The 72,089-nt window shown below is 39.5% G+C and overlaps 1 long non-coding RNA gene across 1 annotated transcript; it reads left to right on the plus strand.

The window, feature by feature from the left end:
• The first annotated feature begins 33,449 nt into the window (after positions 1-33,449).
• Positions 33,450-43,128, plus strand: LOC117095401. Its single transcript, XR_004441958.1, has 3 exons — positions 33,450-33,551; positions 36,185-36,291; positions 43,041-43,128. It is a non-coding gene; the product is annotated as an uncharacterized LOC117095401 (long non-coding RNA).
• Positions 43,129-72,089: the final 28,961 nt, after the last annotated feature.

Here is a 72,089-nt window from a genome sequence, read left to right on the forward strand (position 1 = left end):
GTTAGAGTGTCAATTTTAGATCTCTCCTGCTTTCTCTTGTGGGCATTTAGTGCTATAAATTTCCCTCTACACACTGCTTTAAATGTGTCCCAGAGATTCTGGTATGTTGTATCTTTGTTCTCATTGGTTTCAAAGAACATCTTTATTTCTGCTTTCATTTCGTTATGTACCCAGTAGTCATTCAGGAGCAGGTTGTTCAGTTTCCATGTAGTTGAGTGGTTTGATGAGTTTCTTAGTCCTGAGTTCTAGTTTGATTGCACTGTGGTCTGAGAGACAGTTTGTTATAATTTCTGTTCTTGTACATTTGCTGAGAGTGCTTTACTTCCAATTATGTGGTCAATTTTGGAATAAGTGCGATGTGGTGCTGAGAAGAATGTATATTCTGTTGATTTGGGGTGGAGAGTTCTATAGATGTCTATTAGGTCCGCTTGGTGCAGAGATGAGTTCAATTCCTGGATATCCTTGTTAACTTTCTGTCTCGTTGATCTGTCTAATGTTGACAGTGGAGCGTTGAAGTCTCCCATTATTATTGTGTGGAGTCTAAGTCTCTTTGTAGGTCTCTAAGGACTTGCTTTATGAATCTGGGTGCTCCTGTATTGGGTGCATAGATTTTAGGAGAGTTAGCTCTTCCTGTTGAATTGATCCCTTTACCATGATGTAAGGCCTTCTTTGTCTCTTTTGATCTTTGATGGTTTAAAGTCTGTTTTATCAGAGACTAGGATTGCAACCCCTGCTTTTTTTTGTTCTCCATTTGCTTGGTAGATCTTCCTCCATCCCTTTATTTTGAGCCTATGTATGTCTCTGCATGTGAGATGGGTCTCCTGAATACAGCAGACTGATGGGTCTTGACTCTTGATCCAGTTTGCCAGTCTGTGTCGTTTAATTGGAGCATTTAGTCCATTGACATTTAAGGTTAATATTGTTATGTGTGAACTTGATCCTGTCATTATGATATTAACTGGTTTTTTGCTCGTTAGTTGATGCAGTTTCTTCCTAGCCTCGATGGTCTTTACATTTTGGCATGTTTTTGCAATGGCTGTATACGGCTTTTTCCTTCCATGTTTAGGGCTTCCTTCAGGGTCTCTTGTAAGGCAGGCCTGGTGGTGACAAAATCTCTAAGCATTTGCTTATCTGTAAAGGATTTTATTTCTCCTTCACTGATGAAGCTTAGTTTGGCTGGATATGAAATTCGGGTTGAAAATTCTTTTCTTTAAGAACGTTGAATATTGGCCCCCACTCTCTTCTGGCTTGTAGAGTTTCTGCCGGAGGTCTGCTGTTATTCTGATGGCTTCCCTTTGTGGGTAACCCGACCTTTCTCTCTGGCTGCCCTTAAGATTTTTCCTTCATTTCAACTTGGTGAATCTGGCAATTATGTGTCTTGGAGTTGCTCTTCTGGAGGAGTATCTTTGTGGCGTTCTCTGTATTTCCTGAATTTGAATGTTGGCCTGCCCTACTAGGTTGGGGAAGTTCTCCTGGATGATATCCTGAAGAGTGTTTTCCAACTTGGTTCCATTTTCCCCTCACTTTCAGGCACCCCAATCAGACGTAGATTGGTCTTTTTACATAATCCCATACTTCTTGCAGGCTTTGTTCATTTCTTTTCTTTTTTTCTTTTGGTTTCTCTTCTCGCTTCATTTCATTCATTTGATCCTCAATCGCTGATACTCTTTTTCCAGTTGATCGAGTCGGTTACTGAAGCTTGTGCATTTGTCACGTATTTCTCGTGTCATGGTTTTCATCTCTGTCATTTCGTTTATGATCTTCTCTGCATTAATAATCTAGCTGTCAATTCTTCCACTTTTTTTTCAAGATTTTTAGTTTCTTTGCGCTGGGTACGTAATTCCTCCTTTAGCTCTGAGAGGTTTGATGGGATGAAGCCTTCTTCTCTCATCTCGTCAAAGTCATTCTCTGACCAGCTTTGATCCGTTGCTGGCGATGGGCTGCGCTCCTTTGCAGGGGGAGATGCGCTCTTGTTTTTGAATTTCCAGCTTTTCTGCCCTGCTTCTTCCCATCTTTGTGGTTTTATCTGTCTGGTCTTTGATGATGGTGACGTACGGATGGGGTTTTGGTATAGGTGTCCTTCCTGTTGATAGTTTTCCGTCTGACAGTCAGAAGGACTGTCTGTGGTCTGTTGGAGATTGCTTGAGGTCCACTCCAGACCCTGTTTGCCTGGGTATCAGCAGCAGAGGTTGCCGAAGATAGAATATTGCTGAACAGCGAGTGTACCTGTCTGATTCTTCTTTGGAAATTTCCTCTCAGGGTGTGACGGCACCCTGTGAGGTGTGGGGTGTCAGACTGCCCCTAGTGGGGGATGTCTCCCAGCTAGGCTACTCAGGGGTCAGGGACCCACCTGAGCAGCAGGCAGTCTGTCTGTTCTCGGATCTCAACCTCCGCGTTAGGAGATCCACGGCTCTCCCCAAAGCTGTCAGACAGAGTCGTTCGCGTCTGCACCGCCCCCGCTCTTTCCCCTAATGGGCTGCAGTTGTGCGCTGTCCGCAGAGGTAGAGTCTACAGAGACAGGCAGGCTTCCTTGAGCTGCTGTGAGCTCCACCCAGTTCGAGCTTCCCAGCGGCTTTGTTTACCTACTTAAGCCTCAGCAATGGCGGGCGCCCCTCCCCCAGCCTCGCTGCTGCCTTGCGGATAGATCGCCGCAGACGGCTGTGTTAGCAGTGAGGGAGGCTCCGTGGGCGTGGGACCCTCCCGGCCAGGGTGGGATATATTCTCCTGGTGTGCCTGTTTCCTTAAAGCGCAGTATTGGGGTGGGAGTTACCCGATTTTCCAGGTGTTGTGTCTCAGTTCCCCGGCTAGGAAAAAGGGATTCTTTCCCCTTGCGCTTCCAGGTGAGGCGATGCCTCGCCCTGCTTCAGCTCACGCTGGTCAGGCTGCAGCAGCTGACCAGCACCGATTGTCCGGCACTCCCTAGCGAGATGACCCCAGTACCTCAGTTGAAAACGCAGAAATCACCGGTCTTCTGTGTTGCTCGCGCTGGGAGTTGGAGACTGGAGCTGCTCCTATTCGGCCATCTTGCTCCGCCCCCCCCCGGATTATCATTTCTTAGTAGTTAATCTGTAGAGCATATATGGCAATAAATAACTAGGGGTTTGGATACTACGCTTGTTGTTAAATATATTTCTGTCCACCTGCTCTGACCAATGAAGTTTAAAGGCCAAAGTTATAGAATGACTGTCAGAATGACTTTTCCTACAGGACTTCATAGCATGTCTTCTTTGATGTCTTGACATAAAGCAGGATGACATTTCTGTGGTTCTTTAATGAAAACAGGGTTTTCCCATTCTTCATTCCAATGAGAAAAATCTTGAACCAGAATAACCATTTAGAAGCTATTGATCTGAACCTGCAATGAAACTCTGCTTTTCCAAAGTCTTTTGGGATATATCCAGGCCAAATCATAGGTATCTCCATAAATAATTAGATACACAATATTTCCACAGCTGTGCAATACCAGATGGTTTTGCTTTTTTAGGCTTAAAGGAACTTCCTTTCTTTGCAGTTAAAAAGTCAACTATGTCAGAGCCTATACGACCATCCTTCTTAAATGGGACAAAGAAAGTCTGAGAGATTTGGATTTGAACTACATGATAGTCTGACTTTTAGTGGAAGAGAACTCAATTACATTTGTCACATGTTGGCATCAAAAGATTTTGCTGCCAGTGTAGTGAATGTTTTATCTTTCAACTGAATTATTTAATTTGCAATAATGACACGCTAAAAGACAGGTGGAGGTAGTGAAGCTGCATGCCCCACTGACCACTGATTTCAGCTCTTAGCCAAGGTTGTCCCTGCAGATTTGCTGAACGGTGCATACTTAGGTCTCTGTTCAGCCCCCAGGCTCATGTTTGTCTTGGCTCCCTTCTTTGCACTGCTTTTCTGATTTCTTTATTGTAGGTTCATCTGAGGCCAAATACCTGATGTCAACTTTGGTTTTGCCACAACTTAGTCAGAGATAACATAATAGGGGCAATCTTTTCAATAATATTAAGAGGCAAAAGTGACCTATTAAATAAAGTTACTTTGGACTTCGGGGAAAGAATTTCTTCCTTTATGAGGAAGAAGGCAAGACCCTTTTCATCTTTGATCATTGGTTAGCTAAAGGTTTTAGAAGGATTAGGACTAAATATAAAAGCAAAAATTATCTTTGTTTTTTGACAACATATAAAAACATGTCTTTTAAATTGGTATGTTTGTTTTTACTTTTGCTTTTTTTGTTTTGAAAAGTATGAGCATTGGAAACAATATATTTTATTGGTGGTGGTATTATTATTGTGTCTAGCTTATAAATCTAAAGCTTTGTTCTTATTAAAATTCTTGCCTTATTCAAATATTTCTCAATGCATTTTCTATATATAGATATTTTACATAATATCCTGTAAATAAGATTCTATTATACTATAGTCTGGTGTTTTTATTCACCAAGAACTTATGATACCATTCCAGGTAAATAATTATAGATCATTATCATCAAGATACGCATGATGAAACATGGATGTCTGTCATGATTTAATAATGAATTATTTGGCAAGTGTAGAAGTTGCTATGATATGTGTCGTGGGTGGAATTGTGTGCCCCAAAATGATGTCTTGAAGTCTTAACTTCCGGTACTGTGAATGTGACTTTATTTGGAAATAGGATCTTTGCAGATGCAATCAAGTTAGGTTGAGATCATACTAGATTAGGGTGAGCCCGAAATCCACTGACTGATTTTCCTCTAATGAGAGAGATTTGGAGATACAGATTCCCAGGGAGGAGTGCCATGTGACTACAGGGGCAGAGACTGGAGCAATACAGCTGCAAGCTGAGGAATGTCAAGAATTGCCAGCAACCACCGGAAGCCAGGAAGAAAAAGGAAGACTCCTCTCTGGGGCCCTCAGAAGGAACATGATGGCCAATACCTTAATTCTGGACAGCTGGCTTCCAGGACCGTGGGAGAATACATTTGTGTTGTTTTAGCCACCCAGTCTGTGGTAATTTGTTACAGGAACTGTCTAAGAAACTAATATAATATGTTATGCTGAATTATTTTATTTTATATTATATATTTCTCTACAGCTAGCAATTAGTTATTATTAGTGTCATGTGTCCCGTATATTATGGGTTGACATTTCAATTCTAATTAAAGAAGCAACTATTATGACGTGTAAGTGGAATGTGGAATTTAGAAACTACGGCATTATACATCTCTGATAAGTTTTCGAGCAAACTTTTTCCAATTTTAGTCTCCTCAATTAAAAAGGGACATGAAAAATGTAGAGATTCATTAATTGAGACCAACAAAAAAGGTTAACAGGCTGAAAAATAAGAGTGTTAGTCACAGACTTAGAAAGCTGAATGGGACATTAGTGACCATCCACCTTGGGGCTGGCATACTGCCAGCACATACCCTGCCCCTCCATTGCAGACACCATCCAAACAGGGTGCTGCTCAGCCCTGGCCCAGACCCAGCCTCATAGTCCTCCTCTGCACAGTGCACCAGGCAGTTGGAACCATCTGATCAGAGATGGACCAAAAGAAAGCCTATTAACTATTATGGTCCAGTTAAGTCTTTTCATTTACAGATGAAAACACTGAAGCCCAAGAAGAGAAAGGGAGCTAATTCTAGGACCCAGAATAAGTTAAGAACTGGATGTTAATCCCCAAATTCCCGTCTTGTGCCTATTTCACCACCATAACCCCTTCTAAGCAGTAATCAAAGGATAAAAATCTCTTTTGGGGGGAGGGGCTGGGGTACATAATTTGGGGCTATCAAGATTTCCTACAAAATCTTAAACGGGTTCCATGAGACTCCCTAATGGTATGACTGGGGTCCAATAGAAATATTAAATGTCTTAGGATACAGAATTGAACTTGAGTAGTTAGTGTAATTCTAACGGGTAAGGATTGTGGTAGTGGTTGGGGAAGAGAAGGAAAAGAGCAGATGCTGTTGCTAGAGGGCAAGGACCATACCACTTTGATTTCCCTACGTTGTTATTTGATAAGATTTATTTAATCAACCTTGTGCTTCATGATAGGAACATCCAGAGGGGTAAAAGAAAGACTTCTCCCTCAAGGAGGTCAATACATGTAAGTAATTAATGTGTTACAGGGTAAACCCCCAAACTGGCGTTCAGCCTGGGAGACCACGTGTGTTCCTGGCTTCCTGCACGAAGGAATTAGAGAACAAGCCAACAGAGTAAAGTAAAAGCAAGTCTATTAAGGAATTAAAGGAATAAAAGCATGACCACTCCATAGGCAGAGGAGCCTTGAAGGCTGCTGGTTTGGCTATTTTTATGGTTATTTATTGATCATATGCTAAACAAGGGGTGAATTATTTGTGAGTTTTCCAGGAAAGGGGCAGGGAGTTCCTGGAACTGAGGGTTCCTCCCCCTTTCAGATCATGTAGGGTAACTTCCAGACGTTGCCATGGCATGGTGCTGGTGAGAGTTTCCTTGGGTATGTTAATGTATTATAATGAGCATATAATAAGCAGCCAGGACAACTAGAGGTTGTTTTTGTTGCCATCTTGGTTTTGGCCAGCTTCTTCACTGCATCCGGTTTTATCAGTGGTGTCTTTATGGCCTGTATCTTGTGAAACCAGTCCTGCCAAACTCCTGTCTCAAATGGAAACATGGTGAGGTGAGTTTGGCAATGCGTTCTTGATCCAGGGACACAGTCACAGGTAGTACTTTATTATTTATAGAATTAGAATAATGAGAGTTGGAAGCTAATTAGAGCTCATGGATTCTACCTCATAGTCAGCCCAAGGACTATACCTTGCAAAAGATCAATTAGTTCACTTTTTCTTCACCTAATTGACTTAGAGGTTAAATAGATATACAAAAATGTGTGTGTGTGTTTGTGTGTGTGTGTACATGTGCATGCATGCACATGTATGTAGTTTTGCTTCCATCTAATTCTGAAATGATTCATAACCTAAAAAAGATTAAAAATACTCCTTTGGTCTTTGCTCAAATGTTTCCAGAGATGAGGTATCCATGATCTCATAATGCAAAGTAAACCAAAAATAAATTTCTAAGCCCTCCAACTGACTGAACAGAGCCCCTCCTGGCCAAAGGAATTCTAAAGAAACCTAAAAAGCTAGAGGAGGGATAGCATTAGGAGAAATACCTAATGTAGATGATGGGTTGATGGGTGCAGCAAACCACCATGGTACGTGTGTACCTATGTATCAAACCTACACGTTCTGCACATGTACCTCAGAACTTAAAGTATAATAATAATAATAATAAAATAGCTATATAATTAGGATACTTTTGGACTTAGGAGATTGAACTTTAGAAAATGTTTTCTAATGACCTTGTTTAAGTTTATAATCTTATGTAACACTATAATTTATATTAATTCATTATTTGAATTATAAGTGCTTATTAAAATATTTTTTCTTTAAAAAAAACAAAAAACAAAAAAACTAGTTCAGGCCATGAAAGGAAGAGAGGTCAGATATGCCTCATTATACCCCATTCTCTTTGAAGTTTAGGCACAACTGACCAGCATTAACATGAAGATAAAAGTCGTAAGACTGACAAAACAGACATTTTGTAGTAATAAGATGACAAATTGCAACCTGACTCTGGTATAGCATCACATGACAGATAAAAGGCCCTGAAGGAAATTGAAGTATTTTACCCCAAAATAGATTTCTTTGACATTATCTTGGAATGGTCCTGCCAAGCCATCTCTTGTGGGGGAAATTTATGTTCTGTAGAGAATCTCCTTCCCTTTCTAGGTCTTATCCTCATCCAGAAGAGATTTAACTAAGAATCTGACACCTTTTAAGGCCCAAAAAGAGACATTTACCATCTAGTCTCTCTGAAGTATGCTACTTAGAGGCTTTATCTACATCACAAGAACCCTGGCTTTCACAACCCCTCCTTATTTTAACTCAGGCATTTCTTTCTGCTGACTTCAACTCTTCAGGCAAAGCTTAACTCTTTTAAGCAATTGCCAATTAGAAAATATTTAAATCTACTCATGACCTGTATGTGCCCCCTTTGAGATGTCCCACCTTTCCAGGTTGAACCAATGTATATACCTTACATGTGTTGATTTATATCTTTGCCTGTAACTTCGGTCTCCCTGAGATGTATACAAGCAAGCTGTAATCCAGTCACCTCAGGCACATGTTCTCAGGACTTCTTGAGGCTACGTCCCTGGCTGTAGTGACTCATATTATCTGAGTCACTCATAATGACTCAGAATAAACCTCTTCAAATATTTTACAGTTTGGTCTTTTTCTCATCAACAGCAGTTAACTACATTTAATATTAAAAAATATCTATTATGTAGATATCTCTATTGTATAGATATGTATCTCTATCTATCTATCTATTGTACTTCCAAATGCTGAGGTTTTATCTACTTTTGTCCAAATATGAGGAATCATCCTAGACCCTACCAATAATCAGTTCATCCTACTCATATCTTTTCCTAAATATTTATTGAATTCTACCCTTTCTTTCCATCTCTAATGCTCTTTTTAGTTTAGGTATTTTTTAGCTTTTCCTTGGAATGCTGCTAGTCTTCCAACTGGTTTCTGCACCTCTTAGGTTCATCTGTCATACAGCAGCCAATGTGATCTACTTGAAAAAGATATGACCATAAAATTTCCCATCCACAATCTTTTTACTGACATCCTGTTATCTAAAATTTGGTTTCTTAACCATTACGCTGGAGACTAGAAGCCAATGGAGTCAAGCCTTCAATATTCTGAGACAATGTATTTCAAACCTAGAATTCCATACTTATTTATATGAAAACTAAAGTGTTAGGGTGGAGTAAATATATTCAGAAAGTTGAATGATGTGTTTCACCAACATGAGTGAGTAAAGAAGGAAGATATAAGGAATCCTGGGTATGGGGCACCTGCCACAAGATGCAGCAATGGGAATTCCCAGGATGACAGTGAAAAGAAAATTTCCACACTATAGCTGTGCAGAAGTCCTCAAAGAGGAGCAGGGAGGCAGAGGGATCTGAGAGCAATGTCTTCAAAACAATCAAGAAAATGGATCAAACCCCATCTACTGCCAGATTTTAAAAACTATAATGAGAGGAATTGTATATGTCTGGGCCAGTTGGGTGTGAATTAATGATAGGTACATGGAAATGAAGCAATTGAAAGGATAAGGCAATTATGAACTCAAAAGAAAACAAAAAGTTGTACATTACATAATACAAACCCAGAAATAAACTCTCAGATATATGGTCAGATGATTTTTGACAAGGCTGCCAAGACTACTTAATGAGGAGAGGACATCCTTTTCAATAAATTGTGCAGGGAAAACTGGATATTCATTTGAAAAAGAACGAAGTTGATCTCTTACCTTATGCCATATCCAAAAATTAACTGAAAATAGGTCAAAAACCTTAATGTAAGAGCTAAAACTATCAAACTCTTACAAGAAAACATAAGGAAAAAGCTTCATGACACTGGATTTGGCAATGACTCATTAGATGTTGACGCCAAAAGCACAAGCAACAAAGGCAAAAGTAGACAAATGGGACCACCTCAAAATTAAACACTTTTGTGCATCAAAAGACACTATCAGAGTGAAGAGGCAACCCACAGAATGGGAGAAAATATTTGCAAATAATGTATCTGATAAGGGATTATATCCAGGATACAAAAAGAACTACAATCCAACAAGAAAAAAACTAACCTAATTAAGATGGGCAAAAACTTAGACATTTCTCCAAAGATGATTTATAAATGGCCGATAAGCACATGAAAGGATGTTCAAAATCACAGTTCATTACAGAAATACAAATTAAAACTATAACGAGATACCACTTCATCCATTAGGATGGCCATTATGTAAAAAAAAAAAAAAAGGAAAATTACATATAGAATTATCCTAGGATCTAGCAATTCTACTTCTTTGTGTATACCCCAAAGACTTGAAAGCAGAGACTTGAAGAGATATTTGTACTCCCAAGTCCGTAGCAATATTATTTGTAATAGCAAAAAGGTGGAAACAACCAAAATATCTACTGAAAGAGTGGATAAACAACATGTGTATATACATACAATGGAATATTATTAAGTCTTAACAAGGGAGGAAATTCTGACACATGCTACAACATGGATGAATCTTGAAGACATTATGTTAAGTGAAATAAATTAGTCACAAAAGGATAAATATTGTGTATGATTTCATTTATATGAGGTATCTAAAACAGTCAGATTCATACAAAGTAGAATGGTGATTGCTAGAAGAGTGAAGTAATGGGGAGTTATAGTTTGGTGGGTACAGAGTTTCAGTTTGGGAAGATGAGAAAGTTCTGAAGATAGATGATGGTAATAGTCACATAACAATGTGAATGTACTTAATGCCACCGAACTGTCTGCTTGAAAATGATTAAGATGATAAATTTTTTGTTAAGTATATTTTATTTAAAAAAGCTTTTTAGTTAATTAATTTTAGAGACAGGGTCTTGCTCGGTCACCAAGCCGAGTGGTGATCATAACTCACTGTAGCCTCGAACTCCTGGGCTCAAGTGATCCTCCCACTTCAGCCCCTTGAATATCTAGGACAACAGTTTCAGGCTCATGTTACTGTGCCCGATTAATTTATTTTTTATGTTTTTAAAGATGGAATCTTTCTATGTGGCCCCAGCTAATCTCAAAACTCCAGGCCTCAAGCAATCTTCCCGCCTCAGCCTCCTGAGTAGGTAGGATTACAAGTGGGAGCAACCACTCTTGGCTTTTTTTACACAATTAAAAAAAAGTCACCAGACTACCTTGCTAAGCATTGAATAAATCAACATGATTTATTGCTAATTAATCCTTGAAGAAACTGTTTAATTTCTCTGTATCTCATAATACTAAAAAAAATCTTATAGCTTTTAGTCTCCTTTGCAGATAAAATGAATATCATCATTAAAAAGAAATTACCTAATACCTTATACAGCTTAGCTAAGACCTAGCTTTACACCAATATTATTATGCACAGACTGAATATTGATTTTCTTTAATTTATAATATATATATTTTTGGGAATTGAGGAAGAGGTGAATATGGTATTAGAGTTAAAACTTCTAATATTAGGAAGCCAATAAATTATTTCTAAAATTATAAATTAAAAAAAAGTTCATGCAGGTTATTTGTATAGGTTGAGTTAAAATGCTAAAAGAATTAAAAGTGATCATTTTTGAGAAGTACAGGAATAGGGTGTATGCCTGACTTTTTTTTTTCTGTAAATCTGATGGCACTATTCACTATCTGAGTTTTTTTTTTTTTTTTGAGGCGGAGTCTCGCTCCGTCGCCCAGACTGGAGTGCAGTGGCCAGATCTCAGCTCACTGCAAGCTCCGCCTCCCGGGTTTAGGCCATTCTCCTGCCTCAGCCTCCCGAGTAGCTGGGACTACAGGCACCCGCCACCTCGCCCAGCTAGTTTTTGTATTTTTAGTAGAGACGGGGTTTCACTGTGTTAGCCAGGATGGTCTCGATCTCCTGACCTCGTGATCCGCCTGTCTCGGCCTCCCAAAGTGCTGGGATTACAGGCTTGAGCCACCGCGCCCGGCCACTATCTGAGTTTTAAAACCATGTACATGTATACTTTTGATAAAAAAAAAGTCAGTTAAAAAGCACATATATATATGGACATACACATAGATTTCTTGACCAACCCTGTTACCAAGTGTACATTCTTGATCACATGATGGAATTAGGATGAAACACTTGTAATAATTGTAAAGAGTGTTATGATTTAAAAAGTCCTTTTATGCTTATTCCTCTGAAGGAAGCCAGCTTCCATGTTGTAAGGAAGCTCAAACGGGCCTGAGGACAGTCCATGTAGTGAGTGGTCCTATAATCAGTACTAATTTACAAGCCATACAAGTAAGCATCTTGGAACAGGATTCTCCAGGGCCACTCACGTCTTAAAATGAACACTGCTGTGGTCAGCATCTCAATAGCTTGCTAGAGACCCTGAGTTAGGACCATACAGGTAGGTTGCTTCTGATCTCTCCCACAGAAACTATGTGAGATAATAAATTTTTATTGTTGTTTTAAGCTGCGAAGTTTTGGGGGTAAATTGTTATTCAGTAGCAGATAACTTACATAGATTTTGGAGGAAACTGAGGTTTAGAGGATGTAAAGACCTGCCCATAGTGTCATATCTAGTAAATACATGGTGGAGGCAAAGATTGAAGTGCATTTTCTGACCCCAGATTCAGTGCTTTTGTTTTTTTTTTTTGTTTACAACACCAAAGAAGCCTCCTATCCCCAAGAACAGTGTGATGATCTCTTGGTGTTTTCATTTCACTGGGTCAACTTTGATATATAAGTTAATTCTGAGAGGTTTTAAGTGCCAACACATAGGCTTAGAAATCATGACATCCAAATCATTTTCCAATTTCCAAGCTGTGTGGCATACAGCTCTCCATTCATTTCGGGGCTAGTACCTAAGAGTTCTATTCCTGAATAAGGAATCACTGTAATAATAAAACCTGGAAGAAATTAAGTACATAATGGACCAACTTCTGATCTAGCCTACACACTGAGTCATTTTCCTATATATTACCTTTCTTACCTCTTGGGTTCTGCCTTTGAATGAAAAGTACATTAAGAATAGCACTCACATTGTAACATTGTAAAACAATTATGACAGCTCTGTTTTTCCATCAGTGCACTAAACATAGAAATAACTATTAACTTCTTGCTGCTTTCATACTATATCTGAATATGTATTTCAATTTGCTCTTCTCTTCATCTCACAGATTTTTAATTTTCTGTTTCATTTAAGGTCATTAAGGAATATTACTTAAAATGGGCAAAAAGGCTAGTGTTTAATCATTTTTAATTTACTGTGACACACACTTTTGCTACTCACTGAATGAACTAAGGTTATCATAATGCATCATCTGTGCTCCTTGATGCTTTTGGATTGCATTTCCATATGGATGCATTTTCTATTAGAAGTCCTCCTGGGCACATATTGCCCCTATTAACTGAGTCATAGATTGCAAACCCTCAGAAGGACTAACTAGTCTGATGTGGAGGTGTGGTGAGAGTTGAGATGAAAGACAAAGCCATTGCCAAAATTTAGGACTTTTTAGGCCAAAGGTCACTGTTCTTGTCTTTCTGCTAGCTTCCCATACCACTGTCCAAGAATGCCTGACTCCTAGCTAGTCAATTGCCTCCACATCCTAGAATTCACACGAGGCCATGCTGGGAAAACCTGTCTTCATGTAGTTCTACAGGTTGTGGCAGGCTGTGACGACCGCAGGACAGGTGCTTCAGTTTGGGCATGAGCTTGAAACAGGAGGATGACTCACTAGAATGCCTGGAAGGGACACTGGAAGGAGAAGGAGCAGATTCTTTTCATCCCACTTCATAAAGCTGTCTATGGAACCCTGACCATAGATCTCAAAACAGTTTTACATGTCATCTTCCCCCTTCCTTACTCATGACACAAGTCAGTGTAACTGGTCTATAGCTAAAACCAGAGAAAGACAGCTACTGTAAGATTGCTCTCTAAAGACTGATTCTCAGTCTTTTTTCCTCTTGCTTTTTCTACTATAAAGACTGGGAAAGCTAAATATGCACAGTCCTAGCTTCCTTTGGTACTTGGGATGCTAAGTGGAGAAGCTTTGGCCAATGGGATCTAAGAGAGGATCTTCTGAGGGGTGTATGGACAAGCTTTGGTTTTCTTGATGAAATGAATTTGATGTGGTTGGCTCAGATCTTTGCCTCTTTGCTTTGTCTTGCTTAGAATCTGTTTGTATGGCTGGAGGAGCAGCAACTTTCTCGTGCTCATGAATTTAATGAGCTCACATACTAAGAATGGCAAGACAGATAGTAGGAAGAGCTTTACTCCTGATGACATCTCTCAGCCTCTATACCATTCTTGGACTGCCTAGTGTTGAACTTTGTATTAGCCAAGAAAAACCAACCAAACAAAATTAACTATTTTTTTAAGCTATTGAGACTACTTGGGCATTCTATTTCCTTGAAAATAAATCACTCCTAATGATACATCAATAAGTTGGATCATTTTGGTGGTTAGTGTAGACCTAACTTTAGCAATATTGCCATTTTAGGCTGGATAATTCTTTGTTGTGGGGGACTGTTCTGTTCATTGTAGGATATTTGGCAGCATTTCCCTAGCCAGGTGTTAGTAGCATGCCTCCATTTGTGACAACCAAAAATGTCTACAGACATTGGTAAATATCCCCGGAGGATAAATCAAACTCTGAAGTAGAAGCAGAGGCACAATGAGATGGGGCTTCATAGTTGCAGGAGGCAGCTTTAGAAATACAGATTATCCACTTGTATCAGTCAGTTAGATTAGGTGTTGCTGCCGTAACAAAGGACCCCAACATTTCAGTGACCAACAACAACAAAGATTTGTCTCTTACTCAGTATGCTCCATATCTATAGTGGCTTGGCTGAGGTTCTGCCTCATGTCATTTTCAGCCTAGGACCCAGGAAGATGGAGTAGCTTCCAATTGAATATTTCCAGTTGCTCAGACAAAGAAAAAATAGCCCATAGCAAAGTAGGTGCTGGCTCTTAAAACTTCTGTCTGGAAGAGACACATGTCGCTTCTGCTCACATTTTATTGACCAAAACAAATCACAGGGCCCTGTGTGAGTGCAGTAGGGTGGGGAAATGCCATCCTTCTACATAGAGGGGAACAAAATATGGGTTTGGAAAAAGGAATACAGACTACCATACCATCTGGGAAAAGTAGATTCTTGAAAGGATGATACTAGTTAATGACAAGTACTCTGCCCAGACCTACCCTTAAGTCTTTCTGGGCTGAGAGCCTTTCACAGAAGAAGGGACCAACAAACTTCTTGAGCAGAAAATGATAGGGTCAAAGCAATAAGTAGAGTTTTGGAAAGTTTAAGCTTCTGGGAAAAAATGTGGAGCATAAAAGTACAACAGAATTGAGTTATTAACTCAAGGAAAGTCAGAAAATGGCTGGATTGGGATAGTGGTTGGTACATAGACTTTCGAGTCAAACCACCTGTTTTCAAAGTAGAATTCACTGCTTTCCATTTCTCTGATAGTGGGCAAGTTAATTAATCGAGTCTCTCCTCGTTCATCTGTAAAACAAGGAAAGTGACTGCATTTACCTCACAGCATTGTTGTTCAGATATAATGCAAGTGAAGTGGTCAAGACAGCTGGCACTTGGAAAATAATAAATATCATCTAGTCTAACATAAGAGTTGGTTTTACATAGCTTTTGGGATCACCATCCTTGTAGGGTATTTGGAAAAGAAAAAAGTTATTTTTCTTATATTTAATTTTATTAATTTAATTTTTTATTTTTCTTCATTTTATTTTTATTTTACTTTAAGTCTGGGATGCATGTGCAGAATGTGCAGGTTTGTTACGTAGGTATAAAAGTACCGTGGTGGTTTGCTGCGCCTATCAACCCCTCATCTAGGTTTTAAGCCCCGCATGCATTAGCTATTTTTCCTAATGCTCTCCCTCCCCTTGCCCCCCACTCTCCCACAGGCCCCAGTGTGTGGTGTTCTCCTCCCTGTGTCCATGTGTTCTCATTGTTCAACTCCCACTTATGAGTGAGAACATGCAGTATTTGGTTTTCTGTTCCTGTGTTAGTTTGCTGACAATGATGGTTTCCAGCTTCATCGATGTCCCTACGAAGAACATGAACTCACTCTGGAAAAGAAAGTTGTATGAAATCAGACCCTGATTATTTCATCTCTGTTTCTTATCTGAGTTGCAATCTGTTTTAGCTTGGGCTGCTGTAACAAAGTACCAGAGACTAGATGGGCTTAATTATTTAATAGACATTTAATAGATATTTATTTCTCATGATTCTGGAGGTTGGGAAGTCTGTCCAAGACCAAGGTGCTGGCAGATTCATTTTTGGTGAGGGCTGCCTTCCCGGCTTACAGACTTCACTTCTCTTCCGTTATCAGCTGGGGCCCTGGAACTCGGGACTGCGGGCCTCCTTGATGAGGCACGGATGTAGGGTAAGAAAGAGGGAAGAAGTGGCTAGGGGCAAAAGACAGCTGCCTTCTAGCTGTGTGTTCATATGGTCTTTTCTATGTGTTCATATGGCCTTTTCTTTTTTTTTTTTTTTTTTTTTTTAGCATATGCTTTTACTCTGGTATTTTTTATTTTTTTATTTTTTATTTTTTTTATTATTATTATTTTTATTATACTTTAAGTTCTAGGGTACATGTGCATGACTTTATATCATGTATAACTCCCCAATGCATCCCTCCCTCCTCCCCCCTCCCCATGATAGGCCCCAGTGTGTGATGTTCCCCTTCCCGAGTCCAAGTGATCTCATTGTTCAGTTCCCACCTATGAGTGAGAACATGCGGTGTTTTTTTCTCTTCTTGTGATAGTTTGCTAAGAATGATGGTTTCCAGCTGCATCCATGTCCCTACAAAGGACGCAAACTCATCCTTTTGATGGCTGCATAGTATTCCATGGTGTATATGTGCCACATTTTCTTAATCCAGTCTGTCACAGATGGACATTTGGGTTGATTCCAAGTCTTTGCTATTGTGAATAGTGCCGCAATAAACAAACGTGTGCATGTGTCTTTGTAGTAGAGTAATTTTAATCCTTTGGGTATATACCCAGTAGTGGGATGGCTGGGTCATATGGTACATCTAGTTCTAGATCCTTGAGGAATCGCCATACTGTTTTCCATAATGGTTGAACTAGTTTACAATCCCACCAACAGTGTAAAAGTGTTCCTATTTCTCCACATCCTCTCCAACACCTGTTGTTTCCTGACTTCTTAATGATTGCCATTCTAACTGGTGTGAGATGGTATCTCATTGTGGTTTTGATTTGCATTTCTCTGATGGCCAGTGATGATGAGCATTTTTTCATGTGTCTGTTGGCTGTATGGATGTCTTCTTTTGAGAAATGTCTGTCATATCCTTTCCCACTTTTGATGGGTTTTTTGCTTTTTTTCTTGTATATTTGTTTGAGTTCTTGGTAGATTCTGGATATTAGCCCTTTGTCAGATGAGTAGGTTGCAAAAATTTTTTCCCATTCTGTAGGTTGCCTGTTCACTCTGATGGTAGTTTTCTTGGCTGTGCAAAAGCTCTTTAGTTTAATTAGATCCCATGTGTCAATTTTTGCTTTTGCTGCCGTTGCTTTGGTGGTTTTTAGACATGAAGTCCTTGCCCATGCCTATGTCCTGAATGGTACTACCTAGATTTTCTTCTAGGGTTTTTATGGTATTAGGTCTAACATTTAAGTCTCTAATCCATCTTGAATTAATTTTCGTATAAGGGGTAAGGAAAGGATCCAGTTTCAGCTTTCTACTTATGGCTAGCCAATTTTCCCAGCACCATTTATTAAATAGGGAATCCTTTCCCCATTTCTTGTTTCTCTCAGGTTTGTCAAAGATCAATGGCTGTAGATGTGTGGTATTATTTCTGAGGACTCTGTTCTGTTCCATTGGTCTATATCTCTGTTGTGGTACCAGTACCATGCTGTTTTGGTTACTGTAGCCTTGTAGTATAGTTTGAAGTCAGGTAGCGTGACGCCTCCAGCTTTGTCCTTTGACTTAGGATTGTCTTGGCAATGCGGGCTCTTTTTTGTTCCATATGAACTTTAAAGCCGTTTTTTCCAATTCTGTGAAGAAAGTCATTGAGCTTGATGGGGATGGCATTGAATCTATAAATCACCTTGGGCAGTATGGCCATTTTCACGATATTGATTCTTCCTATCCATGAGCATGGTATGTTCTTCCATTTGTTTGTGTCCTCTTTGATTTCACTGAGCAGTGGTTTGTAGTTCTCCTTGAAGAGGTCCTTTACATCCTTGTAAGCTGGATTCCTAGGTATTTGATTCTCTTTGAAGCAATTGTGAATGGAAGTTGATTCCTGATTTGGCTCTCTGCTTGTCTGTTACTGGTGTATAAGAATGCCTGTGATTTTTGCACATTAATTTTGTATCCTGAGACTTTGCTGAAGTTGCTTATCAGCTTAAGCAGATTTTGGGCTGAGACAATGGGGTTTTCTAATATACAATCATGTCATCTGCAAACAGGGACAATTTGACTTCTTCTTTTCCTAACTGGATACCCTTGATTTCTTTCTCTTGCCTGATTGCCCTAGCCAGAACTTCCAACACTATGTTGAATAGGAGTGGTGAGAGAGGGCATCCCTGTCTTGTGCCAGTTTTCAAAGGGAATTTTTCCAGTTTTTGCCCATTCAGTATGATATTAGCTGTGGGTTTGTCATAAATAGCTCTTATTATTTTGAGGTACGTTCCATCAATACCAATTTATTGAGCGTTTTTAGCATAAAGGGCTGTTGAATTTTGTCAAAAGCCTTTTCTGCATCTATTGAGATAATCATGTGGTTCTTGTCTTGGTTCTGTTTATATGCTGGATTACGTTTATGATTTGCGAATGTTGAACCAGCCTTGCATCCCAGGGATGAAGCCCACTTGATCATGGTGGATAAGCTTTTTGATGTGCTGCTGAATCCGGTTGCCAGTATTTTATTGAGGATTTTTGCATCGATGTTCATCAGGGATATTGGTCTAAAATTCCCTCTTTTTGTTGTGTCTCTGCCAGGCTTTGGTATCAGGATGATGTTGGCCTCATAAAAAGAGTTAGGAGGATTCCCTCTTTTTCTATTGATTGAAATAGTTTCAGAAGGAATGGTACCAGCTCCACCTTGTACCTCTGGTAGAATTCAGCTGTGAATCCATCTGGTCCTGGACTTTTTTTGGTGGGTAGGCTATTAATTGTTGCCTCAATTTCAGAGCCTGCTATTGGTCTATTCAGGGATTCAACTTCTTCCTGGTTTAGTCTTGGGAGAGTGTAAGTGTCCAGGAAATTATCCATTTCTTCTAGATTTTCTAGTTGATTTGCGTAGAGGTGTTTATAGTATTCTCTGATGGTAGTTTGTATTTCTGTGGGGTCGGTGGTGATATCCCCTTTATCATTTTTTATGCGTCTATTTGATTCCTCTCTCTTTTCTTCTTTATTAGTCTAGCTAGCGGTCTGTCAATTTTGTTGATCTTTTCAAAAAACCAACTCCTGGATTCATTGATTTTTTGGAGGGTTTTTGTGTCTCTATCTCCTTCAGTTCTGCTCTGATCTTCGTTATTTCTTGCCTTCTGCTAGCTTTTGAATGTGTTTGCTCTTGCCTCTCTAGTTCTTTTAATTGTGATGTTAGAGTGTCAATTTTAGATCTCTCCTGCTTTCTCTTGTGGGCATTTAGTGCTAAATTTCCCTCTACACACACTGCTTTAAATGGTCCCAGATTCTGGTATGTTGTATCTTTGTTCTCATTGGTTTCAAAGAACATCTTTATTTCTGCTTTCATTTCGTTATGTACCCAGTAGTCATTCAGGAGCAGTTGTTCAGTTTCCATGTAGTTGAGCGTTTTGATTGAGTTTCTTAGTCCTGAGTTCTAGTTTGATTGCACTGTGGTCTGAGAGACAGTTTGTTATAATTTCTGTTCTTGTACATTTGCTGAGGAGTGCTTTACTTCCAATTATGTGGTCAATTTTGGAATAAGTGCGATGTGGTGCTGAGAAGAATGTATATTCTGTTGATTTGGGGTGGAGAGTTCTATAGATGTCTATTAGGTCCGCTTGGTGCAGAGATGAGTTCAATTCCTGGATATCCTTGTTAACTTTCTGTCTCGTTGATCTGTCTAATGTTGACAGTGGAGTGTTGAAGTCTCCCATTATTATTGTATGGGAGTCTAAGTCTCTTTGTAGGTCTCTAAGGACTTGCTTTATGAATCTGGGTGCTCCTGTATTGGGTGCATAGATATTTAGGAGAGTTAGCTCTTCCTGTTGAATTGATCCCTTTACCATGACGTAATGGCCTTCTTTGTCTCTTTTGATCTTTGATGGTTTAAAGTCTGTTTTATCAGAGACTAGGATTGCAACCCTGCTTTTTTTTGTTCTCCATTTGCTTGGTAGATCTTCCTCCATCCCTTTATTTTGAGCCTATGTATGCCTGCATGTGAGATGGGGCTCCTGAATACAGCAGACTGATGGCTCTTGACTCTTGATCCAGTTTGCCAGTCTGTGTCTTTTATTGGAGCATTTAGTCCATTGACATTTAAGGTTAATATTGTTATGTGTGAACTTGATCCTGTCATTATGATATTAACTGGTTATTTTGCTCGTTAGTTGATGCAGTTTCTTCCTAGCCTCGATGGTCTTTACATTTGGCATGTTTTTGCAATGGCTGGTACCGGTTGCTCCTTTCCATGTTTAGGGCTTCCTTCAGGGTCTCTTGTAAGGCAGGCCTGGTGGTGACAAATCTCTAAGCATTTGCTTATCTGTAAAGGATTTTATTTCTCCTTCACTGATGAAGCTTAGTTTGGCTGGATGTGAAATTCTGGGTTGAAAATTCTTTTCTTTAAGAACGTTGATATGGCCCCCACTCTCTTCTGGCTTGTAGAGTTTCTGCCGAGAGGTCTGCTGTTATTCTGATGGGCTTCCCTTTGTGGGTACCCGACCTTTCTCTCTGGCTGCCCTTAAGATTTTTTCCTTCATTTCAACTTTGGTGAATCTGGCAATTATGTGTCTTGGAGTTGCTCTTCTGGAGGAGTATCTTTGTGGTGTTCTCTGTATTCCTGAATTTGAGTGTTGGCCTGCCCTACTCGGTTGGGGAAGTTCTCCTGGATGATATCCTGAAGAGTGTTTTCCAACTTGGTTCCATTTTCCCCCTCACTTTCAGGCACCCCAATCAGACGTAGGTTTGGTCTTTTTACATAATCCCATACTTCTTGCAGGCTTTGTTCATTTCTTTTCTTCTTTTTTCTTGGTTTCTCTTCTCGCTTCATTTCATTCATTGATCCTCAATCGCTGATACTCTTTCTTCCAGTTGATCGAGTCGGTTACTGAAGCTTGTGCATTTGTCACGTATTTCTCGTGTCATGGTTTTCATCTCTGTCATTTCGTTTATCTTCTTCTGCATTAATTAATCTAGCTGTCAATTCTTCCACTTTTTTTCAAGATTTTTAGTTTCTTTGCGCTGGTACTAATTCCTCCTTTAGCTCTGAGAGGTTTGATGGAGTGAAGCCTTCTTCTCTCATCTCGTCAAAGTCATTCTCTGACCAGCTTTGATCCGTTGCTGGCGATGGGCTGCGCTCCTTTGCAGGGGGAGATGCGCTCTTATTTTTTGAATTTCCAGCTTTTCTGCCCTGCTTCTTCCCCATCTTTGTGGTTTTATCTGTCTCTGGACTTTGATGATGGTGACGTACGATGGGGTTTGGTATAGGTGTCCTTCCTGTTTGATGTTTTCCGTCTGACAGTCAGAAGGACTGTCTGTTGGTCTGTTGGAGATTGCTTGAGGTCCACTCCAGACCCTGTTTGCCTGAGTATCAGCAGCAGAGGTTGCCGAAGATAGAATATTGCTGAACAGCGAGTGTACCTGTCTGATTCTTTCTTTGGAAGTTTCCTCTCAGGGGTGACGCCACCCTGTGAGGTGTGGGGTGTCAGACTGCCCCTAGTGGGGGATGTCTCCCAGCTAGGCTACTCAGGGGTCAGGGACCCACCTGAGCAGGCAGTCTGTGCGTTCTCGGATCTCAACCTCCGCGTTAGGAGATCCACGGCTCTCCCCAAAGCTGTCAGACAGAGTGGTTCGCGTCTGCACCGCCCTCGCTCTTTCCCCTAATGGGCTGCAGCTGTGCGCTGTCCGCAGCAGTAGAGTCTACAGAGACAGGCAGGTTTCCTTGAGCTGCTGTGAGCTCCACCCAGTTCGAGCTTCCCAGCGGCTTTGTTTACCTACTTAAGCCTCAGCAATGGCGGGCGCCCCTCCCCCAGCCTCGCTGCTGCCTTGCCGATAGATCGCCGCAGACGGCTGTGTTAGCAGTGAGGGAGGCTCCGTGGGCGTGTGACCCTCCCGGCCAGTGTGGGATATATTCTCCTGGTGTGCCTGTTTCCTTAAAGCGCAGTATTGGGGTGGGAGTTACCCGATTTTCCAGGTGTTGTGTGTCTCAGTTCCCCTGGCTAGGAAAAAGGGATTCCTTTCCCCCTTGCGCTTCCAGGTGAGGCTTGCCTCGCCCTGCTTCAGCTCACGCTGGTCAGGCTGCAGCAGCTGACCAGCACTGATTGTCCGGCACTCCCTAGCGAGATGACCCCAGTACCTCAGTTGAAAACGCAGAAATCACCGGTCTTCTGTGTTGCTCGCGCTGGGAGTTGGAGACTGGAGCTGCTCCTATTCGGCCATCTTGCTCCGCCCCTCATATGGCCTTTTCTATGTGCATGCTTTCCTGGGTGGCTCTCCTAGGAAGAGAGAGAGAGAGAGAGAGAGATAATATCTCTTTCTCTTCTTATAAGGACATCCTCATAAGATCATAAGATTCTGATTTTTTGTTTGTTTGTTTGTTTTTTGTTTTTTTTCTTGAGACAGAGTTTCACTCTGTCACCCAGGCTGGAGTGCAGTGGTGCCATCTCAGCTCACTGCAACCTCTGCCTCCCAGGCTGAAGCAATCCTCCCATCTCAGCCTCCCAAGTATCTGGGACTACAGGTGTGTGCCACCACAGCTGGCTAAATTTTGTAGTTTTATTGGAGATAGAGTTCCACCACGTTGCCCAGGCTGGTCTGGAACTCCTGGACTCCAGTGATCCACTTGCCTCAGCATCCCACAGTGTTGAGGTTACAAGTGTGAGCCACTGTGCCCAGATGAAGAGATTCTTTGTAAGGAAACTCTTTCGCTTCTGTAATCTCATCATGAAAGTCCCAGTCTCCTGACCTAATCACCTTCCAAAGGTCGACCACCTAATACTGTCACATTGAGGGTTAGGGTTTCAACACGAGTTTTGAGGAGGACACAAACATTCACTCCATAACACAGTCTCTAATCACTTCTCTTCCGTTATCAGCTGGGGCCCTGGAACTCGGGACTGCGGGCCTCCTTGATGAGGCACGGATGTAGGGTAAGAAAGAGGGAAGAAGTGGCTAGGGGCAAATGTGAGGTACATTTCACCCCTGTCCTTCCTTTCTTCTGCACCACTGGAATATCCAGTTGAATGGGTAGACCAGAGGTCACTGAAAGTTTGGGGCTCTATTAAAGGGAACTTACATGGAAAGATACTTAGGACTGTCTAAAGGAAAAAAATTCAAAAGGAAAGCTTTCAAGAAGTTAAAGCTTTCACAGGTGGTCCTCTCTAGGACACATCCAGATTCCTGCCCTTGCCCACACGATCTCAGGTCTACCCTCCTCTGTGAGAGTCTCTCTTCAGATCTCCTTGGGCAAACCTGGACTGACGCCACAGGAAGCCACCTGACCCACGGGGTGGGTCATCTGGATCCATCTGTATCCTCAAAGCAAAGCCTTGCAACAAGTCCTGGGATTTGGGGTAGAATTAGGCTCTGTAGCTACAGCAGAATAGTTTTTAATGACCTTTGATTTCCCAAGTCTTGCAGAAAACTTTTGAGAGAGGGATGGTGGGGAGGAATTTAGGCATTGCAAGTCTAGTCCTTTTCAAGGTCTATCTCCAGTGTAAGTTACAGATATGAATTTTTGTTTCTGATTTTCCTGTGAGTAACAGTGTCCATGGATATACCCTCATCCACGAAGGAGACACACAGATACACATCTGCCATGGACAAATTCTGATTCTCAGGCAGGGGACAGTAAAGCCACAGGAGAATGAGAAATGTTTAGCCACACCAACTGCCAACCCTGTGTAGTTATCAGCAAGATTCCTCTCTTCCAGTGGATTTAGTATGCTAAATTATTATGCAAAGCAGAGTGAATTCCTTTTATCCATCTCTCTACTTTCAAGTAAGTGTCTTTTGGAAATGATAGGAAGGTGAAAAAATAAAAAGTGAACATGTGCATTTCTGATCCACATACATCTTAATGGCCGTTTCCTTAGCCAGGCAAAACTTATGCATTGGGTCTGTAAATGTCTTAGAAAAAGCTATTTACTTCCTTCTCTCTGGCCCAAATAGACATAGGGTGTGGATGGAGGTCATTCTTCAAGTATTGTTATTATCTCCTAAGATGCTACATTAATATGTTATCTAGTCTTAAGTTGTTTATGTATTCTTTCTTTCTTAGTTTACATTTAAAAATAGCCACTCAATAAAGCTCTCAGAGATGGTGCAGATGTCAAATAATATTGCCTGACTTTGCATGACAATATCTCATTTTATTCCCTAATTTAGTTTAATTCAAAACAGGGCTAATGTCTGTGAAATAGCCAATACAGAGACCAGCTGGAAACCTAACTGGCATCACAAGCTCCGCTCAGATTAACATTTCAAAAATGACACCATATGGTGAAGAGCTTTGGATTTTGTGACAAAGAAACAGAATAAATGCTGGACATTGCAAACCAGCCTAGACTACATCGAGTCACGCGCCGCCGTGAAATGTTCGTTAACTGGAATCATAGAACCCTCACCTACTTCCTTAGCTAGCTCCAGGAACAAGTTGTTTTTTATACAGTGTTTTAGCAGACATCTTTTATTATTTTATGGGAGAGCTAAGCAATCTCTGATTTGAATGTGTTATTTTCAAATTATTATGAACATTGAAACCATCCTATAAAACTATAAATATGCACCATAGAAAGGTTTTAGTTGAAAAACCTAGACACATTTTGATGTTTATACATACACAAAATCATTGAGAAAATGTTCTGAGATTTGCCAAAGAAATTTCCCTCAACTTTTATATTCATATGAACTTGAAAGGTAGTAGGTAAATGTGATCTATATATTTCTACTCACCTACTGTTAAATCTTTCAAATGATGTTTATTAAAAGCACAGAATCCATACAGGAGTCATTTTCAACTCCTTTTCCTTTTGTCTTTATTTTTGAGATGGAGTCTCACTCTGCTGCCCAGGCTGGAGTGCAGTGGCGTGGTCTCGGCTCACTGCAACCTCCGCCTTCCGGGTTCAAGCGTTTCTCCTGCCTCAGCCTCCCAAGTAGCTGGGATTACAGGTGCCTGCTACCACACCTGGTTAATTTCTTGTATTTTTAGTAGAGATGGAGTTTCACTATGTTGGTCATGCTGGTCTCGAACTCCCGACCTCGTGATCCGCCCGCCTCAGCCTTCCAAAGTGCTGGGATTATCGGCGTGAGCCACCGTGCTCAGCCTCAACTCCTTTCTGATAAACTCTTGAGATGCTTTTCCATCCCAAGCCGCCACCACTTCCTGATGGTGAGAGCCTGATGGTCTAAGAAATCATGTTGGAATGCGCCAAATAAAAACAGACAGCTAGGTAGAGATATATAGTATAGATATCTATAGATACACCAGTAAAGGGCCATGTAGCTTAAATGCAAATTTTTGCATATGGTACATTTTTTATTTGTTAAAAAGTGATGTTTAAATTTGCTATAAAGTTTATAATACATGTTTTTGATTTCAGCAAAAACCATAATGCATAAATTTGTCAGTCTGAGTGTTGTCTTTTGCTGACTTATGCTCTCAAGTTTGTCCCTGATGTTAATAGAACCTAGTTTTTTTGGTATTAAAATGTTGGGAGTTGGCATGCGTTCTTCAGAGCAGGGAACCCAGGATGTAATGTACATTGCTTCTTATTCCAAACCCCTCTAGGAAGCATACTGCTTAAAACCAAAAGGATACTGTTTTATCTGAACAGCCTTCTCCTGTGTTGCAGGGGTAATTTATTCCTGAAAAAATTCTTGAAGGAATAAATCATAAATCAAAAATGTAATTAGAAATAATTGAAATAGGGAATAATTTCATGTTTTGTTTTAACTTTCTGTTTTTAAAGAATTATAGACTCACAAGAAGTCCCCAAAAAATGTGCAGGGACAGGTAGTTCCTGGGTACCCTTCACCAAGTTTCCCCCAATGGTAATATTTTTGCATAACCATCAAAACCAGGAAATCAACATTGGTACAATCTATGTACATGCACATGTGTGTGTGTGTGTCTGTGTGTAGTTGTATGCAATTTTATCACGTGTAGGTTTGTGTGACAAACACCACAATCCAGCTACAAGGCTCTTCTGCCACCAGGAGTCTCCCTCTGGTTGTTCCTCATAGCCATACCCACCACCTTCCCTACCAAACCTAACCCCTGGCAACCACGAATCTGTTTTCCATTTCTATAAGTTTGTTATTTCAAGAACATTAAATAAATGGAATCATACAGAATGTAACTGTTTTTGAGATTGGTTTCAGAAAAATTTCCTTGAGATCCATCCAAATTGTTTTATCTGTCAATATTTTATTCCTTTTTATTACTATCTACTATTTCATAGTATGAATATATCACTATTTGTTTAGCCACTGAAGGACATTTGGATTATTTCTGGATTTTGTACATTATGAATAAAGCTGCTGTGAACATTTATGTACAGATTATATTTTGGTGAACATTTTCATATCTCTGGAATAAATATCTAAGAGTGCAATTGCCAAATCATATGACAAGTGCATATTTAATTTTTAATTTTGTAGGAAACTGCCAAATACTTTTTCAGAGTGGCTGTATCATTTTACTTTCCCATCAGCGATGCAAGAATGATCCAGTTTCTCTGCATCCTTGCTCACATTTGGTGTTAACATTCTTTAATTTTTTTTAACCATTTTTAATATTTTGGTTTTAATATACATTTTTCTAATTGCTAATGATGTTGAATATAGTTTTGCATATTTATTTACCATTTATATATCCTCTTCAATGAAATGTTTATGTCTTTTGTCAATCTTTCAATTGGACTGTGTGCTTTTTTAAAGCAATTTTTGGTCTTTTATTCCTTTTGTGTCTAAAAAATATTTTTTTCCTATTAGTTGATCTGAATTATTTCTTTTTTTTTTTACCATTGAGTTTTGAGAGTTCTTTTTATATTCTAAATACTAATCCTTTGACACATAATTTGTAAATGTTTACTCTCCATCTCTAGCTTATATTTTTATCCTCTTAACAGGGTCTTCTGCAGAGCAAAAGTTTTTAATTGTGATTAAGTACAATCTATCTATGTTTCCTTTTATGAATTGCATTACTGATTTCAAGTCTGTGAACACTGCCTAGCTCTGGATCTTGAAGATTTTTTCCTAAAAGTTTTATAGTTTTACATTTCATATTTAAGTTTGTGATCTATTTTGTGTTCATTTTTTTAAGGTATCAAATTTAAGTGTCGCGTCTTTCTTTTTTTTTTTTTTCCTTTCCTTGTTTTATTCTGCTATGGAAGTCCGATTGTTCCAATACTGTTTGTTGAAAAGGCTACCCTCCCTCCATTGAATTGCTTTTGCACTTTTGTTAAAAATCACTCGGACATACATCTGTGGGTCATTTCTGCTTCTTTGTTCTGTTCCATTGATCCACATGTCTTTCCCTCCACCAGTGCTGTCTTGATTACTGCAGTTATGCAATGAGCCTCAGCATTGGTTAGAGTGACTCCTTTAACTTTGTTCACCTTTTTCAAAATTGTTTTAGCTATTCTAGATTTTTTTTGCCTTTTCATATCAATTTTAGAATAAACTATGTCTATAAAAATGTTTGTTGAGATTTTGATAGAAATTCTGCTAAATCTATAGGTCTGTTTAGGGATACTTCATAACTCCACTACGTTGAATTTTCTAACATATGAATGCTATGTCTCTCTATTTAGGTTTTCTTTGTTTTTTTTTTTCATCAGCATTGTCTAGTTTTCAGTATTCAGATCCTGTACATGTTTTGTTAAGTCATGTGTTTTTAAGCCCTCAAACTGGCATTCACTTACACTAAAACAACATAATATCCCATTAAATTGGGCACAATGATTTTAATAGCTGTTAAAATAAGTTATGATAGTCCCTGATAAGGTGTTATCCCTTCATTAATTATAAAGCAGCTGTTTACTTGCTCTCGTTAAGCAATTTTACAGCCTTTATCACACTCTACTAGGTACTACATTCAGATGTAGTTCTGCCACTTACCAGCTCTGTAGTTTCAAGATGAATTAAGATTGCTTCATTAATCTGTGCCTCAGATCCCTCGTCAGAAAAATGGGATAATAATAGTACCCACCTCTTAGATTGAGTGAGGATTAGTAAATTAATATGTGCAAAATATTTAGCACAGTACACCACATATTGTCAATGCCCCCAAATTATATATTAATATTCTTTTACTATTGTAGGACAATCGCACAATTCAAACTGTATTGCAAAGCAAGCAAAAATGTAACAACAATAAACCAATTCAAAGACAAAGGAATGCAGTGAAACAGTGCGAGTGACATCATACTAAATAGACAAGTTGACGTCATAAATGGCATGATTCCTGAGGTTATTTCTGCTGCTATAAATGAGCATACCGTGAGTTTCCTGAGAGGATAATTTAATGCAATTCGAGCTAACTACATCTGCAAAGATGACTGCATGTGGCACAGGAGGTAAAGAAAATCCAAACTGGTTTCTATTAATGGGAAAAAAATGCCTCAGACGCCAAAGGAAGGGATATTACATGAAATGCTTCATAAATTTGAATTCTCGTAACCCAAATAGGCACATCTTGGATTATAACTATATTTATAGATCACTTCACTTGGTACTTATAAAATTGATTTCAGGCTTTAAATATTCCTCTCCTGTATCATTTTTACTTTTGAAATATGGTTCTCTAATACAGTTACTAGCTCCCTTGGCAGTGGTTATTAATAAAAATGTAGAATTCTAAGAACTTTGGGAGCTTTATTACTTTACTGATGTTGAGGTGTCTACAAATGAATGCCTTGTCTTTTCTATTAAGTCGGGGCTTGAAGCCCCAGGTGATCTTTCTCCTCTCAGCAGCATGGTTGGGACTTCCCTAACCCTCAAACCCTGATTTATTTTTATTAAGTCTTCATTGTGAAACCGACATAGCCCCTACCCAGCATGAACAATAGCTTTCTGAGAATCTCCTATATGCTTTCATCCATCAATTTATCATCTCTTTAACACGCAGGAAAGATAAACACCCAATTCTCCATGGTTTGGTTTCCCTCCTTAACATTCATTATAGCAAACCACCTCATGTCCTGCCAGAAAGGCTTAAATTGATTCCTGCCTGCGTGTCCCAGCTGGGGCGCTTGGCTTCATGTCAGTCCCCAGGCCTACAGATGAGCTGGATATATTTTGAATGCAGCTGTAGACCTTTCTAAAGAGCATAAGCCAAAATGAGTTCATAATCCCTGGAATGCATGCTCTATGTAGGCTTTCATTTGTTTTTGAAAAATTCCCAGAGCTGGTAATTTCAGATAGAGTTTCACTGGCCTCGACCCTTTTGCATCCATTGGGGAGTTTTGTTTCTTTGTCCATCTCCTGGACTCTCTGTTGCCTTTATGACATTTTTGTTATATTTCTGACTATTATAGGAAGAGAAGAAGATACATGTTCTTGATGTAAGGTCTTTAAATTCAGAATAGGGACACCCAACAAGGCTAGTAGAAGTTTGCTAAAACAGAGGATGGGAGGATGTGCTGTAAGATACACCTATTTGAACCCATGCTGTACTTAGGATGGAGCAGTAGGTTTGAAACTGAAGGATGGATGACTGAGTTTTAGTGGAAGGAAGATGTGATGTGAAATTATTAGAAATGATCTATTTTGTCTGATAAAATATTGGTGAGTCTGTCTTTATGTTTGTTGGCATAGCATTTATTATAATACATGCTTAATATATCAATAAATTAAATGCTTTAAATAGCATCAGCTTGATAGGGATCTAAAAACATACTTTCAGTACAGAGTTGGAAAATGTAATTGACTCATAATTATTCATAATACTAGTCTAAATGTGATAGATATTAGCAATTCTCTCATAAACGATGCTTTATATTACTTTGTCAAGCATAAACATTCTCTCTATATGGACTTCTAAACTTACAGAATTACTAAAATAAGAAATGATTCATTTTATGTAATTTGGGTTGTGGTTACCAAGAGGCTACAACATGTTTCATCTCTTCCTCTTTCCTTCCTCCACACAAAAAAGGAAATAAGACAGTTTATGAAAGTTTACATTTTAAAAGCAGTGCCTTATGGATCACAGCAGAGCTGGGCAACACAAGGAAAAAGAGTTAGAACCATCTTCAGGCTGGTGAGACTGCTGTGAATCTGGTGAGAGATAAAATTACAGAATGAGAATTAGAGGCAGGTGTGGGCATGCGCCATCCAACTCACCACGGAAAGAGGAGTCCTGGCTAGTGGACTCAATCATTGTGTTTTCCTTGGAATATCTAATTCAATGTTAGATGAACAGGCCTTAACTGTCCCTTCTTGAGAATCATTTCTTAAGATACTGTCTCCCTTAACTCTGATTCCACAATTTCTCCCCAGCCTTCTGGTAACCTGGTTTCCAATACAAGCCATTTGTTGACAGTAAATGAATGTGCTGATTGGGACAGTATGATCATCCACTCTCTTTGAGAATTGCATTTCTCACTGTAATTCAATAACTTAACATTCTGCTTATAATTTGATTCCCCTCATTAATTCAATAGATATATATTGATCACCTGCTACGTGCATCACTTGCTTAATGGGAAGGAAAGCAATACTTTGTGGATATGAACAGTGCCGTCTATTTGGTTGCAGAATTTCTCATTGTGAGTTAATAAATGGGCACTGTGCTGTGTGTGTATATGTGTGTGTATTTTAGTATCTATGTGTTTGATTAATCATGTACATCTGTTCTTGTGAAACAGCCTTCGTTTCACAAGATGGGTCTGGAACAATAACCTCAGGTTTCTGAGCCTGTAAGTTGCTTCTGTCAAGGTACACCTTTTGTTTTGAATGATCTAAACAATCAAGCAGATGGTATTGCCTTCATGTGCTCCTTGCAGCAAAACATTTGTACTTCATCCTTGTATCAACCTTAGGAATTCTCTGACAGCAAAGCAATGCTTCTTTGATACTTAAAAGGACACAGCTGACCTTGGATAAGGATTGCTTATGAAGCCCTTGTTCTCTGTTCAGCAGTTTTGGCCCACAGCATCAGACACAGCACTAACAGATAGTTCTCTTATGTGAGTAAAGAACTCAAGTAAACCACAGGAACAACTCCTAACCAAGAGGCAGGTGGCAAGTGACAGAATAAGAAGCCTTTACAATTTTTTTTTTCTAGATCACATTTACCTTAATATTGAAGGATTGTCATTTGTCAGAACCTGGCAAGCTTCACCCTTCCCCTAATCTATGAAAATCAAGTGTCAGTTTCATCAACAATAGCTGCCTGTTGGCCAAAATGAAGGCTGTTGAGGCAGAAAAAATCTGATAAAGTTTTACTGGAAGCCAAATGTGAGGATGGACCTGGAAAGACACATCAACAAAGTTGGGCGTGTTCCGGAGTCTGTTACAAGCTGGAAGCTAATGTGGTTTGGCTCTGTGTCCCCACCCAAATCTCATGTTGAATTGTAGTCCCCAGTTTGGAATAGGGGCCTTACGGGAGGTGAATGAATCATGGGGTTGGACTTCCCTCTTGCTGTTCTCATGAAAGAGTTCTCATGAGATCCGGTTGTTTGAAGGGGTGAGGCACCTCCCCCTTCCCTCTCTCTTTCTCCTGCTCTGGCCATGTGAAGACATGCTTGCTTCCTCTTTACCTTCCGCCATGATTGTAAGTTTCCTGAGGCCTCCCTAGAAGCAGAAGTCTGTAGAGCCTGCAGAACTGTTAGTGCAATTAAATCTGTTTTTTTCTTTGATTTCCAACTTTTATTTTAAGTTCAGGGGTACATATACAGGATGTGCAGGTTTGTTATAAGGTAAATGTGTGCCATGGTGGTTTGCTGCACAGATCATCCATCACCTAGGTATTAAGCCCAGCATCCATTAGCTATTCTTCCTGATGCTCTCCCTCCCCCACCTCCCCAACCCTCTGACAGGCCCCACTGTGTGCTGCTCCCCTCACCATGTGTCCTTGTGTCTCATTCAGCTCCCACTTATAAGCAAGAACATATGGTGTTTGGTTTTCTGTATGTGTGTGTGTATTTTAGTATCTATGTGTTTGGTTTTCTGTTCCTGCATTAGTTTGCTGAGGATAATGGCTTCCAGCTCCATCTGTGTCCCCACCAAGAACATGATCTCATTCCTTTTTGTGGCTGCATAGTATTCCATGATGTATATGTACCACATTTTCTTTATCCAGTCTATCATTGATGGGCATTTGGATGGAGTCTATGTCTTTGCTATTGTGAATAGTGCTGCAATAAACATATGTGTGCATGTGTCTTTTTTTTTTTTTTTTTTTGAGACGGAGTCTTGCTCTGTCGCCCAGGCTGGAGTGCAGTGGCCAGATCTCAGCTCACTGCAAGCTCCGCCTCCTGGGTTTACGTCATTCTCCTGCCTCAGCCTCCCGAGTAGCTGGGACTACAGGCGCCCGCCACCTCGCCCGGCTAGTTTTTTGTATTTTTTTTTTAGTAGAGACGGGGTTTCACCGTGTTAGCCAGGATGGTCTCGATCTCCTGACCTCGTGATCCTCCCATCTCGGCCTCCCAAAGTGCTGGGATTACAGGCTTGAGCCACCGCGCCTGGCAGCATGTGTCTTTATAATAGAATGATTTATATTCCTTTGGGTATAAACCCAATAATGGAATTGCTGGATTAAATGGTATTTCTGCCTCTATAAACCTCTTGTCTTTATAAATTACTCAGTCTCAGGTATTTCTTTATAGCAGTGCAATAATGGACTAAAACAGAAGGCTTTTACAGGAAAGTTTAGGAGAAGAGTAGGGGACTCCTCATACCAAAGTTGTTCTTTTCAGTAGAGAGTAAAATACAGAAGTTACAGTCATTGGTTATAGATTACAATATATAGGCCAACATGTTCTATGTGCAAGACAATCCTTAAAACTTCATGATTCAGAAATAAGTCAGTGTGCTTTTCAATGTCAGCAGATTATGTACTTATCAGTACATCAACAGTTGGAGGAACTCACAATAAGATTTGAGAGACTCAGATAAGATTCTTTACTCAAGGGCAGGATGTAAGCCATGTATCCCAAGACCTCCTTCAGGCGGGTTAATTTGGAAGTCTGCCACATGTGACCTGTAGGTCATCTGGCCTGACAAGATGCTGAAAGTAACCTGTGGGTATTCTATATTTTCCACAATGAGTTAGGAGAGTGAGTGCTTGCTTCAACTTTGCCATAACCTTCTTATATGATTCAGATGATCCTGGGTCTCAGTTTTCCCATTTTCTTGATGAGAGTGTTGGGATAGATAACAGTGATTCTCAGATTATTATTAGCAGCATAATTCTTTCTATAGAAAGATGCTTACACAGAATCTCTAAATGTAAAACAGATAAATACAGAATTGCTCAAGTTATAGCAGGAAAGGAGGAGCTCTGAGCCCTGCTGGTTTGCTTGCTCTTTTTTCCTCAATCTCTATGACATCCCTGGAGTCTGCTCCCTCGTGGGGATTTAGTCTTGTTTGAAAACTACTGGATTAGATGGGCTCTGTAGTACCTTCCACATATAAAGGTCTGAGATTCTACTTTTAATATTGCTTTCCTCTAATTTTCCAGATACCATGCCAGTATCTATCATCTATTATCTATCAATCTATCATCTACCTTTGATTAAGAGCATAGTTCTGGAAGTGTAATGCCTGGGTTTGTGTTCTAATTCTGACACTTTACTGGATATGTGACCTACAGCAAGCAAGGTAACCTCACTGTGCCTCCATCTTCATGAAAAGGTGGGGGCAGAAAGTTTAAATTTTAAAAACCTCCAAATGTTGCTATGTGTATTGCATAGGCAAATGTGCTGAGTATAATGTAAGAATTCAACAAATGTTAGCCATTATTGTTATCACAATCAGGTTAAACCTTTGAAGTTTAAAACACATTTAAAATGTATATAAGGAGTGTAAGGGGACTGGCCCTTCTCCCTCAAAAACTGATCCTGGACGCCAGAATTTAGGAGCTGAAGCGGAAGACAGCTGAGCTAAGAAGCAGCCCTAAGAAGGTAGAGGATGGGGCTGGGTCAGTGGGTGCTTGTTAAGCAGAGGCTAAGAGCAGTCTCTTCTCTTAAAGCTGCTGACTATGGCGACAGAATGAGACTCTGTCTATAGTCACGATAATGCACAGTTTGAATATTTACATAACTTGTATACTGTACTGGCTTTTATCCCCAAATGGCATTGCAGAACTTCAAGCCCCTTGAAAACTCAACCCAATACATATATTTTTAATAAGTACTCAGGAAGTATGGCTCAAATGAGCTTATGAATATCAGCAGTTATTTTCTCCTCTATTTCTAGCTCAGACTCACTTCCCTGGATTCTGGGTAGTCAGCTGGGTGCTTCTGTGCCTACTGGTGGGCAGTGCTGAGCCAGTGGGCCCTGCCATTGGTGGAGCATTGAGGCTGCCATTACTCTGCCTTGTTCATTGGGCATCAGTGACCCTAATGCAGTGGAGCCCACAAGGCAGAAAAATGGTAATCTTAGCTTCTTGGATGTAGACGGGGCAATGCCTCTCTACCTAGCTAGCTCCCTTATACTGCATTAAAGGGACCAGGCCTCCACATGACCACATGGCCATAGAGTCCTAAGGCCAACTAAAGAAACCAACTGCGTAGATCTTGGGTCGCCTTCCTGCCACCTCACATCTGTTAACTCCTCCAAATAGCCACGTGTCATCTTGGGAGTATCTTAACACCTTGAGTTTTCAAGGGGCTTGAAGTTCTGCATCTTGGGAGTATCAGAGAAAGAAAGAAATCTGAAAGACTGTTTATTTAAAAGAGACTGTTTAAATGGAAAGAGTGGGATCTACTGTAAGTTGGTAAATTTTAGACACATACTCCCACCTTTTTCTTCATCCTGTGATCACTCCATTGGCTATATAAGTCCTCCTCTTCTGTTCTAGAGACCTATGAGGGCTAGGACTGTGGAGTGGTGGGCTGTTCACACAAGAAATTTTGGAAAGAGCATGGTGGCTGAGCACTGTGTTTAGGGTACTTTTTTTAAGCCAGACACGCAGTGTGAGAGGCACTCACTCTTGCAACGGTGGGTGGTTCTTCCCAGATTGCTGCCAAAGGGACAGCTTGGTGCTGAGTCAGCTCCCCACATACAGACTGTAGTTTCAATTTTGTAGGAAATATTTTCTAGCTAATGAGGTATGGATGTTATAAGCTATGACCAGAGCTATGGCCATATTTTTGAAGCCCACCCCAAAAGGAATCCAGCAGACATTTATATGTGATATTTATTAAGTCATTTTTTCTGACAATTGATTTCACCCTATACCTTCAGGGAACTAAAAGCAACAAGGCAGGGTCTGTTCTCCTTGCCACTCTCCAGTGGTGGCCAGGGGCACCATTACTCCTAAAGTAATCTGAGGCTGCCCTTATGCTGTCTGTAATTCATCCCATCTCCCTCCTTCATTTCCTGTGACTAGTCTGTAATAAACCTTTTCTGTTCTCACTCTGCAAATCTTTCCTATCTATCTCCACGTCACACGCTTCCCACTTTACACCTGAACCGTGGCCTTTTAGCTTCTTCATCGATTGTATTTGATCCTCCCCCAAACCATCTGATAAATTTTTGGGAATCTAACATCTCACTTCATTATCCTACTCAATATTAATGTTAAACTGACCTGTCCCCAACCTCATTTCCTGTCTCCACAGTCAGAATTACATTCAAGAGTCAGCCAAGAGCTGCACAACTTTTAAATGCAGGGCATAACATCAAACCAATGCTCATGGTTTGGAAACTTAAGAGGCTGGCGATTTCTATGCCAAGCCTACAGTGGGCCCCTCTATGTCTTCATTCATTTCCTTCTTTGGTTCATGCCATTAGATTGGAGGTCAAGTTTACATCTCACGTATGGCCCCCGGCCACTGCACCTCATATCCAGTCAGTGTGATCTATTCACTGCCCGTGCCATGAACAAATCACCTTGTGAGCCTTTGCTCAGCAAGACCTCCCTTGCTGTCTCTACCTATTCACATCAACTCATATTTCTCCCTGTCCATGAAGCCTTTCTTTCATGATCAACACAGGTTTGGCAGAGCTTTCTTTTCCATCTGAATTTTTATAAACAGTAACTTGAGTGGTACAGACCAATTACATTGCACCTCCATGCCTTATTTCTTATTAAAGATGTTCTCATTTCCCTTTCCGTTTTTAACTGTAAGAATGCCAGAGTCTAATCACCGTCTCTCGTCTATTTGCTTGTGTTGTGGGTATATAGGTCAGTTCCCCCAGATATCAATGCTAGTAATTCTACCAGGAACAAGACTGTATCTCATGTTTACTTTACATCCCCACAGTTTCTAATATCTTGTTCTGCACAGGGTGGATGCTCCGTAAATACTGATTGACTAATGAATTAATTCTATGACACGGCCATGCTTATCATGATACCTCATGTGGACCACACAATCAATTCCAGAATGATAAGGTAAAGTGAATAACTGCTCCCTTGGAAGACACAACGCATGTTTCAGAACTGAGTAGTATATCTTCAAATAGTAACGATTACTGCTAATATTGACAGAGGGCACATATTGCTCAGCACTATTCTAAACACCTTTATCTGTGAGATGGGTACTATTATTATCCCCACTGTTATAGACAAGACAACAGGCAAAGCTATTAGTTGTAAAATCAGAATTTGAAGGAATGAAGTTTGGCTTTATATTCTTAACCATCACATGAATGCCTTTAGGTCATTGGAACGTCATGGTTTTTAGCAATCAAAAGCGGCACTAAGAAAAGTCTCTGAGAAGCCTATATGAGGTTTTGCTGATAGACTTGACAATGACTAAGCCAAAGGCCAAATTTTATGTGTCTAATGTGTGAAAAATACTCTGAACATCTTTTTAACTACTGATAAGCTCTTGAGGACATGAACATGCATGTCCTAACAATCACAACAGCAGTGCCAACTTCAAAAAACAAAGACAATGCAAGGTACAAACTTGATGACAAATATACTTTGAGAGATCTGATTTCTGTTCATATTAACATATTAGTCACATGTTTTCCAAATATTACAATAGTTTTTCTGTAAAGGGCCAGAGAGTAAATCTTTAAGGATTTATGGATCACAAGGTCTCTGCAGCAACTACCTGGCCACTGCAGTGCAAAAGCAGCTAGGAACAGCATGCAAATGAATGGACATGGCTTTGTTTCAATAAAATCTTATCAATACAAAAAGACAGTGTGCTGCATTTGGCCTGTACGCCATAATTTCCTTACCCCTAGTTTAGATAATCATTTCTGTCTTGTCAGTTACCACTGGAATTGTGCAGGGTCGAATCCATGTCTTTCAAATTATTCCCTCTGCCCTTCTGTTAGGAACCACTGAATAAAGGGACTACTTTTTAATTTCTGTCAGGCTTTCCTTTATCTTCCCATCTATGGATTTTTAAAAATGTTTCTCAGATATTAAATCAATTTCAGGCTCTAAATATTGCTTCACATGCATTGACTTTTAAGAACCTGGGAAGACATAGTATTCAATTTTAGTTTCCTGTAATTTGGAACTGCTCATTATTGATGCTTCAGATCTGCTTCTGATCCTTAGTTCTCAGATATCCTGGGAAGAAAATATATGAACAGAAAAGGGAAGGGATAGAAAAACAGAATAAGGGAAATCAGAGAAAGAGAAGACAGGGAAGAGATGAGGGAGCAGGGACTCTGAACTCTGAAGAGCAGAAATATATATGGCACTCTTCAGACTACTCTAATACAGAGCAACTTACAGAACACCTGGCACTGGATAGCGTATAAATGCAACAGCCTTTTCCAGGAGCTACACACAAAATATAGAACCCGAGTAGGTGTTGCCTAGAACAATGGAACAAACAACCATTAAATATTTTATAAAACGTATAGAACTAATGCATGGACTTTCCCCAAAAAGGTCACAGATTCAGAATGAAAGTATGTTAAAAAATTTTTATTTGGTTTCTATTTGTATTAAATAACATTTCTTCTGACTTCAAATGAAGGTGGTAGCACATCTCTCTTGATGACAGAACGGTTACTGTACACAAGACATTGGTGAGCCTTCACTTGATCCTTCTGTTTACAGAGACAAGTATGAGGGATGCTATGCTCAGGAATCTGATCAAGTTTGAGGGAAAGAAAAGGGACTTTTAGATGCTGTGACCAGGCCTTGATGTAACCAGATGATGCTTATTGGGGGCAGCTGGCTCAGTGGCATAAAGAGGCTTTGCTTTTCCTGGTTTTTGGTCTCTGGGCATGAGAAGAAGGAGAATGAATCTGTGAGAAATGATACATTCTGAAGAATAAAGTCAGTACATGTTATATTTAAGGAAATATTTATCTTCCTTAATATGAATTGAGATTGCAATTTTCTGAAAATTCTCTGATAATATTGGCAGAAAATTGCAGTGAATGTGTCAATCCAATGCTTCTCTGCTGGCTAACCAGGAAGAATGAGAGAGTTAGCTGGACCTGTGGGGGAAATTAGCACTTCACCTCCCTGTCGTCTATCCTCCACTGTGTTGTTATTCATGGCTAGATGTGGATTTGGGACTCCACTACTGCAGATATCTTATGGTTGAATCCTAAAATAAAATAAACTCTTGGGGTCAGGCAGTAGGTTGCTCCTAAAAGGTGGATATAGGCCTGTGATTTAAAGGTTTGTAGAAAGAATCTATCTCAGAAGAGAGAAGACGGAGGAAAAAAGAGACTAACATGGATGTGTCTTCATGGGACTCACCTGAGAAGGGCTTACTTTTTAATTTTTTATTTTATTTTTTTACTTTTCCCATGAACTCTGGAATAACTACATTTAACTAAAGGTTTTAGTCATGTCCTACTAGACATGACTTTACCCCCAACTCTTTCGTAGAGTGAGCTTACCCTGTATTTTGTGATATGGGTGGTGATTGGAATTAAGAGATGCCATATTAATGGGCCCCTCCGAGGGAGCTTTGCACAGCAGAGTGGGTGTAAGAACTCATGGAGGTGGGGCGTGGGAGTTCCTGGCAGAGCTGAGACACCTTGGTGGATGTGGGAGGAAACAGGGAGAAGCAGCTGCCAACTGAATGACATAGAAGCAGATGCAAGATCCTAAAACAATCTTCTCAAGAGGAAAATAAATATTGCTCTCAAAATCAGAGAATCAGCAGCAAGGTTCTATGCTGATTCACTTGGCTCTAATGTCTTACTCCTACAGATTGCCGGAAATAAAACATTTTAAGAACTCTGACGTTATGAGAAATTATCAGATGCATCTAGCTGTAAATGCACAAATCTTACTTCCTCGCCTTGGGCCTTTGAAACTGTCTTCAATATTTGCTAAAAACAACTACTTAGGCAGTTTGTCTTCTCCTACCTAATGTGGCAATTCAATTCCTCAATTAGATTGTTGCTACTGTTGACTGATTAAAACAGAATGGCATGCAATGGCGTGTAAGTACTGGGCTTTCTCCTTTGCAGTCAGGTGGACTGTTATAGTCCCTAGCACCATACTTATTCCTTCCATATTTCTCCCTTGCATAAATTTCTGCCTGGCTTAAAGGAAAAGGAGCCTCTCTTTGGATGCTCTGTTTCTGGAAATGGGAGTAGAACTGGGCAGATGCAGGTGAGAGGTGGGTGCCAATGGAGTTAGATTAAACATTTTAACATTGAGCAGGAAGCATGTTCTTTAAAATCAGATAGACACACTTACTTTGGGATACAAGGCAACTTTCCTAACCTCTCTAAGCCTCAGTTACTTATCAGTAAAAGAAGGAATAATAATGGAACATTCTAATTAGGGTTGTTGTAAAAAATTATATGAAAAAGGCATTAAAAACATTTAGGACAATGCCTGGGTCATGGTTAACACTCCATAAGTACTCTTTATTCAATAGATACTTCTTGAATATCAAAATATTAAAGCTGATCAACATAACAATTTGAAAGATCCTATCACTATTTCCAGTGGGAATAATTTGAATTCTGATTTCCTGTTTCTGATGCTAGATAGGAAAAGTGGTAGCCTCTCCTTTGCTCCCGATTAGCATCTATATGAGTGGATTTTATGTAAATGAGACATTTGCATTCATAGTGACTGGAGAAATGAGTTCTAAATCATGTGGACTGTTTGGCACCTCATTTTCTTGTTTTCTAGTGTTGCACCAATGCCTGCCTCTAATGCACCTGGGTCTTCATGTCTGACTGAAGTCATTAAAAAAATATGTGAACTGCCTTTTTTAAAATTAATGACATATGCTTCCACTCTTTACATTTTAGACAAATAATCAAAATTTCCAACACAGATATGGGTAATTCTTTATTTAAGTGAAATCTCACCACTTACATACTTACCTTTGGAATTGTCAGTTCACCAGTATGAGGAACAAATGGAAAAACTTTCTGATGCTGGTGCTGTCATGAGCTTTTCATTTCAGTGTAATCATGTGATTAAATATATTTTGTTAATTTGCTGGGATATTTCCCTTTCTTGGAATGTCTTCTGAACTCCTCTCTTATTTGTTATATAGCAACAACAGTAACTCTGTGCTAAACGTTGATCTAAGTCCTTTACATGTTTTAATTAAATTTAACCTGGCATCCGCTTAAGACAGCAGATACTATTTAATCTCATTTTTACAAGAGAGAAAATTAAAGCTTAGCAATGTTAAACAAGTTGTTTAAGACCACACAGCTATTACACAGCAGAGTTGGGATTCACAGCCAGGTAGATTTTTCCAGAATTCATAGTCTTAAAAATTGTATTATGTTGCCTCTCCATTTAGTTCTATCTTAAACTTTCCTAAGGCTCAGCTCAGTGCCACTTCTTTCTGATCTACCTTTCCTGCCCAAACTCTGTACCTCCCCTTCCCCAATTCCTTTAGCATTATTTCATTTGTGTCATTCATTTGTCATTTAGGTAACCCTACCTATCATTGTCAATTAACTGTCTCAAGTTAGGTCTTGTCTCTCCCAAAAGATTGGACTCCACATATTATACCTTTTAAATCTCTTCCTTGAAGAAGGTGGTGATGAGTAAAAAACGCTCACCTTAACAATTCCTCTCTACACTCGAAAATTGCGACATAATTTTACCAAATGTAATGTGAGGAATCAAATGGTCAAGGTAGAAGTTCTTTTTACCTGTTCCTTCGTATGAGGCAGAAAACCAGTCTGAGCTAGGAAGAAACTACACATTTAGGTTCTTGGATTGAGTTCCTTGGTACCTGGTGTGAATGATCATCTTGAGTCCATATGTTCTGAGAGCTGTTTCACTCTGGCCAAGATTTTACTATACAGCTTTATTTATTAACATTAACAAGAATCATGGGGCTGGACCCTCATGACTCAAATGGAAAGTTTACACCTACTAAGAGAGTCCAGAGCAAGACAATTAGCACTTACGTTTTCAGCTTGAATGGATGGAAACCATCTGAGAATTAGAAAGCCCGCCAAAGTGGCCAGCACAATGAAAATCAAGTTTTCAGAAATGGCTAACTGAATACTGTGACTGACTAATTATTTTCAGAAACATTCCATAGCCCGAATTTCTCAAAACCCAGATCACATTGGTTTCTTTCTAAAATGCATGTTGCTTAAATTATTGTTCCACAGTCATTCTTATTCCCTCTATGGGAGAAAATAAGTTTCAAAATAAGAGAAATACTCTCTTGTTGGCAGCTGAAAATAGGGGAAACTAGATACGGCCGACCTCACTAACTGGACTTTTTTTGTCTGCATTGTAAATTTCACCACTTATGGTCATTGGGCAAAAATCAATATTTAAGCAAGTAATTTTAAGCAAATACATAAGTTAGCGGATAGCTGATAGGATTCCATTATTACAGTTTAATTCCTCAAACCATGGATGAGATTCATGGCTGCAATGCCGTGCTAACCTGACATCGGTATAAGCTCTGACCCTCTTAGGGTCAATGCTAGCTTAAAAATACTGATAGGCAGAAGAAAGCAGCAAAGGAGAGCTTTCTTTATTAATAGCTACCTGGAAAAACAGTGTGATACAGAAAGCAGCACACCATTTCTCGCTAGATGTGAAAATAGGGAGGAGGATTGTTCTTTGGAGAAATCTAAAAGAGCTATTGATCTTCCAATGCTTTTTTGGAAATGCCTATATTGCTTTATGTTGCATTTTCATTCATTCATAGTTGCTTCTGCTAATAAAGGTCCTCTGGTGGCAGTAATTCTTTTCAGCAGATTGAAGTCATTTAGTAATGAAATCCTTGGTGTGTTCACTAACATGAAGTGCGATCTGTCCTTGCACCTGGTACACATTCAGTTTTACAGACAGTCGCATTGCTATTCATGCCTTTTGTTTAGTCACACAAGGGAACTAGAACAAGAAGTGCAGATTTTCACCTTGGCTTTTGTAAGGTACCTTATGAGCTACACGCCTCCTTAGAATAAGCTTGGCAGTCCTAGTTCTTAGGCAACAATGATTTGTAACTGGACTTAAGTAAAAGGGAACATTAATTGCTAGCAATTAGTAGTTCACAGGGATTTTTTCTTTTTTTTTTTTCTTTTTTATTTTGAAGTAATCAATCCCCCTGAGAAAAGTGAGGACTAGAAAAAGCAAGGTTTTAGCTTTAGAATTCAAGCATTTCAAGTTTAGTGTCATACCAATGCTTCATTCTAGTCTTAGTTTGGAGCTCTCAGAGCTTCATGTCACCCTCTCTCTTTTTAAATTTAATATTGTTTTATCAAAGTTATACATGTACATTGTTTAAAAAGTCAAACCTTCTACAAAGCTCACAACGAAAAACAGCAATATCCTGTCCCACCCTTCCCTCCTCCATTCCAACTCCCCAGAGACTACCTCTTTCAACTTTAAGCTGTTTCTTCTGCTGTTTATTGCCATATTTCTAAATAACTTGCTTGTAGTGTTATTTCTTGACTTGTTTCCCATTCTAGGTCTTATTTAATGGCCCCTTACTAATATGGAAGGCAATAACTTAGTGCTCTTAAAGTCACCTCCCACAACCCCAAGATATGTCTCCCTCTTCATCCTCTCTTTTTGTTGCATTATGATTTTTGATTAAATCAATATTCACTGTTTACATTGTTGGTATTATGTAACTATTCACAGCTGTGAAGTGTAGCAAGATACGGTTACAGCTCTTATCTTTTATAAGTTAGGTTTTCCTGGGGTAAATAATTGACTCTTTTTGTCTGTTTCTCTTTCTTTTTCTCTTTCCTTAGGTTTCTGTGTAGCTGAACACCAATTATCGCTAATTTATTTCCAAACTGTCAGTCAGAAGTGTAAATCTTCTCTCAAGTACAACCAGGGCATGTGAAAACAATGTAACCTATCTACGTCCTTTTTGTGGGGAGGTAGAGCGCTGGGAGTACATCCCTCTGGAGGTTCTCTTTCCTATTCTGATCTGGACTGTCTGCCAAGGCATGACACACAACTGCCATCCTTCAGCCTCCCCCTCGCCACCTTGTGAAGGTTCTCTTAACTTGCCTCTGTCATGGATCTCTTTTTTCCTGCATCCCTTGTCTTCCCCTTTCTTGTTTTTCTCCCATATTCTAGTTGAGAAAAATGCCATTTAGGAGTTGATCAAGAAAGGGACATAGGAAGCAAAGTTTTGGAGACCTTACATGTCTGATGATGATTTCATTTTATCCTCACACGTGATTTCTAGTTTAGCCAGGTCTAGATTCTAAGATGAAAGTCAGGTTGCTGCAGAATTTTTGCAAGCACTGCTCCTGCTGTCAGGGCATCCAGTGTTCCCATTGAGAAATCTGATGTGATATTAATTCTTCATCCATTGAATGGACTTTTTGCTTTTTAATTCTCTTTGGAAATTAGTGGGCCTTTTTATTGTCCCTGGTGATCTGAAATTTCTTAATGATGTGGCTTATAATGCATTTTTCTTTCATTGCTTTTGTTAGTACTTTTAATCTGGAAACTCCTGCCTTTCAGTTTGGAGAATTTTTTTGAAAAAAAAAAAAAGTTTGATAGTTTCTTTCTTTCTGTTTTATCTACTTTTTTTCTAATGCTCTTATTATTCTGATTTTGGATCTCCTGGATTGATGCTAATTGTTTCTCCCCTTTCCTCTCTTATATTTCACCTATTTTTTTTTACTCTGTCTTTTGAGAGATTACTTAGCACTATCCTCAAATCCTGTTATTGAAATTTTTTTCCTTAATAAACTTTAATTATAAAGATATTTACTACAGCATGATTTGCAAAATTAGGAAAATGAAAACCACTTTTACTTATTTAAATACTGAACCTTTCTTTTCTTTTCTTCTTCTTCTTTTTCCCCAGGCTCTTGCTCTGTAGCCCAGGCTGGAGTGTAGTGGTACAATCATAGTTCACTGCAGCCTCAACTCCCTGGGCTCAGGTGATCCTCCTGCCTCAGCCTCTTAAGTAGCTAGGACTACAGTTATGTGTCACCATGTCTGGCTGATTTTTTTTTTTTTTAATTATATGTTCTGGGATACATGTGCAGAACGTGCAGGTTTGTTACATAGATATACATGTGCCATGGTGGTTTGCTGCACCCATCAACCTTTCATATACATTAGGTATTTCTCCTAATGCTATCTCTCTCCTAGCCCCTGACTCCCCTGCAGGCCCCGGTTTGTGATGTTCCCCTCCCTGTGTCCGTGTGTTCTCACTGTTCAACTCCCACTTATGAGTGAGAACATGTGACGTTTGGTTTTCTGTTCCTGTGTTAGTTTGCTGAGAATGATGGTTTCCAGCTTCATCCATGTCCTTGTAAAGGACATGAACTCATCCTTTTTTATGGCTGCCTGGTATTCCATGGTGTATATGTATCACATTTTCTTTAGCCAGTCTATCATTGATGGGCATTTGGGTTGGTTCCAAGTCTTTAGTTTCTATTTTCATTTAAATTTCCAAAAGTACTGTACATTTTGGTTTCTGAATGCTCATGTTTTTGCTTTCTTTTCTTATTTCATGGATGCAACATCTTTTCTTTTTTTATTTTATTTTATTTTATTTTATTATTATTATACTTTAAGTTCTAGGGTACATGTGCATAACATGCAGGTGTGTTACAGATGTATACTTGTGCCATGTTGGTGTGCTGCACCCATTAACTCGTCAGCACCCATCAACTCGTCATTTATATCAGGTATAACTCCCAATGCAATCCTTCTCCCCTCCCCCCTCCCCATGATAGGCCCCAGTGTGTGATGTTCCCCTTCCCGAGTCCAAGTGATCTCATTGTTCAGTTCCCACCTATGAGTGAGAACATGCGGTGTTTGGTTTTCTGTTCTTGTGATAGTGTGCAAAGAATGATGGTTTCCAGCTGCATCCATGTCCCTACAAAGGACACAAACTCATCCTTTTTAATGGCTGCATAGTATTCCATGGTGTATATGTGCCACATTTTCTTAATCCATTCTGTCACAGATGGACATTTGGGTTGATTCCAAGTCTTTGCTATTGTGAATAGTGCCGCAATAAACATACATGTGCATGTGTCTTTATAGCAACATGATTTATGATCCTTTGGGTATATACCCAGTAATGGGATGGCTGGGTCATATGGTACATCTAGTTCTAGATCCTTGAGGAATCGCCATACTGTTTTCCATAATGGTTGAACTAGTTTACAATCCCACCAACAGTGTAAAAGTGTTCCTATTTCTCCACATCCTCTCCAGCACCTATTGTTTCCTGACATTTTAATGATTGCCATTCTAACTGGTGTGAGATGGTATCTCATTGTGGTTTTGATTTGCATTTCTCTGATGGCGAGTGATGATGAGCATTTTTTCATGTGTCTGTTGGCTGTATGAATGTCTTCTTTTGAGAAATGTCTGTTCATATCCTTTCCCCACTTTTTGATGGGGTTGTTTTTTTCTTGTAAATTTTTTTGAGTTCTTTGTAGGTTCTGGATATTAGCCCTTTGTCAGATGAGTAGATTGCAAAAATTTTCTCCCATTCTGTAGGTTGCCTGTTCACTCTGATGGTAGTTTCTTTTGCTGTGCAGTAGCTCTTTAGTTTAATGAGATCCCATTTGTCAATTTTGGCTTTTGTTGCCGTTGCTTTTGGTGTTTTAGATGAAGTCCTTGCCCATGCCTATGTCCTGAATGGTACTACCTAGATTTTCTTCTAGGGTTTTTATGGTATTAGGTCTAACATTGAAGTCTCTAATCCATTTGAATTAATTTTCGTATAAGGAGTAAGGAAAGGATCCAGTTCCAGCTTTCTACTTATGGCTAGCCAATTTTCCCAGCACCATTTATTAAATAGGGAATCCTTTCCCCATTTCTTGTTTCTCTCAGGTTTGTCAAAGATCAGATGGCTGTAGATGTATGGTATTATTTCTGAGGACCCTGTTCTGTTCCATTGGTCTATATCTCTGTTGTGGTACCAGTACCATGCTGTTTTGGTTACTGTAGCCTTGTAGTATAGCTTGAAGTCAGGTAGTGTGACGCCTCCAGCTTTGTTCTTTTGACTTAGGATTGTCTTGGCAATGCGAGCTCTTTTTTGGTTCCATATGAACTTTAAAGCCGTTTTTTCCAATTCTGTGAAGAAAGTCATTGGTAGCTTGATGGGGATGGCATTGAATCTATAAATCACCTTGGGCAGTATGGCCATTTTCACGATATTGATTCTTCCTATCCATGAGCATGGTATGTTCTTCCATTTGTTTGTGACCTCTTTGATTTCACTGAGCAGTGGTTTGTAGTTCTCCTTGAAGAGGTCCTTTACATCCCTTGTAAGTTGGATTCCTAGGTATTTGATTCTCTTTGAAGCAATTGTGAATGGAAGTTCATTCCTGATTTGGCTCTCTGTTTGTCTGTTACTGGTGTATAAGAATGCTTGTGATTTTTGCACATTAATTTTGTATCCTGAGACTTTGCTGAAGTTGCTTATCAGCTTAAGGAGATTTTGGGCTGAGACAATGGGGTTTTCTAAATATACAATCATGTCATCTGCAAACAGGGACAATTTGACTTCTTCTTTTCCTAACTGAATACCCTTGATTTCTTTCTCTTGCCTGATTGCCCTAGCCAGAACTTCCAACACTATGTTGAATAGGAGTGGTGAGAGAGGGCATCCCTGTCTTATACCAGTTTTCAGAGGGAATTTTTCCAGTTTTTGCCCATTCAGTATGATATTGGCTGTGGGTTTGTCATAAATAGCTCTTATTATTTTGAGGTACGTTCCATCAATACCAAATTTATGGAGCGTTTTTAGCATGAAGGGCTGTTGAATTTTGTCAAAGGCCTTTTCTGCATCTATTGAGGTAATCATGTGGTTCTTGTCTTTGGTTCTGTTTATATGCTGGATTACATTTATTGATTTGCGAATGTTGAACCAGCCTTGCATCCCAGGGATGAAGCCCACTTGATCATGGTGGATAAGCTTTTTGATGTGCTGCTGAATCTGGTTTGCCAGTATTTTATTGAGGATTTTGCATCGACGTTCATCAGGGATATTGGTCTAAAATTCTCTTTTTTTGTTGTGTCTCTGCCAGGCTTTGGTATCAGGATGATGTTGGCCTCATAAAATGAGTTAGGGAGGATTCCCTCTTTTTCTATTGATTGGAATAGTTTCAGAAGGAATGGTACCAGCTCCTTCTTGTACCTCTGGTAGAATTCAGCTGTGAATCCATCTAGTCCTGGACTTTTTTTGGTTGGTAGGCTATTAATTATTGCCTCAATTTCAGAGCCTGCTATTGGTCTATTCAGGGATTCAACTTCTTCCTGGTTTAGTCTTGGAAGAGTGTAAGTGTCCAGGAAATTATCCATTTCTTCTAGATTTTCTAGTTGATTTGCGTAGAGGTGTTGATAGTATTCTCTGATGGTAGTTGTATTTCTGTGGGGTCGGTGGTGATATCCCCTTTATCATTTTTTATTGCATCTATTTGATTCTTCTCTCTTTTCTTCTTTATTAGTCTTGCTAGCGGTCTGTCAATTTTGTTGATCTTTTCAAAAAACCAACTCCTGGATTCATTGAGTATTTGGAGGGTTTTTTGTGTCTCTATCTCCTTCAATTCTGCTCTGATCTTAGTTATTTCTTGCCTTCTGCTAGCTTTTGAATGTGTTTGCTCTTGCCTCTCTAGTTCTTTTAATTGTGATGTTAGAGTGTCATTTTAGATCTTTCCAGCTTTCTCTTGTGGGCATTTAGTGCTATAAGTTTCCCTCTACACACTGCTTTAAATGTGTCCCAGAGATTCTGGTATGTTGTATCTTTGTTCTCATTGGTTTCAAAGAACATCTTTATTTCTGCCTTCATTTCGTTATGTACCCAGTAGTCATTCAGGAGCAGGTTGTTCAGTTTCCATGTAGTTGAGCGGTTTTGATTGAGTTTCTTAGTCCTGAGTTCTAGTTTGATTGCGCTGTGGTCTGAGAGACAGTTTGTTATAATTTCTGTTCTTGTACATTTGCTGAGGAGTGCTTTACTTCCAATTATGTGGTCAATTTTGGAATAAGTGTGATGTGGTGCTGAGAAGAATGTATATTCTGTTGATTTGGGGTGGAGAGTTCTATAGATGTCTATTAGGTCTGCTTGGTGCAGAGATGAGTTCAATTCCTGGATATCCTTGTTAACTTTCTGTCTCGTTTTTCTGTCTAATGTTGACGGTGGGGTGTTGAAGTCTCCCATTATTATTGTATGGGACTCTAAGTCTCTTTGTAAGTCTCTAAGGACTTGCTTTATGAATCTGGGTGCTCCTGTATTGGGTGCATATATATTTAGGAGAGTTAGCTCTTCCTGTTGAATTGATCCCTTTACCATTATGTAATGGCCTTCTTTGTCTCTTTTGATCTTTGATGGTTTAAAGTCTGTTTTATCAGAGACTAGGATTGCAACCCCTGCTTTTTTTTTGTTCTCCATTTGCTTGGTAGATCTTCCTCCATCCCTTTATTTTGAGCCTATGTATGTCTCTGCATGTGAGATGGGTCTCCTGAATACAGCAGACTGATGGGTCTTGACTCTTGATCCAGTTTGCCAGTCTGTGTCTTTTAATTGGAGCATTTAGTCCATTGACATTTAAGGTTAATATTGTTATGTGTGAACTTGATCCTGCCATTATGATATTAACTGGTTATTTTGCTCATTAGTTGATGTAGTTTCTTCCTAGCCTCGATGGTCTTTACATTTTGGCATGTTTTTGCAATGGCTGGTATGGGTTGTTCTTTTCCATGTTTAGTTCTTCCTTCAGGGTCTCTTGTAAGGCAGGCCTGGTGGTGACAAAATCTCTAAGCATTTGCTTATCTGTAAAGGATTTTATTTCTCCTTCACTTATGAAAGTTAGTTTGGCTGGATATGAAATTCTGGGTTGAAAATTCTTTTCTTTAAGAATGTTGAATATTGGCCCCCACTCTCCTCTGGCTTGTAGAGTTTCTGCTGAGAGATCTGCTGTTAGTCTGATGGGCTTCCCTTTGTGGGTAACCCGACTTTTCTCTCTGGCTGCCCTTAAGATTTTTTCCTTCATTTCAACTTTGGTGAATCTGGCAATTATGTGTCTTGGAGTTGCTCTTCTCGAGGAGTATCTTTGTGGCATTCTCTGGCCAAATAGGAACAGCTCCCATTTCCAACTCCCAGTGCGAGCGACACAGAAGACTGGTGATTTCTGCATTTTCAACTGAGGTACTGGGTTCATCTCACTAGGGAGTGCCGGACAATCGGTGCTGGTCAGCTGCTGCAGCCTGACCAGCGAGAGCTGAAGCAGTGCGAGGCATCGCCTCACCTGGGAAGAGCAAAGGGGAAGGGAATCCCTTTTCCCAGCCAGGGGAACTGAGACACACAACACCTGGAAAATTGGATAATTCCCATCCCAATACTGCGCTTTAAGCAAATGGGCACACCAGGAGGTTATATCCCACTCCTGGCCTGGAGGGTCCCACGCCCACGGAGCCTCCCTCATTGCTAGCACAGCAGTCTGCAATCTAACCGCAAGGCAGCAGCGAGGCTGGGGGAGGGGCACCCGCCATTGCTGAGGCTTAAGTAGGTAAACAAAGCCGCTGGGAAGCTCAAACTGGGTGGAGCTCACAGCAGCTCAAGGAAACCTGCCTGTCTCTGTAGCCTCCACCTCTGGGGACAGGGCACAGGTAAACAACAACAACAACAACAACAACAACAAAATGCAGCAGAAACCTCTGCAGACGCAAACGACTCTGTCTGACAGCTTTGAAGAGAGCAGTGGATCTCCCAACATGGAGGTTGAGATCTGAGAAGGGACAGACTGCCTGCTCAGGTGGGTCCCTGACCCCTGAGTAGCCTAACTGGGAGACATCCCCCACTAGGGGCAGACTGACACCCCACACCTCACATGGTGGAGTACACACCTAAGAGGAAGCTTCCAAAGTAAGTATCAGACAGGTACACTCACTGTTCAGCAATATTCTATCTTCTGCAGCCTGTGCTGCTGATACCCAGGCAAACAGGGTCTGGACTGGACCTCAAGCAATCTCCAACAGACCTACAGCTGAGGGTCCTGACTGTTAGAAGGAAAACTATCAAACAGGAAGGACACCTACACCTAAACCCCATCAGTATGTCACCATCATCAATGACCAGAGGCAGATAAAACCACAAAGATGGGGAAAAAGCAGGACATAAAAGCTGGAAATTCAAAAAATAAGAGTGCATCTCCCCCTGCAAAGGAGTGCAGCTCATTGCCAGCAACGGATCAAAGCTGGACGGAGAATGACTTTGACGAGATGAGAGAAGAAGGCTTCAGTCCATCAAACTTCTCAGAGCTAAAGGAGCAATTACATACCCAGCACAAAGAAACTAAAAATCTTGAAAAAAGAGTGGAAGAATTGATAGCTAGAGTAATTAATGCAGAGAAGGTCATAAATGAAATGACAGAGATGAAAACCATGACACGAGAAATACATGACAAATGCACAAGCTTCAGTACCTGACTCGATCAACTGGAAGAAAGAGTATCAGAGATTGAGGATCAAATGAATGAAGTGAAGCAAGAAGAGAAACCAAAAGAAAGAAGAAGAAAAAGAAATGAACAAAGCCTGCAAGAAGTATGGGATTATGTAAAAAGACCAAATCTACGTCTGATTGGGGTGCCTGAAAGTGAGGGGGAAAATGGATCCAAGTTGGAAAACACTCTTCAGGATATCATCCAGGAGAACTTCCCCAACCTAGTAGGGCAGGCCAACATGCAACATCTTTTCTGATCTTTCTATTAATTAGTTTTTTTTTTTTTTTGCTCTGAGTATGTTATTTATTGTTTTGTCTTTCCCTCTCTACATTGTATTTGTTTCTTTTCAGACTGGTTTCTGTTTGCTTGTTGTTATTTTGGTCTCTGTCTTTTACATGAGGGGCTTTTCTGTAATGTCTGCTTACTATGGGCTGTCTATTTACTTTTACCTCCTATCTGATAATGTTAGAAATTCAGAGCACTTTGCTGCAATTCTACCCCTTCTTTCCTTTTGAATTACTGTTGTCATAAATGTTTGTGACTATTTTACATATATTTGAAACCCTGCAAAGACATCATTTTTCATAGTGAGTGTTTTGCCGACCTATTGTTTTGCATAGTCAAACTTCATTTGTTTTTACATTTAGTTCATGAATTTACCTTTTCTTGTGCTCTTCATTCCTTTTTTTCATTTCCACCATTGCTTCTGGAACTGTTTTTCCTCTGCCTGAAGAACTTTCTTTAGTACTTCTTTTCATTCAGATGTGCTGTGCTGGCAACAAATCCTCAAAGCTTTTGCTTGATGGGAAAGTCTTTATTTCATCTGGATTTTTGAAACATCTTCACAAAGTATAGAATTCCATGTTGGCAATTATTGTCATAAGGCATTTTAAAGATACAACTTCATTGTCTTCTGTCTTCCAATATTTCTGTTAAGAAGATAGCCCTCAGCCCTTTATTATTGCTTCTTAGATATACCATTTTACAATTTATATTATCTACTTCATTAACCAGAGGAGTGTTAATGGAAATTTTCTCCAGTTTGTAGTTGTTCAGTTTCAATATCTGGACATATTTGAGGAGCAGCCTTAAATTCAGAGTGAGGGCAGTGGGCTGCATAGAACCACTAGGCCCCAGTAGCCCCTCATTTGGCAACCTATTCCCTTAATTACCGATGAGGAAACTCAGACTCAGAGCATCGAGTTTGCCTATGATCTCAAACATAAAGAAATCATATATAGTGGCAACATAGTTTTAACCAATGCACATGTTTATGAAATGCTTATTAGTCATCCAATACCAATTGATATGGTTTGGATCTGTGTCCTCTCAAACCTCTTGTTGAAATGTAGTCCCCAGTGTTGGAGGTGGGGCCTGGTGGGAGGTGATTGAGTTCCAGCAGATCCTTCACGGCTTGGTGTTTTCCGAGTGATAGTGAGTGACCTCCCATGAGTTCTGGTTGTTTAAAAATGTATGGCACCCACCTCTCCCTTGCTCCCACGCTGCCATGTGAAATATCTGCTCCCACTTCATCTTCTACCATGAGTAAAAGCTTCTGGAGGCTTCCCCAGAGGTTGAACAGATGCTGGGGCCATGCTTGTATAGGCTGCAGAACTGCGAGCCAATTAAACCTCTTTTTAAAAATAAATTACCCAGTCTATCTAAGGCAGTACTCTGTAGCAGTACAAGAATGACATAACACACTAATTGATGGTATTTTATAAAATAACAGAATGCTCCATACACAAGGAAATCAGGACTCACCTATTTCAGGGGTCAGGTCACATTAAGGGGTAATGTGGGTTTGAGGGCACTGGGAGAACCAGAGAAATCGAGCTATTGTAGAAGAGGGTAGCCCTGACCTGTTCTCATGTGAAATTGGGGCTCAGAAAATGATACCCCAAAATATGGCCCTTTGACATGCTGAACTGAAAAAGAAGCCTAAAGATCTTTCTGACCTACCCACCCACCTTCCTCTCTCAGTCCTCTGTCTCCTGCAAAGTATAGGATTAAGTTACTCTTTCAAGTTCTGTCATCTGCCTAAAATCTGGACCCTCCTAAAAAGGAAACGATGACTTCTGGTCCCTTCCGTGGGTTTTTATTAACTGAACTATATTGCAGGAAGGAAGACTAAAGTCGGTCAACATACCTGGACAGATTTTTGTCACAAACCACTGTTTGCTCTGAGGGTCCAACAGACTTTGTCCCAGGCCATTGTATATTCCTCAAGCCCATTGAATTCTTCTAAAGATCATTTACTAACCCATTAACGTCATCTACACTGCTCCATCTCCTTTTCCCCTAACAAGAAGGGTATATAACAATCTGGACCCCGTTGGGTTATTGGGTAATCATTCTCCTACAATTCCCCCATGCTATGCACATTAAAATAAATTTGTATACATTTTCTCCTCCTATTCATCTGCTTTTTGTGGATTGGCTTTTCAGCAAATCTTCGGAGACAAAGGGGGAATTTTCCTTTGGCTGCCTCATGAGACTTTGGACCCAGTGTTGCCAGATCTGACTTCTGAAGAAGCTAGAAATGTGGATGTTTGAAACTTTATGTAACAACATTTTTATATATTGACAACCAACCACCCTCTCAGTCACACACACATAAATAATCCCCCACCCCCCAAAATCTCTCTGCAGGTAAAATGAGATGTGTCTATAGTTTCCATCCACTTGGAGTTTTGCTGTATTGGTGCCTCTGATGTGGTCTGTCTTCTATTCTGATTAGCAATGGATGCTCAGAAAGAAGTGACTTAACCAAGGGCATATCTGAAGATTCTCTTCAAAAACCTTCTGTGAAAAACTGATAGATCATTCAATTATAAAAAAGTATGATGAAAAAAAAAAAACCTAGATTCTGATAATCTAACAAGCAATAATTCTGAGGATACCTCTTTGTTTATTTTCTGTAACCTATATCATCCAAGCTGATGAACATAAAAGGTTAATAACGTGGACCACTACAGTAATAAGTTGGTAGATAAGTGTGTGAAAATTAAGTAGAAGTGTCCATTGATTCAAGATATTCTCAGAGATGAGCTCCTATTTTAAAATTGTGGACCAGCATTTAAAATAGTATGTCAGCAATTTACCCATAGCCCCAGGATAAAGTTGAGTGAGATAATAAGTATTATTTGCAATTCCATCTCAGGTCCTTTGCCCATTTCTTTTTTAAAAAATTTTAAGTTTGAGACGGGGTCTTGCTCTGTCACCCAGGCTGGAGTGCAGTGACACAATCTCAGCTCTCTGTAACCTTCGCCTCCTAAGCTCAAGCGATCTTCTCACCTTAGCTTCCCGAGTAGCTGGGACCACAGGTGCATGCCATGACGCCTAGCAATTTTTTTTTTTTTTGTATTTTTAGTAGAGACAGGGTCTTGCCATGTTGCCCTAGTTGGTCTTGAACTCCTGAGCTCAAGTGATCTGCCTGCCTTGACCTTCCAAATTACTGGGATTACAGGCATGAACCACTGCACCCAGCCCCTTTGCCCATTTTTAAATTGAGTTATGTGTTATCTTGCTATTGAGTTGTTTGAGTTCCTTATATGTTTTGGATGTCAACCTTTTATCAGATGCATGGCTTGCAAATATATTTCTTTCATTTTGTAGCTTGCCTCTTCACTTGGTTGATTGTTTCCTTTGCTGTACATAAGCTTTTTAGTTTGATGCAATCCTATTTGTATATTTTTGCTTTTGTTGCCTATGCTTTTGGGGTCATATCCAAAAATTCTTTGTCAAGACCGGTGTCATAGAGCTTTCCCTCTATGTTTTCTTCTAGTAGTTTAAATTTCATGTCTTACATTTAAGTTTTTAATCCATTTTGAGTTGATTTTGTGTATGGTGTGAAATATGAGTTTAATTTTATTTTTCTGAATGTGGCTATCTAGCTTTCCTAGCATCATTTATTGAAGAAACTGTACTTTTTACATTTTGTGTTCTTGGGGAATCTGTTGAAGATTCCCAAGTTATTACAGAAGATCCCCAAGTTATTGTATTATTGACTATAAATATGTGGACTTATTTCTGGGCTCTCTATTCTGTTCCATTGGTCTATATGTCTGTTTTTATGCCAATACTATGCCATATTGATTACTATAGCTTTGTAGTTGGCTCTGAAATAGGGTAATTGATGCTTGCAGCTTTGTTTTTGTTGCTCAAGATTGTTTTTGCTATTTGGGGTATTTTGTGCCTCCATATTAATTTTAAAATTGTTTTTAAGATTTCTGTAAAAATGTCATTGGAATTTTTATAGGGATTACATTGCATCTGTAAATTGCTTTGAGTAGCATGGATATTTTAACAATATTAATTATTCCAATCCGTGAATATGGGATGTCTTTTTCTACTTCTGTTTTAGGTCCACTCTTGGGGTGTAGCTCTGCAGGTCTTCCAACCAAGAGCTTATTTTATTCACTGAGACCCTTTCCACTGGCAAACCCTGAACTTTAATCCTGCCTTCTCAGCACTTTAAGAGCATAAAAATCTACCCTCTGCTCCTTGAAAGATTCTGCTTAGCTTTCAGATTCCTGCCCCATGATACTTCAGAACTCATGTCTTAAGGGAAATACCAGATGAGTATTAGTCTTCTTTTTCCATTGCTCTCTTTTTCACTGTGACTTTGGACTTTCTATTTGTTTGTTGCTTTGTTACAATTTTTATCTTCCAAGCATCAGAAGACTGCCAAAATCTTTGCTGGTTTCTCCTCTGCCTGAGAAAAGTCTGCATTGCCAACTTCTTGCCCTGCTGTCAGAATTGGCAATGCACTAGGGGAATGCCACTGCAGAAATGTCAGCTCATTCTCTGCTGTTTCCCTCCTCCTCTCAATTCATTATTTCAGTAGTTCTTATATGTCTTCACACAGCTTTACTTTTTTTTTTTTTAAATAACCTTTCTAGTTGTTCTTAGCTCTGCTGTAAGCTACTCCATCATACTCAGAAGTAGACATCTCCATTTATATTGAAGTGAAGGACACTGTTATTCTCATTGGAGGAGAGGTAGCTTTCCAGCTGAATGAGGTGTGTGTGTGTGTGTGTGTGTGTGTGTGTGTGTGTCTATGTTGGATCTGGAGTGCAGTACTTTATAGGTATAGACATTTATAGGTGTCTACTGACATTCTATCTACCATTCTGTATTCTGCCTCACCTGAATCCTCACTTCTAAGATTACCTAATGTCTCTAATTCCTGAGATTTTCTGGGGCTCCTGGGCTTTCTCTGCTAACTTAAGTCTAGGCTTACTCCTCTCTGCCATATCAGTTGCCATTTATCCACTGATTTCTCAGTTACAACGCTTTTAGCCCTTGTGGGCTTTGCCATTTTTACCCATCTCTTTATTGTTACTTTAGTGGGTTTCAGGAGGGAGTAGAACAATATTTAACCACAAGTTCAGCATTAATCCCTTTTCTGAAAACAAGTAAAATTATTGTGACACTACTTCTTACATAAGTGGTGCTTGATCATCAGAAATGATATTGGTCAAACTGTTAGTCAAAGAAACGGAATGAAAAGAGACACTATTTTCCTTTAATTTGATCTCTCAATTCTTGTATTTTACCAGCTCTCACAAACAGCAATGTTAAAGTACTTGCTTTTTAATGAAACTCAAGACATACTCCGTCCTTTGCAGGGACATGGATGAAGGTGGAAGCCATCATCCTCAGCAAAGTAACACAGGGACAGAAAACCAAACACTGCATTTTCTCACTCATAAGGGGGAGTTGAACAGTGAGAACACATGGACACAGGGAGGGGACAAACACACACTGGACCTGTCGGGGAGATGGAGGCAAGGGGAGGGAGAACATTAGGACAGATGCCTGATGCATGTAGGGCTTAAAACCTAGGTGATGGGTTGATAGGTGCAGCAAACCACCATGGCACATGTGTACCTATGCAACGAACCTGCACGTTCTGCACATGTATCCTGGAACAACTTAAAGTAAAATAAAAATAAACATTTAAAAAGGCATTCTGACTTGGGAGTCTGCCATGGGAAATACAGAGAAAGGGGGCTTTCCCCAAAGGACATAATAGTCTCTTTTGTAGAATTGTTTCTTGGTATATTTTACTCTATTTTATAGTTCTTACAAAATTCTTATTTCTTTTTCCAGGAGCCTAGACTACAAGAGAATGCTGACACATGGCTCTCTAGGCATATCCACCATGTGTCCTAGTAGTATACAAAGGCCTACCAAGTGGTTTGGAGGATGCTATTCAAATTATTAATGGCTATAGTAAGACTTTGGCTGTGCATTTTTAAAAAATGTGTTTTAAATTTTTTGTGAATTTCATCTTATTGGCATATCAAAATCTGTAACACTATTTCTCTTTCATTATTTATTCTCCCAAGTACATAATGGAAATACACTACTTTATCACTTGGTAGCATATATTATCTAATATGGTTTGTCTGTGTCCCCACCCAAATCTCATCTTGAATTGTAGTTCCCATAATTCCCATGTATCATGGGAAGGATTGAGTGGGAGGTAATCAAATTATGGGGGCAGTTACCCCCCATGCTGTTCTTGTGATAGTGAGTGAGTTCTCATGAAATCTGATGGTTTTATAAGGGGCCTTTCCCCATTTGCTTGGCAATTCTTCCTGCTGACATGTGAAGAAGGATGTGTTTGCCTCCCCTTCCACCATGATTGTAAGTTTCCTGAGGCCTCCCTAGCCCTGCATAACTGTGAGTCAATTAAACCTCTTTCCTTTATAAATTATCCAGTCTCAGATATGTCCTTATAGGAGCATGAGAATGGACTAATACATTATATTACTGATATAATGGAAGGGTCAAAATTTGGAAACTTTATGTCAATGGACTCTACTTGCCCTAAAAGTCTCTGTTTACTTTTCTGTCCACAAATAATTATCGAGGTCTTACTTTCTGCAAAGCCTTGTCTTAGGTACTGAAGATATAGCAGTGAATTAAATAAACAAAGTTCTTATTTTTGAAGAATCTTGCATTCTACTGAAGGATATGGCAATAAATAAATAAAAACATATTATGTTGTTAATACGATGTCACACATGTTATAAAGAAAAACAAAGCAGAATAAAAGAATAGGGGGCAGGGTGGTACTTTTTTAAATAGCACGGTCAAAATAAACCTCATTAGGAGTAACTGTGAGATCTGAACAAAATGCAAAAGGACCCAACAGATATGCAGTAAATAAAATGAAAGCCAAAATGAACTCAGTGATCCATCCAGATGACTGGTCTATACAGTTTTCATTTTTCTCATTGAATATACAGTAAGTCATTTTTTTCCTTTGTTCAGATCTCAAAGTTGTATGTTTGGAATTTAAAAAAAAATTTAATTTGTTTTATTTGGTAACCTAGATCTCAGTTCATCTAGGATGATGTTCTTTAAAATGTATATAGTAGGCCAGACATACTGAGTTTACATATATCATTTAAGTTTGACATTGTTGTATTTACATTGACATTTATTGTATCTAAATTCAGTGATGTTTATAAAATTTTTGTTTGCAGTAAGCAAAAATTTAGGTTCCCTTTACCATTTTGTTCACATGAATAAGTGTGTTAGACTTGGTAGGAGCTATCCTTGAAGTCACTTTTAGACAAACATTGGCGCTACTGAGTAGAGGAAGGGTTAGTTTCCTGAATTTCTGGAAACCTCCAGTGAAAGACCAAAATTTAAAATTACAGAGACTGCTACGTGGTCTTCTCCAGCAGGCTCATGGAAATTCCTACCTTCTGACCCAGCCACTAGAGGGATTGTTGTACTGTGGAGAAGCAGTCCTCCCCCAGTGGTTTGGGAGTGATTCTGCTCAGGGCATTGTCTGGAAAGTATTCATCTTCTTTTCTGAAGAAGTGATGGAGGCAGGTAAGAGAGCTCACTTTCCCAGCACGTCTCTTATTGACTGTGGGCTTTGAGGACGTCTCTGGAGTGTGTGTATACAGCTTTCTCATTCTCTTTGAAGTCTAGCTATTTGCACTCCAAAGAAGTTAGGATTCTCAAGACTATCTAGGCTGAAGGTAGTTTTTAAACCAAGTATTTTCTTTACTATTCAAAAGCTTTGTCTTTGAGAGCATATTTGCCAATAAACTGCCTAGGAGAACTTGTAATGATAACCTAAAATAACATCAACTCTGTACTTAAATTGCCCTGCTTTTAAAATGTGTTTGTTTTGGCTGTATTTTGTAGTTGAAATAATTTAATATGAAGTGAAACATATTTTGAGCAATTGGTCTTTTTTTTTTAAATGCATATGTGTTGGTATCTCTAGAATTAATTATAAGCCTTACTCAATTGATAATAAATGGATATGAATAAAACTTAAACATGTTCAATCAATTAACTTAGCTATTCAAACATGAAAACATTGAAACATTTCCTTTGAAAATAGTTTAATGACTTCTCCATATTTGTACCGCTTTGTAACTTTATAGTGAGAATTTAATTAATAAATAACGTATGTATTCCATAATTTATAGCATGCACATGGCACAAGTTCTTAAGTAAAGGGAAAAAATACATAATATGGTAACCTATACTCACCTAAGAGTCAGTCCTGTAACTGCTGAGACTCTTTACTTCATGGTCTCCCCTCTGTTCCTTAGGCCCGTATGAAATAGTAATCCAAAGTGTGCTATGTATTCTGACTTATTTTCAGAAATGTAATCTGTTTTACATGTCAAATCCATATGTAAACTATAAGTAGACAGAACATAAATACACATTTTTATATCACTTGATTATGTGGCTCAAATTTGCAGTAAAGTTTAGTGTGTGTTTTTATGGAGTTAATTGGTCACACAGGGCTTAGAGTCTGTTTTGACCCATTTACTTGGTATAGAACCATGTAGAAGCTGCTGGGAACTTTATTTGCATGATTATGCTCTGGAATGCTAGAGTACATTTCCCCAAGGAAATTCCAAGCATTGTATGGAATGCGTTATTTACTCTCCATGCAAAGTCCCTCCTCTGTCCTAAAGAAGTTTTTTGCTCACTTGTGTGTGTGTGTGTGTGTGTGTGTGTATGAGATAATCTAGAATTCAGTTTTATAACCTCATATGTAGAGGCTTTTGTTTTTGTTTTGTTGCCATCTATCAGGGCATCACTGTGTTGCTGGTGATAATCTGTGGAAACTTCATATACGAGTCTGCGTGTGTGTGTGTGTGAGTGAGCACGTGTTGTCTCCAATAGAAATCCCAGCAGTATGCTTCAGGGACATTTGCCATCCTTTTCCTGAGACTCTCCTGTCTGCTTAGTTTTTCTCAGATCAAACACACACTTGATTTTGTTGGGGATAACATGAATTTCAAAGTTGCCACTTTGTTGTTCCCTTACAGGACTCAAGGGAAGGGCCTTATGGACTTCCCCTTTCCAGGAGAGGGTGCCCACCTGCGGGTGCTTGGTTCTGATCCCTCCTTCTCTTTCCTTTTTGCACTTTAGCTTCAACACAGCCCCTTATGGCCCTTAGTCAAGTGCCCTGGGCCTGCTTTGGGAATCTTCAGTCTTTTATTAGAGGAAGAAATGCCCCTCTCACCCTTCCTTTGGTCCTTTCTTGGGTGTTAGAACCTGGGGGGCCTCATACTTTGTGTAGGTGCTAGAGGAGGCTCTCTCCACTCATCAAGTGGAGGTGGGCTTAGATACCATGGGTGAGAATGGATGTTGGTGCTCCAATTCCTATTTTTGCCTCTCCGATAATGAACATGATTGTTGATTCCCTCATGAGTTTCTCAAGAAAGTAAGCACATTATCTTGAGAAGAAAATTTTTTTCCTAATTTCATCTGAGAAAAAAGCAATGACTTATGTCACACGACTCTGAGTCTTTCCCCCTATAAAATAATCAGTCCTGCATTATTGTGCAAATGAGTAACTAATTCTGTCACGTTCCTGGATTATTTCTCCTGTCCCTGATTATTTTTCCCTTATTAGAATGTAAACTCCATAAGGGCAAGAGTGTTTTCTTCACTGCTCGATTTCAATACCTAGAACAATGCCTAGCACATACTATATGATCAATATATATTTGTTGAATAAATGAATATTGTAAGATTGCCCACTACCTCAAATGGCATCCTTTTTGGGGGTGTGTGTGAAGAGAATATCAACTTGGATTAGTTGGTATTTTATTATAATTTTTACCCCCACATCCAGAAGAAGCTTCTAATTTATTCCCCACTTCAACACTTATGGTAATAAAAAATGACAAAGTAAAGAAACTGAAGGACAGATGATATAAGTAACTTACTTTATTAATAGGCAGCTGGTCAGCTTATAGCACAGTTTGAAGTCCAAGGACTTACCTACTTTAGATTGATCTGGTTTAAATGGGTCACACTATGCATTCAGGATCATAACAGCCATTTGCTGAGTAGATATAAGGTTTGTCTCTGAAAGCTAATATGTAATTTTAGAAGTATCCGTAGCAGTAATATATAAGCATTATATATGTAAATATTTTTCAGGTTCAAGCTTACAGGATACTTCAGGATGTTAAGCATCTGATTTTGCTTAAAACAACAGTATCCAATAAAGTAGATTAGGAATAGGAAAGAAGCCAGCCCTAGTTTATAGACACTCAGCAAAAGCCAGTCATCCTTTGCAACATGTGGACTTCACATTGGGTGTTGAAATTCTGTTGTGCTGGGGCAAATCAAAGGAAATGTGAATATCACACAATCAAAGAATGGAATGAATGCAGGATTCATTCTGATGAGAAAATGAGCCCTCTGAATCAAGCCAGGAAGAGATGAGAGGATTGGTTTAATTTCCTTTCTAGATAATAAATATTGTGGCATAAGGCAGTAAGAGAAAGGACCATTGAGAATGATTACAAAGAAAATTACTAAGATCCCTATGTTGGTAATTGATCTTAATGGAATTTAATTATTTTATTACCATAATCAGTCGCCTCTTATCTTGCTTTTTCTTCCAGTCTACTTTGAGAACTATTAACTCATATTACCTAACTATGGTCAAGAAAAAAACTGCTTCATAGCAAATTTAAATTCTTATTGCAGTGTAACTTTGGCAATCTCATTTGTGTGTATTCATAGCACTGGAAGGAAAAGGAGTTACTGTAAAATGAACTGGGTGGGGGAGATTACTGGATAGGAGTATCCTTGTGTATATCTTTACTCTCAATTCTTGATGTCCTGATGTGAGTGCTCTGAAGTCATGAATCATGTTTGTTTATATTGTATTCCCAATGTCACTCACAGCACCTATTAAAAAGTAGGTAGCTAACAAATACTTGTAGAATGAGTAGTAAAAATAACTAGCATAATTTTTATTCTTTGTACTATTGTTTTTTCTCAGAAATATGTGCTAGCCCATGTATTTTTGCAAATCTAAGAGTTCCTTTAATTTGTTCTTTATCAACAGATATTGTGGGTTCTGCCTTTCAGATGCTGACATAGCATCTATTAAATGATATCTTTATCGTTTGCTTAGGGTAGTATGCATCTTAACCATGAGAAAGCTGGGAATGGTGACTCACACCTGTAATTCCAGGTGTGTTTATATAACACTATGTTTATGATTCAAATTTTGCAAGAAGGTTTCAAATAAAACACTTTGAAAATCTACCTGAGCTCATTCTCTTCTATCTTTGATGGCTATTGAGTACAAGACATAATGGCAACCCATAAGAATAGTACTCTGATAGGAAATAGTGTTTAAGGCAGCAGGAGAGGTGATATTATTGGTGTCAACAACAATATTAGTCCAAGGTGAGGTATCTTCTCCAGAACTCTAAACCTTAGTACTAGTTCCCTTTTCACTGAGGTCAACCCATGCCCAATCTGTGCCTTGGCAGCCTGAGGCAGACATCCACTGGCTTGGCAGGGAGGCAGTGCCTCCTGTGGTCCTTGGCAATCAAGCTACTATTTTCAACATCTTTATTGAGAGGTGATGTGTGTGTGTGTGTGTGTTTGTCTATGTGCACACTCAATCTTCAATCTCTGGGGTTTCATCATACAGAAGGATCACAACTGTTTCCTGTTTTGATTTTACAGAAGAAAAGTGGGAGTTCAGGACTTTCACCTGGCTGTTCAACTGAGAGAGAATTTTGAATTTCAAAGCTTCTGTTGGGCCTCATTGTTGTAATAGATGGACAGCAATAGAAAGAAGGCTTTTCATTAATAAAAGGCAAAAGATTTATGTGATCTGAAAATAGGAACGCTTTTACACCGTTGGTGGGAGTGTAAATTAGTTCAACCGTTGTGGAAGACAGTGTGGCAATTCCTCAATGATCTAGAACCAGAAATACTATTTGACTCAGCATTCCCATTACTGGGTATATACCCAAAGGATTATACATCATCCTACTCTAAAGGCACATGCACACATATGTTTATTGCAGCACTATTCACAATAACAAAGACTTGGACCCAACCCAAATGCCCATCAATGATAGATTGGATAAAGAAAATATGGCACATATATACCATGGAATACTATGCAGCTGTAAAAAAGGATGAGTTCATGTCCTTTGCAGGGACATGGATGAAGCTGGAAGCCATCTTTCTCAGAAAACTAACACAGGAACAGAAAACCAAACACCACATGTTCTCACTCATAAGTAGGAGTTGAACAATGAGAACACATGGACACAGGGAGGGGAACATCACACACCAGGGCCTGTTGGGGAGTGGGGGCCTAGGGGAGGGATAGCATTAGGAGAAATACCTAATGTAGATGACGGGTTGATGGGTGCAGCAAACCACCATGGCACATGTATATCTATGTAACAAACCTGCATGTTCTGCACATGTACCCCAGAACTTAAAGTATAATGAAAAAAGAAAGATGGCTTTTTAGGTGCCTCAGATTATTGCTCAGTTCTTAAAAAATGTTTTATTATATGAATATATATATACACACACACACAAACAAACATATACACACACAATATTTTCTCAGGGTGAGAATAAGAGGACTACAAAGGGCAACTGCCACTGCCTTTCAAAATAACAAAAATACTAATATTAATAGTGACCGTGTAAAGGTGGATAACAATGATTTTCTTTCTTAATGCGACTGGAAACTCTGATCTTTTGAGGATTACCATATTTCCTCAAGATATGCGTTTATGCATGCATGTGGGTTCCTGTATTTAGCTAGTAGATGAATTAAGGAAGAATGAGAAGGCACCTCTTACTAAAGGGACACCTCAGAAGAAGCTATATTTGACTGAATAACTCAGAACTCTAAGGAATGTATTTCTACAGGTTGCTGAATTGCACAACATTCTTGAAATTGTTGAGACTCAACAGAAAACAATACCCCAAAATGAAGGCCTCAGAAGCAGCCTCAGAAGCAAACATTTTTTCCTTGACCTTCTCCTCTCTGGTCTCTCTGTCCCATTCTCCCCCAAGGCTAGCCACAGAAACTAGAATTCCTTTTTCCCAAGGCAGATCATAGAAATCAGGATCCCCTTTCCCCAAAGCCAGCCATAAAGCCTAAAAATATTACCTAACTTCCTCTCAGCCTTTCTGTGTGAAAACTGTACATAAAGAAATGATCTGACCTACCTTGTTTGACTGTAGGTCACAAGACACCCATTCCAGAGAGAGTCCTGCCCCACACCCAGAAGGAATGAATGCTTACAACAGAGAGGCCAAGAAGAATCTAAGCAGACAGGCCTTGCTGGGCTTCTCCACTCAGTATGAGCATTAGATCATACCCTTTTTGTCCAGTATTTCTACATGGATGTTAATACTTTGTTTAACCTAAGCATAAACATGGAACATTTTCTGTGTATCTTTGGGTCTTCATTCTGAAGGTTCCTGTGTACATGCTAAGTAAATTTATATGCCTTTTCTCTAATTTATCTGCCTTTTGTGAGTTGATTTTTGAGCAAACCTTTAGAGAGCAAAGAGGAGGTTTTCCCATGGCCTCTATAAGGTGAAGATGGATCTTAGAGATAGATAAGGGATGAGATTTCCCTCAAATGGGGAAATATACATGGCTATAGATGCAGTTACTATTGGAAACTATCAAGTCATTACTGAGGAAGTTGAGACCAGTGGAAGAATTTACTGCCCTGTGGATCTATTTATTTTGGTGTTGTCTCTTCTTTTATATTTGAACCTATTATAAATGCCAAAAATAAAACCTAATGACGTCTTTCATTGCTAATACCTACCAGGTCTAAAATGAAATTCGCATAGTTCTTTAATTACTGTCAACCAATTCCATGTCCTGCTGCATTTCCCAGCCCAGATGCTCTGAGATGCAAGGCCCAGCCAGCTTCTTTGTCCTCTGTCCTCACTGCCAGAAATAAAGGATTGAGTGTTTGACATACTGAATTTGAGATTTCTGTTAGGCAGCCAGGTGGTGATGTCAAATAAGCTGTTTTATCTGGAGTTTAGAGAGCCGGTTTGGACTGTTAAATCCGGTTGTTGCTAGCATACATAATGTGTTTAAAACCAAGAGACTAAGTAAGATAGTGATAACCAAGAGAGTCAATGCCCTGGGACATCTTTATAATTGGGAAAGGGAGGGGGGATAAAGAGAAGAAAAAAATAATAAAAATGGAAAAAATAAAAAAATATGGAAAAAGGAATGATTCATTGATGAAGGAAGAAAACTTGGAGACTTTGGTATCCCTGAGACAGGTAAAGACGATGTCAAAGATGGCGGTGAATCAGTTCCATCATAAACTTCATAAACTGGTGATGGGTTAAGTAAGATGGGGCCTGAATATGGAGCAGTGGAAATCATTGGTGACCTCATAAGAGCAGATTTGTTTGAGTGAGGTGGTCAAAAGCCTTTTTGGACTGGATTTCATAGAGAATGGGGGAAGAAAAGTAGAAGACATTGGGAAAAGATAGGAGAGCAAATAAATAGGAGGGTAGATGGTAGGGAAGTGGGGTTAAGAAAAGGTAATATCTAGATGTGAGTTTTTACTGCATTTAAAAGGAAATAAAATGAGAAGGAAATTTTTTTTGCCAGTTCGTATCTCCTACTGTCTTGCGATTTCTGTCTGATTATGATAAAATAGAAATCTGGTCCAGATTTTGATAAGCTGAAGACAACACCTCAACCTTCACAGGGACCTTGTCAGTTCAGCTGTGCAATTTCTCCTCTTTCTAGACCTCCCACCCAGGGAAAATTCAGAATTTCACAAGATAATCTTCATCCCAGCCCCTGATGCTGACAGTCCCATTCTTCCATGGCACTCTGCTGTTTCTCTGACATGCTTGCTCCCACCCACATCCCTTCTTCCAGCTCAAGGAGTAGTGCAGACTGGCTGCCTCCTGAAGATCATTACTAACTCTCACCATGCCTCATCCCATGTGTGCCCATTCTGTCTCTGGGAATACTGACATGAAATCCAATAGTTTTGAAAGAACCTGACTGCCTGTCCCAAGCTTTAGCTCCACCATTACAGTTTCCCACTGAATTAATAGTCCATTGTTTTTTCAGTGCTTAATAAAATAAATAAGATGAAAAAGACCTAAATTTGGTGGTATAATTACAAACCAACAGTATTTATTCTACAGTTCATTGTTACAGTAAATTATTGGTTGGAAGCGGAATAATAAATTAGATTTTTTTTTGGTTAAATGCTAATAGACTTTTATCTGCTCTAGCAAACCACTTTTCTTCTTAAAAAAAAAAAGCATGCAAAACAGTAACATATTTCATGCTCTTATCTTGGGCAGCGATTTAAACTGTAAAAGCACCTCTCTGCCTTCCTCCCCCAGACACAGCATGATTTTAACAGCAGCATTATTATCACCACGATAATAAGGGAGTCGTGCCTCTGCTTGCCCCTCTTTCAAGGAGCAAACTGTGATGTCAGCATGTCACTAACATACTAGATATGTATCTCTAGAGGTTGCCATGGCAAATCTGGAACCAGAGCCTCCCTAATGAGCCTTAGCTACTGCCGCCTGACAGACTAAGCATTCTCAGGCATTTCCTGTTAGACTGTGTGTTGGCCTCAGCTATGAAAGCAGTTGCTTACAATTCTGGCAGTAGATTAGCATTGGGTAAGAGTGGGGATGAAGTCTCATCTAGTCACGAAATGTCACTTAATCTGACAGAGGAATTTCTGGGGCTGGAAATGTATCAAGTGCAATGGGACACTGAGGAAACACATTAAAACCCAGTTTCTGGCAGTTTTATGATAAATCATTTTACCCCCACTTCAAACAAACAGAGCAACTTTCAAATTAACAAGAGATTCACGTTTACATCAATGATTGGGCTAAAAAGAATAAAGATTAAAAGGATAATGGCAGAAGAGAAACCAACAATACTAGAGCAAGAACATAATTCTTTGAAATTACTTCTTGTGTTGGTTGGTAAGGTTAGTTTTCATAGTGGACAACAAATATAAACGTCCTTTGGTAAGTCATCACACATTTTCATAAATCAAACATGCGAGGCTCACCAGGGTGATAGTTGTCACTCACTGCAAAGTATTAAGACGGCAAACTCTATGCTTCATTATGATGTTGGAGCTGTATCATAGTCTTTGTTGGCCTTTAACTATTTACAAAGTTTAGAATCTGAATTAATATCTTTTTTCGTTCATACCAGAGCTGACATTAACATCTGATGTGGTTTGGCTGTGTCCCCACACAAATCTCGAATTGTATCTCCCAGAATTCCCACGTGTTGTGGGAGAGACCCAGGGAGAGGTAACTGAATCATGGGGGCTGCTCTTACCCATGCTCTTCTTGTGATAGTGAATACATCTCCTGAGATATCATGGGCATATCAGGGATTTCCACTTTTGCTTCTTCCTCATTTTCTCTTGCTGCCGCCATGTAAGAAGTGCCTTTCACCTCCCGCTATGATTCTGAGGCCTCCCCAGCCATGTGAAACTGTAAGTCCAATTAAATCTCTTTTGCTTCCCAGTCTCAGGTATGTCTTTATCAGCAGCATGAAAATGGACTGATATAACCTTTTAAGGTAGAATGGAATAATTAATAAAGTGAAGAAAACAATATGTAAGATTAAAACTTCGATTGTTTTCTTTTATGTTACAGTAACACAATTAAACTCTTTGGGTATTCAACAATATAAGACAAATAGGGCAGGGGTTCAGGAGGGAGTATTGGGAAGCCATGGGGGAGATTTGGGAATGTTCATTCATGGGACTCATGATGAAAGAGATAATACTGAATTATCAAGAGACAAAGCAGGAAAATCAGAAGGTTCTGGTCTTTACTATTTTTAGGGATCAGCATCAGTGTTCTTGGATTGTGAGAAACATCGGAATAGAAGACTGGCTAGAGTAGAAGAGACACATGGACTGTTCTATTGGTGACACAGCAGGTTTCCTAGAGATCCCACCACTCTTGCCTGGTTCTGCCACGTGGGGTTGGGAAGTACGTCAGCTGACTTTCCTGGGCATTGCAAAGACATATCATCATTGTCACTCCAAAGCACTGTGTTGAATCCATAGTATGGCAAGGGTTGGGGAATTTCCGTGACAGGCTCTTCCCAATACACATGTAATACCTAACTTTTGTTAGCCCTGTCGGATGACATTAGTTTTTGTTTCCATGTCCTGAATAAGACCTTTGTTCATTGAGGGTACAAGAAAAATACAGAGTCTTCGTTCTTACAAGCAATATGCAAACTGATACCCCTCAGGGTCTTCATTGGCTTCCTCACAGAGGTGATGAGTTGGGCCTGATGTTCATCCTCTCCTGGACCTGGAATGGATAACTGCATGCAGGCTGTGGGTTAAGGGGTCAGTTTACAATCTTGCAACGGGGCAGAATCAGTTGGCTGCAGACAAAATTGAATCTATGTTCTTGGATTTCTAAGAAGGGTAAACTCACCTGCTGAGTGAACCTGGGAGCAAGAGCCACTGAAGTGTCAATGACTTGCTGAGTAGTAGAGTGCTTGGGGTCCAGTGAAGTTCAGTCCTGGAATACCCAGAGCTATGAAACCCTGGGGCTGATATGGGTTCTGGAGTAGTTCACTGATTTCAGTTATCTAATGGCATTCCATGTCTATTGGTGAGAATTGAAGAAGCCAGTTTCCATAATAGACAGATACTTGTGTAATATAACCTATTAGAGAAAGAGAACTGCTAGGCCTTACCATTTTATTGGAGAAATATTATGACTCATTCAGAATAGTGTTTCAAGCAGAAGCTTGCTAATGCCAACGGAAACACTCTGCTTAAATATTGCCACTTTTCCCTTCCTTTGATTATCACAAAATCCTCCCCGCCACTTTTCTTGGGTGTCACAATTTATTTATCTAACAGGGTCAGAGATTGTGGCTATCTCTAAGGGAAATCTTATGATTTTTTTTAGGTAAAGGAATAGACTGGAAGATTTTAGTACCTCAAGTCTTTCTTTAGATTCTACAGTGTGGTATTCCTTTCCACATCAGAATGAAGGAGCATATAAAATGCACCACATTTTAGGAATAGAAATTAATTTGAGTCAGAAGAGCATAAATGATAATCCACATGGCGTGCCTTTGTCAAAGAGACAGACATTTCCAATACAATTCTTAGGGGAGGAAGGTAGTTATAATAGAATATAACAGCTCTCCAGAGGGAAGAATACATTTCCTATATGATGAGGGTGGTTATGCATTATATCTGCAGCAGTTTTCCCTTGAATCCAGATATCAGATCTGTTAAGGGGATTTGGAAAAAGATCACTGTGTGGTGAAGGTAAGGAGGGAAGATTGGTTCAGATTTGCCCCAAAGTACATCTGAAAACAGAATTTTAGCATCCACTAGGTGTTTGTCAGATGGTAGCAATTTCCAGCAACAACATAATGGGGACATATCAGCAACAGATCTGAATTGATTATCTAGAGATGAAAGGCTCCCCAGACCCTCGTTTCCTCTTGGATTCAGCTTTTGATTGCGTGCTTTGTCCTTTGTATCTCTTGTCTTCACTATCTCATTGGTTCCTTTTTTAGAATCTCAAGCTTATCTTTTAAACTGATTTATCTCAGGCTTTATGGCTCAGGGAGCAGCTGAAACTAACAGGAAAAATACAAAGAACAAACCTGGATTTTTTTTTTTTTTAATTATTGTCAGAGAACAGATGCTATGGCAGGTGCTGCTAGTAAGATATTATAATCAAACAGGCAAAAGATATGTAGAATTTTATTTTTCCATCTTAGGACAGAGCTCTCAATATGTTGATTCATTCATGTGGTTAAGGACTAATTAATGTTTCAGAAATTTGCCCACAGTCTATGAGATAGTGGTATATGACAAAATTTTATGTGTATTCCTCTATTGCAGATTCATTTGGGAGAAATGATGTTCACCTGATAATTAAGTCCTTCTTACATTACATTTCATGCTGTAGTGAAACAGCAGTTGCTCTCTGCTGTCAAAGAGGAGGGGATATTTAATTATTCAAATGAATCTCAGTATCCAAAAAAGTGACTCTTTTTGATAAATCCCTGTGTTTTGATTATAAATAAAACATTCAACGTTTTTGCTTGTGCATTTGTATTAGGGCTGGTGCAACAATTCTTTCCCCAAATTGCTTATATCTCAAATATTCTTTATGGCTTAGCCTTTATTTTTATTCTTGGGGCCAAAAAGATATCTGTGAGTTCCTTTTTAATGGGCCTTCTGACTCATTTTCAAACTGTTGTCATATTTTAACAAACTGTTGAGAGTGGGATTTCATCTTGTTCTTCTTCACAGACAATCAGCTGTGTACCAGGCCTTAGTTCTTTCTTTGGGTTGCTCAGATATCTGGTCTACACTGTGGGTGAGGCAGATGTCTGGTCCATGTCTGGTCTCTGGGGCTGCCACTGAATCTTCTTGACCTTGGAAAGAAGTATGTCTCACTTTTTAAAGCAAGACTATTATCTGGAAAAGTTGTTAGAAATTTTTCTTGATTTAGAAACGTATTTGGCCAGGCGCAGTGGCTCACATCTATAATTCCCACATTTTGAAGGCTGAGGCTGGAAGACTGCTTGAGCTCAGCCTGTGCAACATGGTAAAACCCTATCTCTACAAAAAATACAAAAAAATTAGCCAGGCATAGTGGCACAAGCCTGTGGTTCTAGCTACTCAAGAAGCTGAGGAGGGAGGATTGCTCAGGAGGCTGAGGCAGGAGGATTGCTTGAGCTGGGAGGCAGAAATTGCAGTGAGCCAAGATGGTGCCACTACACTTCAGCCTGGGCAATAGAGCAAGAACCTGTCTCAAAACAAAACAAAACAACAACAAAAAATATAATTTCTAGTATGGCTGAATCAGTTCATTCAGTGAAGGTGCGAAGCACTTTGATGTTAATTTTGATGGCGTAGTCACCTTCATGTTATCCAGGCTTTTATGTTTCAAAGCATTCCTTTCAGACTTACAGTAGTGATATTTTTAAAGATGAATGATTCTTATGAACAGAGTTCATGCTATAGTTCTTGTTCCAAAATGATAGCTACAATTTCTCTGGGCCCACAGAACTTGAAGTTGGAGCCTGTTAGTAATGTTCTTTCTTCCAACCTGCCTTTAGGTTGATGGAAATGCTCAGGGAGACATCTCCTCACAAGTGGAATTGGAGCTCTTCTTGGGGGAACACTGAAATATCTTTGAAGGTTAGGCAGCTCACTCACTTTCATTGGTCCATTTATCTGACTGGAAAGAGCTAAGAGAAAAACTGATTCAAGAAGCAGCTATGTAGAAGAAATACAAGGCTTATAGTCAAGGCAACCTTGATTCAGACATATTTGCTTTTTTGTTTTGTTTTGTTTTGTTTTGTTTTGAGACACTCTTGCCCTATCTCCCTGGCTGGAGGGCAATGGCGCGATCTCGGCTCACTGCAAACTCCGCCTCCCGGGTTCATGCCGTTTTCCTGCCTCAGCCTCCTGAGTAGCTGGGACTACAGGCGCCTGCCACCTCGCCCGGCTAGTTTTTTGTATTTTTTTTTTAGTAGAGACGGGGTTTCACCGTGTTAACCAGGATGGTCTCGATCTCCTGACCTTGTGATCCGCCCACCTCGGCCTCCCAGAGTGCTGGGATTACAGGCGTGAGCCACCGTGCCCGGCCCCATATTTGCCACTTCTTTTTTTATTATTATTTTATTTTTATTTTTTTTTATTATTTATTTATTTATTTATTTATTTTTGAGATGGAGTCTCGCTGTGTCGCCCAGGCTGGAGTGCAGTGGCGCGATCTCGGCTCACTGCAAGCTCCGCCTCCCAAGTTCCCGCCATTCTCCCGCCTCAGCCTCGGAGTAGCTGGGACTACAGGCGCCCGCCACCGCGCCTGGCTAGTTTTTTGTATTTTTAGTAGAGACGGGGTTTCACTGTGTTAGCCAGGAGGGTCTCGTTCTCCTGACCTCGTGATCCACCCGCCTCGGCCTCCCAAAGTGCTTCTTAGCAATGCAGCTTAGACTTTCTGAGACCAACTTTCCTATACTGAAGAGTAAAGATC

This window comes from Trachypithecus francoisi, unplaced genomic scaffold, assembly GCF_009764315.1.
Source record: "Trachypithecus francoisi isolate TF-2019V2 unplaced genomic scaffold, Tfra_2.0 Lachesis_group13, whole genome shotgun sequence".
Classification (NCBI taxonomy): Eukaryota; Metazoa; Chordata; class Mammalia; order Primates; family Cercopithecidae; genus Trachypithecus; species Trachypithecus francoisi.